At 48.5% G+C, this 66,552-nt stretch overlaps 14 protein-coding genes across 14 annotated transcripts; 8 read left to right on the forward strand and 6 right to left on the reverse strand.

Moving 5' to 3' along the window:
• Positions 1–4,211: 4,211 nt before the first annotated feature.
• On the forward strand, positions 4,212–5,798 carry LOC128713397 (death-associated inhibitor of apoptosis 1-like). Its single transcript, XM_053808254.1, has one exon. It carries the CDS (start codon positions 4,212–4,214, stop codon positions 5,796–5,798), a length of 1,587 nt encoding a protein of 528 aa, XP_053664229.1.
• Positions 5,799–10,517: 4,719 nt separating this feature from the next.
• Positions 10,518–11,531, forward strand: LOC128713398 (death-associated inhibitor of apoptosis 1-like). The gene has a single exon (XM_053808257.1). The coding sequence runs from the start codon at positions 10,518–10,520 to the stop codon at positions 11,529–11,531; it is 1,014 nt and encodes a 337-aa protein (XP_053664232.1).
• Positions 11,532–13,144: 1,613 nt separating this feature from the next.
• Positions 13,145–13,793, reverse strand: LOC128712982 (uncharacterized). The gene is made up of 2 exons (XM_053807847.1): positions 13,329–13,793; positions 13,145–13,255 (listed from the first exon to the last, which is right to left on the reverse strand). Exons 1-2 carry the CDS (start codon positions 13,791–13,793, stop codon positions 13,145–13,147), a joined length of 576 nt encoding a protein of 191 aa, XP_053663822.1.
• A 443-nt stretch (positions 13,794–14,236) lies between these two features.
• Positions 14,237–14,920, forward strand: LOC128711735 (uncharacterized). The gene is made up of 2 exons (XM_053806619.1): positions 14,237–14,467; positions 14,543–14,920. The coding sequence occupies exons 1-2, from the start codon at positions 14,237–14,239 to the stop codon at positions 14,918–14,920; spliced, it is 609 nt and encodes a 202-aa protein (XP_053662594.1).
• Positions 14,921–15,395: 475 nt separating this feature from the next.
• Positions 15,396–16,679, reverse strand: LOC128713568 (protein THEM6). The gene is made up of 3 exons (XM_053808429.1): positions 16,526–16,679; positions 15,809–16,023; positions 15,396–15,731 (listed from the first exon to the last, which is right to left on the reverse strand). Exons 1-3 carry the CDS (start codon positions 16,677–16,679, stop codon positions 15,396–15,398), a joined length of 705 nt encoding a protein of 234 aa, XP_053664404.1.
• Positions 16,680–17,550: 871 nt separating this feature from the next.
• On the reverse strand, positions 17,551–18,278 carry LOC128711453 (uncharacterized). The gene is made up of 3 exons (XM_053806329.1): positions 18,177–18,278; positions 17,995–18,117; positions 17,551–17,910 (listed from the first exon to the last, which is right to left on the reverse strand). The coding sequence occupies exons 1-3, from the start codon at positions 18,276–18,278 to the stop codon at positions 17,551–17,553; spliced, it is 585 nt and encodes a 194-aa protein (XP_053662304.1).
• A 2,026-nt stretch (positions 18,279–20,304) lies between these two features.
• On the forward strand, positions 20,305–21,067 carry LOC128715488 (uncharacterized). Its single transcript, XM_053810394.1, has 3 exons — positions 20,305–20,439; positions 20,510–20,632; positions 20,711–21,067. Exons 1-3 carry the CDS (start codon positions 20,320–20,322, stop codon positions 21,065–21,067), a joined length of 600 nt encoding a protein of 199 aa, XP_053666369.1. The 5' UTR covers positions 20,305–20,319.
• A 1,825-nt stretch (positions 21,068–22,892) lies between these two features.
• On the forward strand, positions 22,893–27,757 carry LOC128715487 (uncharacterized). Its single transcript, XM_053810393.1, has 3 exons — positions 22,893–23,895; positions 27,306–27,469; positions 27,539–27,757. The coding sequence occupies exons 1-3, from the start codon at positions 22,893–22,895 to the stop codon at positions 27,755–27,757; spliced, it is 1,386 nt and encodes a 461-aa protein (XP_053666368.1).
• Positions 25,080–26,644, reverse strand: LOC128715486 (putative alpha-L-fucosidase). The gene is made up of 3 exons (XM_053810392.1): positions 25,587–26,644; positions 25,267–25,516; positions 25,080–25,205 (listed from the first exon to the last, which is right to left on the reverse strand). The coding sequence occupies exons 1-3, from the start codon at positions 26,642–26,644 to the stop codon at positions 25,080–25,082; spliced, it is 1,434 nt and encodes a 477-aa protein (XP_053666367.1).
• Positions 27,758–28,338: 581 nt separating the features above from the next.
• On the forward strand, positions 28,339–29,189 carry LOC128715011 (general odorant-binding protein 66). The gene is made up of 4 exons (XM_053809892.1): positions 28,339–28,578; positions 28,649–28,912; positions 28,980–29,007; positions 29,089–29,189. Exons 1-4 carry the CDS (start codon positions 28,339–28,341, stop codon positions 29,187–29,189), a joined length of 633 nt encoding a protein of 210 aa, XP_053665867.1.
• Positions 29,190–29,613: 424 nt separating this feature from the next.
• Positions 29,614–30,422, forward strand: LOC128714521 (general odorant-binding protein 67-like). Its single transcript, XM_053809396.1, has 4 exons — positions 29,614–29,658; positions 29,723–29,914; positions 29,981–30,232; positions 30,306–30,422. The coding sequence occupies exons 1-4, from the start codon at positions 29,614–29,616 to the stop codon at positions 30,420–30,422; spliced, it is 606 nt and encodes a 201-aa protein (XP_053665371.1).
• A 464-nt stretch (positions 30,423–30,886) lies between these two features.
• On the forward strand, positions 30,887–31,681 carry LOC128713724 (general odorant-binding protein 67-like). The gene is made up of 4 exons (XM_053808590.1): positions 30,887–30,928; positions 30,993–31,169; positions 31,232–31,498; positions 31,571–31,681. The coding sequence occupies exons 1-4, from the start codon at positions 30,887–30,889 to the stop codon at positions 31,679–31,681; spliced, it is 597 nt and encodes a 198-aa protein (XP_053664565.1).
• A 235-nt stretch (positions 31,682–31,916) lies between these two features.
• On the reverse strand, positions 31,917–40,344 carry LOC128711044 (serine protease nudel). The gene is made up of 15 exons (XM_053805911.1): positions 40,314–40,344; positions 39,548–39,697; positions 37,774–39,480; positions 36,552–37,669; positions 36,140–36,473; positions 34,820–36,080; positions 34,579–34,748; positions 34,400–34,513; positions 34,160–34,334; positions 33,486–34,097; positions 33,235–33,404; positions 32,847–33,170; positions 32,637–32,766; positions 32,354–32,569; positions 31,917–32,289 (listed from the first exon to the last, which is right to left on the reverse strand). Exons 1-15 carry the CDS (start codon positions 40,342–40,344, stop codon positions 31,917–31,919), a joined length of 6,885 nt encoding a protein of 2,294 aa, XP_053661886.1.
• A 5,183-nt stretch (positions 40,345–45,527) lies between these two features.
• On the reverse strand, positions 45,528–50,020 carry LOC128711025 (zinc finger MIZ domain-containing protein 1). The gene is made up of 10 exons (XM_053805891.1): positions 49,861–50,020; positions 49,377–49,642; positions 48,204–49,302; positions 47,785–48,131; positions 47,476–47,688; positions 47,259–47,401; positions 46,693–47,184; positions 46,383–46,605; positions 45,755–46,318; positions 45,528–45,665 (listed from the first exon to the last, which is right to left on the reverse strand). Exons 1-10 carry the CDS (start codon positions 50,018–50,020, stop codon positions 45,528–45,530), a joined length of 3,645 nt encoding a protein of 1,214 aa, XP_053661866.1.
• Positions 50,021–66,552: the final 16,532 nt, after the last annotated feature.

A 66,552-nucleotide genomic window follows, 5' to 3' on the forward strand; every position in this document is an offset into this window, starting at 1 on the left:
GCGTAAAAACGAAAAAGCAAAAAAAAAAAACAGCCACAGAAAAGGGCGAGAAAAAGAAAGCCGCCGCGCATAGAGGGACGGAATTGGCCCTCGTCCAAGTGGAACGACACTGTTTTTCAAGTACAGTATTCCCCTCAAAAAACAGTTGAAACTGCGTAGTTAAAGACTGCAGACGGCTCGTTTGTAGCAGTTTTGTCTACGGTTTCGAAGGCCGTCCGAGTTTGGAGTGTGTCTACCACTCTGCCAGAGGCTTGCAGCTGGAGCCTTTTCTAGGCGGCGTTGTGATATTGGATAAGGATGGAAGGGCACGCGATAAGAGTGTGACAATCCGTTAGCTCTTAAGCGGGAAACGCACCGTATTTATACACACAAACCAAAGGATTAACCTATACAGAGGCAAGCTGTTATTTATTAGACGTCTATCCATCATTCGCTGATAAACATTCGCGGGGACTATTCGGAAGGTAAGCATCTGCGGTTTGGTGGTGTGTTATCTTTTGCTGATAATTGATTCAATTGAGAACTTCATCGGCCGGGTTCGTCATTTTGCTAATGTCCAGAGGGCTCTCCACATTATTTTATTGCTCAAATGCTCTACTTGCAATTGCAAACAATAGAATGCACACATACAGAGAGAGAGAGAGAGAGAGAGAGAGAGAGAGAGAGAGAGAGAGAGAGAGAGAGAGAGAGAGAGAGAGAGAGAGAGAGAGAGACCGTATGTGTGTGTGGGTCTTTTACGGTACGCTTAACACACAATCCGAATGCATAATTCCGTCTTTTTATGCAAAGTTGCTACCCGGCAGTGTGCAACGTACCGAAAATATACACCAGAGACGGGGTTTTTTTTTTTTTCGATTAGGGTAACAAAACATTGGCCAGTACTCCCGTGTGTGTGTGTGTGTATTCCAGAAATGCAAATGGCTGCTAGGCGAAGGTTTGCTGTACGCACATCCGCCGGAAGCGGACCACCATGCATTATGTGTGGACCTTTTCATTCTGTTTTTTTTGGGGTGCGTCACAAACAACAAAAAAAAAGGGAGAAGACACGGGATAGAATTGTTCCTTCTTACCACATCAGCCGTTCCGGGGTTGCCGGAAGCCATTGGGACGCATGAGCGAACGATGCGCCGTGTGTGTGTGTGGTGGCAGGACGGGGAGGGTTGTGGTGGTGCTGGGAACACGGCACATCTGATGCGCGAGAACGATTCACTTCCGGGAGGGGGGGTCCTCTAGTAGGATGGGCGAAGCGCATGCACCCAGCTGCTGCCCTTGTAGACACACATACACAAGGGTAGAACGACCTGCATCATAATAAAGACACAAAAAAAAACCTATGCTGGGCGCTTTGTAAAGGGAGGAGGGAAAATAGAAGGGGAGGGTTCCCTATGCTGAGCAAACCTACAATGCGGGAAGAACTGGATAGAGAAAGGCGAAAGCACTTTCTTCCTTCCATTCTAGCCGATAAACATGGTGGTGAGTTCCTCCTTATTTTCTATAATATATTATATTTAAAATGCCAATGGGCAGCCAACCGAGAGAAAGGTTCGTCGCTTATGAGGGTTTGGAGTGAATTTCTGTTGCTAACGCAGGTACTTTTAGCAAATTAACGTCATCCGAGTTGATAAGCAATGTAATAGAATAATGGTAGACAAAGTCCAGAAGGTCGTCCCAAGCCAATGGCCTTGCCTTATCTCGACTGATAAGTTTCAACATTATTTGAAGGCTTTAGTCAACTAATCCAAGAAATGCATGTAACACAGGAAATGATGTCAAAGCTTACACATTAGTTGACTATCACCGTGAGACACCCGTTCTTTGGCTTCATTGCAACACGACTTTTTGCTTCTAGCCGGTGGGGCGGGCTAGGGCTGAGCTGAGATAATCTGCACGGAATGTGCCCACTGCTTGTGCTTCTACCTTAGACGAGCATTAAAAAAAAAGTACGATCATGCTCCCCGACGCGAGCGAGATCATCCATCTCTCCCCGAGTTTGCCCAACGGATGCCCTACGGACACAACCGCGCTGCTCTGATTTTCGCTTTGTTTTATTATCCCACCGTGAGCGTGAATGGTGGCAATAGTGGTTCACCCTCCCGCTTGGGTGGCTGAGGCCCGGAGCGGTGCGCACACCAGCGAGCGATCTGTGGGAATGGAATGCGGACTTCGACCGGTCACGACGCAAGCCTTTTTTTTTCTAGCCGTGCCCTAACCGCGAGAAGGCTTTCCAAGGAAGGGCAAACGTACACCGACAGAGAGAGAGAGAAAGAGAGCGAAAGAACGGCGCTTTTTGATGGCTCCCAAGACACACAGAGGGGGGGTGGTTGGAAAAGGTCGCCCCATTGGTACACCTTGGCTTCGTACCAAGTTCCGGATAGTTGTAAGCGATCAGGAAGGTGTTCGCTTGTTTGGGGCCACTGTGTAATGTCTCAAAAATAAAGGGGTGTTGTCGTGGCCTTACAGAGGTTCTATCCTCGAAAAAAATGTTTTCAGTAGTGCTTGAAGGTTTTACGACTAAATTCGACAAGCGTGTCATGATTATACAGAGCCACCAGGCGCTGGAATATTACAGAACGCATCTGCTCTCGAGGATCTCATTTCTCATTGTGTTTTTGCCGCCTGTTCAACATTCATCCAGCGCACGATCAGCCCAAACCGATCGGAAACGGTTGGTTATGGTTGAATTTCAACAAGCGAATAGCAATCAGCAGCCACCACCGTTTTTATGATCTGGCCGTGTGCCCACAGAAACATCTGCCTCGGTTATTCCAGCACCCGAAAACGTTCCGCGCGGGCAGCTGCTTGTCAAACCAGCAACAGCCATATATGCAGCCACAGACCACTGCATGTGTAAGGGGTTTTCGCTCGCGTGTGCTCTGTCGGTTCGGCTGGGTTTTGTATCTGCAGCTCCGAAAACCAATTCCCCTTCCATGGGTGTGCCGGGGGGGTGGATAATGTGGGCAGAGGATCGAGGGGATGAAGCAACAAAAAAAAAAACGGCAGGTTGTGTGCGTCGCACTGCCACGCACCGGTCCACTGATCCGTGATCCTTTTTTCGGACACTTTCATCCTGCAGCTGCCGCCTGCTTGAAAAATGCTTGAAACTTTGTGTTATTGTACCGACGAGAAACGGAGCAAGCAGGGAAGGGGGGGAGAAGAGAAGAAAAGGGTCGTTAAATAGAATTTCTCTCCTGTTACGCACTGGCACACAGCAGTGCAGCTGAGGGTAAAGTGAGATTCAAGACCACACCGTTAACAACACCCGAAAAGGAACAAATGTCTCGCTTGCCTGACGAGGGCTGTCATTTCATACAAAGAAGGGCACGTGTTCTGCATGATGGCCGTCGGCAGTTCCCAGTAGGACATTTGTGTTTCATTATAGTCCGCTCGTTTCAGGCCTCGTACATTATTCCCCCGCTTATTTCGAAAGCGGATTATCACTGCCATCAGCTGTGCGCGGCTCACTCTCGGGTCCTTTCTGTGCGCGCGTGCACCTTCCGCGAAGGATTAGATTCGATCCGGCCAACGCCATATGGGTCGTGAGGTCGTCTGGTCCTTGTTTTTTTTTTTTTTGGTAGGGCACTTTGCCAGCAGGCTCATCGTGTTATCGAAAAAGCTCCGCCGGATTCACACATCCCGTGCTCGGAGTGACGTACTTTGAAGCGAGTGGGTTTTTGCACGATATGACGAAACGATTCTGCATTACAATGTGACACTGTTGGAGATTGAATATATTTTGCATGAGTCATGCGTGCCAATTATCTGTAGACGCCCTATTTCCGGTCGCGTAAATCTACGTCCACGTGACTGAATGTATAGGATAGTCACTGGCGCCATTCCTATCTTAACTGCACAGTGGGAGACTGTTGACAAACAAAATTCTAAATGTATTTTTTTTTCCTTTCTTCTTCCCACTATCTTATCACCTTTTCAGATTGTTATCCGCTGTTCTCAATAACGCTGCGCAAACACGAATATCCCAAGAGCAGCTTCAATCTACAAACTGTTCTATCCATTGCAATTGCGTACGGTGGCCCATAGTGCTGCACGTATTAGTACACGACGCCAATAACATCGCCACCCTAGTACCACCCGGAGGGCAATTGATCGTTTGCCACGAAAGCAATTGCACATCACACCGAGTGACGATCGTAACAAATTCGGCTCCCACCAAACCCCCAGTGCATCTGTCTGTGTGTGAGTGAACACATTTCATGGACGCGCAATACGATCAAGCTAGCTTCCTGCTTTATCTGGCCATCTTTGTGCACAAGCTCACGTTCGTGCTCCATTGGGCGCAGAATTACCTGAAGGTTGTAGCCTGCGGTCAGCGGTCTGCAGGAGCAGGAGGTGGTGGTGGTGGAGGAGGAGGCGGTGGTGGTGGTGAAGAAAGATCGGCTGTAACCAGCGCGGCATCTGTCGTATCGTCTACCCCGAAAGCGCCCGACAGCGGCGACATGCGTGAGATGGCCCATGCACTATCACTACCGGCGCCAATTGATATACCGGACAACAAGCAGAAGGATGACGATCTGGCATGCATGTCCGCAGAATACTTTCACATCGAGGAGAACCGGTTACGCACGTTTGCCCGCTGGCCGGTATCGTTCATCAGCTCGAGCGTGCTCGCCCGGTACGGGTTTTACTACGTCGGCACGGACGACACGGTAAAGTGTTACTTCTGCCGGGTGGAGATCGGGTTGTGGGAACCGCAGGACGATGTGATACAGGAGCATCTGCGCTGGTCACCGTTCTGTCCGCTGCTGAAGAAACGCCCAACGAACAATGTGCCGCTGAACGTGAACTACCTCGATGCGGTACCGGAACCGAGCTACGATACCTGCGGCATTAGCGTGCGACAGCATTCATACGCCGAGAATGCTAACGAGCGGGCACACATTGATCTGGACCGCTTATCCGGTGACTCGTGGAGTGGAGCGAGCGACATTAGCATCAGCAGCAGCGGCAGCAGTGGCAATGGTCCTGCTGAGATGGAACCGATGTCCGGTGTGGGTGGCAACGGCGGTATGGGAGCTAATGGACTGCAGCAAGATCGGGCGTCGATGACGGCGGCCGAATGGAATAATGGTGTGCTGATGGGTGAACACAGCCTAATGCGTCGTCCGGAGTATCCGAACTACGCGATCGAAGCCGACCGGCTGAAGACGTACGAGGATTGGCCAACGTCACTGAAGCAGAAGCCGCAACAGTTGAGCGATGCCGGCTTTTTCTACACCGGCAAAAGCGACCGGGTGAAGTGCTTCAGCTGTGGCGGTGGCCTGAAGGACTGGGAGCAGGACGATGAGCCGTGGGAGCAGCATGCCATCTGGTACAGCAACTGCCACTATCTGCAGCTAATGAAGGGTCGCGAATTCATTCAACAGTGCAACGAGAAGAAGGATGCGGCCGCCGCTAACAATGGCACCTCGTCGTCGATGTCGTCCGCTTCCTCGCAACCGTCAACGTCCGGCATCAGCTCGGCGTCGTCGTCGGTTATGAGCACCTCGCCCGCTTCGTCCAGCGGTTTCAGCTCGCCCACACCGGCCGCGGACGAGGAGCGCACGCTGCGCTGCAGTGACCACTTTTCGTCCGGCAGTGATGAGGGTGAGGATGACGCAGGCAACAACCGGAAGGTACCGTCGGACGGTAAGATCTGTAAGATCTGTTTCGTCAACGAGTACAACACCGCGTTCATGCCGTGCGGACATGTGGTGGCCTGCGCTAAGTGCGCCTCGTCCGTCAACAAATGTCCGCTCTGTCAGCAACCGTTCATAAATGTGCTACGGCTGTACCTGTCGTAAGGAGCCTTATTGCAACGAAATATCGGCATCGATCAGCCAGGGGTGGTGTGATCTAGATTTTGGGAAAAATCGATTCCTGGCTGTCATCGTTTCATCCCCACCGTTGTTACCTGGGCTGTGCCTATGTATTATGGTTGCGGATCCAATTGTTCCCCGCTAAGTGGACGGTTGACTAACCTCGTGCGTGTAATAGTTTGTCTAACCAGTAAAACCGCTTAACCACCCTTTACGTGCCGGGAAATATAGATCTTCGGGTGGTTTGCATTGGGAGTTAGAAGATCGCCATCCTTTTATGGCTGCGACCTTTTTGCAGTTGGCAACTGGATTGGGCGATAGAGAGCCTAAAAGAACGGGAAATAGGTGCATATCACCTTTATTATCCCGTCGACAACTCTAACAGACATAACCGAAAGATCGAATGAGATACGTCGTGGTACAGGATGAATATGTGTTACAAGGAAAATCAAATTTTCCTATACAGTAAGGATGCAAGGGGACGAGGGTATCAGGGAGCGTGAGGTAAATATTTGTGAAGGAAGGAAAAGCAAATAAACAACATTTCGCTCTGGATGTATATCGGTTGATGCCAGACAGCATTTACACACTCTGTATGCGGTTTGGCAGCCACGCGATCGGTATTGCCAGGATCTGTACAGATAGGAAGTAACTGAATGTTGAAATTTGGATCCCATTGGACGAAGGCTAAACTATAAACAAAACGAACCTCCTGTACGCGTTACTGTACCATAAGTATGTGATCGTGAACGTACTTCGGTTGCCTGATGGTAATTTTAGTATTTTTTACTACATCGTAAGCTTTATGTAGCTTACGTTGCAATTGAATGTCTCTTTTTCTGTAGGGTTCTCTCGGAACTTTTTTTTTACAGTCGAACTGTGAAAAGCGCGGTTCTGAAGGGCGCTCCAAAAGAGCACATTTTCGTGTTGGTACTTTATAATTAAAGGAGGGCAACTTGCGGTGCGTTAACGGTACCGTGTACTGTGGTAGATAACTGAAGATGATAAGAAGCAACATTTAGGTATAGCAAAAAATATTATCCTTGAAAGTGTTAGGCTGCGTGTTTTAATTTAGTGGTTAAGCTTTTCTCCACCCAACTCGTGAGGTAGAACATGCCACGGTAGGCGGGCAACGAACTAATAAGAACTTTTGCTCCAGTTCGTAATTGAAATGTTAGGTTACAGGTAACAGGACACAGTGATAACATATACACACACACATACACACAGACGTATGAGGAAAAAAAAATACAAAAAACTATGCAAACGGAATGATTTCAAGTAAAACCATCTCTCAGTAACAGTCTAGCGGCAAGTCATTAACGGACAAACACACACGCACACTAACACACTAGAGCGAGCAGAACCGAAAACGATCTCTCCAGACGAAACAGGAACACAACTGTGTATGATTGAAGTACCTAAAATATAGCGACTTTCGAATAACCCTGAAGATTCTAGTGTGGATATAGTTTAAGCTAATGTCATATTAACGTAACAATAAATTGCAATGTGAAGAATAATGTTGAAACTATACAAATCGTACCGTGTTCCGTGGTGGCTTTCATTTCCATACCCATCCACATGATGACGCTCCGTTCGTAACGTGGTTGTGAGCCTAAATGGCAAAACAAGAAGTGTATTTTAATCTCCGCCAAAAGGCCAAATTTGCGGCACGCGTGCGCTGGCGTATTGGGGGGTAACCGGCCAGACTCCGGCCGTCTGGGTCTGGGTGCTGTTCCTTTTCGGTCCATAAATATCACCATCATTAGGCCAAACAAGGGAACTGTGCGTTCTGTAATGGTTGTTGCGCATGTTGTGCCATTATTCGTCATTTGTCGGCGAGACCGGTGTCTGAATTCGCAGACGAATTCTACCGAACTGGCTGTCTGGAATAGGGATGCAAACTATTTTAGACGCGTTGCTATATTTAGTGTACCCGGCCCGGGGTTGACGGTTGACGGGCAATGCCGAAGTTTCCGCAGTGTTGCGATGACGCCGGGAAGATCAAACACCCGGCGAGAGTTCACGTGTCTGCAACTGATTGTTTGGTGGGGAAATCAAATGTGAATGTCATCGCACATCGTACCCGAGTACTCGAGTGTGCCGTTGGGCAACGATCACACAAGGATGAATTCATTTCCGGTTCCAATCTACAGTTCATTGATTATAAGAATCGTGCCTGAGTCATAACAGCCATTCGGTAGCAAACTGTCGTCAGATGTATTATTTGTTTGGGGTTGCGGCTCTTTTGTTAATCGAGATTGTTTTCGTTCGAGTACACATGTATGATTGCAATATCAACTAACCAACGTTTGTACAGCGACACGCTGGCGCTTTGCAGAGTGGATTAACCTAAAAATCGCATCGAGAGTACGCTCTTTGTGCTGCGATAAGGCCGTACAGCTTATCACGTGTTTGTCCTTCCTTGGTTTAATAGCTTTAAGGCAGCTCAACGGCAATCTCCCTGTAAGCGTAGCCAGAACGTTGTTGCAGCGACGCAGAACGTGTTTATGAACGAACCCTTCCTGTGCTTCACCCGGGGCCCGCTTTTGGGCAACCGCCTAGACGAGTCCGGTCTTGTTCTCGGTGAGTCAGAACATTGCAGCCATCAACACAAATCAAGGCACTGGGAAGGCTGGAGCAGTTGGTCAATTGTCGCGGGATTTAGCTATCATTACCTCCCTTTTTTTGTTGCCAGTGAAGTGTTATCGGGTAATTGCAGAGAAAAAAACATCAAATGATAGACATTTTATGGAATGTAATCAATTTATTTCGTTTCGAGGAGGTGATATTTTGGAACGTGATAACGAACCTGAATTTCCACTTTTGTTCTTTTGTTGTTCTTGTGTTCTTGTCCACACTCGCATAAAACTCATTCCCCGCCCAGTTGCATTGCAGGTAGCGATTGTTTTCGCCATGTGCACGGAATTCTCATCCGTCCAGCAAAATAAAAAAAAAACGTGAGAAGAAAAACGACGTAAACACACACACACACACACACTAGCAGTGGACAGGCATTTGCAACAACCGATAATTAGTCGTTGTTCGAGATGGTGGAATTAGCATGCCCAGGGTAGTAGTAGTCGAACAATCGCGATCCGACTTTGAGGGTGGGTGATGTTTCGGATGTCGCTGTTTTGACAAGCAACCGGACGGCAGCTGATGCGCAGTATAAGCCAACGTGGTGTGGGTGGAAGTTGGAAGTACCCGCAATACGGTCAAGCTACCATAGTTGGCTGACCTGATACTGCGAAGTTAGCGCGTATGCAAATAGCTAATCGGCGAGTTGGCAATGTGGGCCTACGTCATCGGGGACGGGAATCACTGTGCTGACTCAGTCGAACGGGCGGGACCCTGAAGGCGGCGGTAATTTTGGTGACTCCCATGTAAGCAGTATAATAATTGATATGATCACTTAGGAATGATCTTATACTTCGGCTACAGATTGTAAGTAGTCTAAGCTCGGTGTTTTGGAAACATCTGATTGTACGGGTTTACACTTTTAATTCCCGAAGGACGGCATATGGTATATTTTCATTGTAAACTAGATCCGTGTCAAACTTTCCAAGGGTGAACCACACTTATCGCTGATGTGTTTGATAAGATACGCGTTATCTAAAACATGAAATAAAATCGTTCTTGTATCGCAGAGGTTGGTGGCCATAAGTGGAAAGTACGTGCGATTCGGTCCAGTGATGATTGTGTGTCAAGTCACAGCAGACCTCACTCACGACTAGCTGCTGCATCTCCAGCACCGTTTGGCCGATCGAGTTTCTATCGACTGATCAACCATAAATTCATCTACAAACGAACACCTACGTTGGAAAAGGTTAGCTTTGTGTGTGTGTTTTTTAAAGATTTATAGTCAAGAAAAACAACTCCTCAATGTCGGGCCGAACGTTTGAGGTTTAAAGTGCCGATTGAAACACATGAACGCCCATGTGACCGTAGAAGAAAATTATTCGTTTAACCGATGATCGTTCGATAAAAGATTGGAACTAACTTCCAACAAAGCAGTGCAGTGCCATGGAAAACAAAAGTGATTAATTGAAGTGATCTTTTTGAGGTTAAAAAAATGTGGTGAATTTGCTTTCCTTAAAGTTCTTGAAAGAAACTTATTTTGGATATAAGTTTGGATTATTTTAGGTGATAGTGTGAAGGATATTGGTGAAACTATACGACTTTAAAGTGCCTAAAATCCTAATGGTCGATACCGCAAACTAACTTTGCGTCGAACAACTCACGAGCTCGTTTTGTTTGTATTATACGTGTTGTGTATTGCGCTATCTTAAGAAAAGAAACGACTAATTGCATTTCTATCGGTGTGTTTAAATTTCCCACAATTATCCCGACAGCAACTCACGAAGATGCACGACACGAGGAGTTAGAAGATTACCATTCGAGAATCGTTTGGTTGAAATGGTAAATAATTAAAGGAATTTGTTCTTTTTTATTTTAGATATCGCAACGGATGCTAGAAGGCGGTGCATGGACGGCAACCATTACTAAAGATTCACGAATTAAGTTAGCTGTAAATGACGGAACGGAATAACGTCGACCAAAAACGATTGTACCATAAACAGATCGTAACGTAAAGTGAACCTCCAAAAGAAAAGCTCCAAACAGGCCTCAACTTACATTAGCGGTGTGCAGTGAGTTCTTGTTCTTTGTTGCCCACTGAATTGCGTACTAAGTGGATAAATGGAAACTGCGGTATTGGAATGCAAACATCCTCACTCGCGTGAAAGATCCACTTCTCGGTCCGAACCAGCAAGGAGCCTTAATAAGGAGATTGATCGGTTAGAAACATTCCATTTCTGTCCACCGTCAATCTCATCTTTCATCTACAACAATAAGGAGGAACTAGCACGGTGGGGGTTCTTCTACGTCGGACAGCCAGATATGGTGAAGTGCTACTTTTGCAAGCTAGAGCTTGCAAACTGGGAACCGAACGATGAGGTGACCCACGAGCACCGCAAATGGTCGCTTTACTGTCCGCTGATGACGAAGCGTCCCACGAACAATGTGCCGATCGTCGCGAATTTTCTCGACTTTCTGGAGGACATTGTTCCGGACGTAACCGGCACTACGGATGAGAGAGCAACCACCAGCTCAGCGGCAACGTTTGCAATACCCCGAAGTGTCGAGCCGGAACCCGAACCAATCACCGTGCTGGAAGATTCTGTACCGATCTACAACCCGAAGTACCCGGAGTATAAGATGGAGGTGGAACGATTGTCAAGCTTCAAGGAATGGCCGAAATCGATGAGGCAAACTCCCGCGCAGATGGTCGACGCTGGTTTCTTCTACACCGGCAAGGGTGATATCGTGAAGTGCTTCTGCTGTGGTGGTGCCTTAAGGGACTGGCTGAAGGACGATGATCCATGGGTGGAGCATGCAACCTACTACAGTGGGTGCTTTTACGTCAATCTGATAAAATCGGCCGAATTTATACGCGAATGCCAGACGAACAAATCGAAAGATAACAGTGAGGTGAAAGGTGAAAATGATATCCCCAAAGAGGCGGAACCCGTTGCTGCGGAACCGGAGGATGACGATGAAAAATGTTGCAAGCTTTGCTACGTTAGGCCGTACGATACAATATTCATGCCCTGTCGGCACGTCGTGGCATGTGGGAAGTGTGCATCCGCCACCGTAAGATGTCCGTTGTGCAATGAACCGTATGTGAACATTTTGCGCATCTACCTTCCGTAGGGATAGTTAGGTAGTCGCTTTTGTTGTCGCGTGCAAGTAGTATTCTTCATGTACGCATTCAGATCAGTTGATGAACCATTTCAATTAGTTTAGAAAATGCTTCCAATTGATGATGGATCACCGTGAGTCAGCTGCGCAGTAATGAAATTTACAAAGTTATTCACATAAATCAGGGTAATTCACTGAGTGGAAGAATTCGTGTTCTGAATTCCTCCGAAAAATTCTTTGAGTTCAACCTTGACTCAGTGCTGAAGCAAATGCTTAGCGTTTGCAGAGTTCCTCAGTTGATTGGTACACTTGAAATTTGAAATAAACGGAACGTTCAGGAGTGAACACGTACAGTGTCTGTTTCAAGTTTATTCTCAAAACTCCTTACCGTAGACGCCTTCTCCTGCAGCGCACCGTTAGAGGCACCCAGTCGAAAGCGCTCGAATTAGCGCCCTCTGCTGGGTGCTAGCGCAACTTACATCCTAATCACTACGTTCGTAGCACGATCGCGCCGTTACAGCGTGGCGTGTACACTTCACAACTGTTGGAACAGAAATATAAGTTTACTAATTACTAGTATAAGATTTACGAATTTCCAAGGAACTTAAACGACTGACAAAGGAGACAGCAGCAGCTACAAGATGCTTCCAACGGAATAGAGTGTGCAAGACATAAAACTGTATGTTAAGGGATGGAAATTTTTAAATAAAGTATTGAAAAATGCCATCATGCCATACAAAGATATACTAGTTATTTATAAAATTAGTTTACAGATAAACGGTATTACTAGAAATATGTAATGTTTTTTAAAATAATCTTCTTCCAATCAATAACATGCTGATGATATTTTTTTGTTGAAAATATATCTGAAATGGGCAACGGATGGGCCCTTCCTTTTTTTCTAGCTCCAAGGTTCTGGGATCGAAATGCTTCTCTTCTAAGATAGGTCGTTATTTTAAAACAGAGAAAATAAGTCGGAGCGGGTCGGTGGTGTATTTGGTAGCGGTGTCGTTCTTTACAGGGCAGGACCGGGACAAAATCCCATCCGGGATTTCACGAAAGAAGGACTGTCTATCTTTCCTTTCTTCCGTCGGCACAACAACCTCAGATTAGGTGGGTAAATTAAGTCAAAGGAAGTCAGAAATTGCAGGCCTTAGCCCTTTTGAGGTTGTGTTGTGCCGGTAAGCAGGAGGAACTAGGTGAAAGATAAAGAAGAGAAAATAATGCTGTACATATTCTTTTATCTTATCTTTATACAGCTGACATATTTGCGGATTGTGCAAGATACCGTCGATAAATATTGTGCGCTAGAGAAGACTGTGACCCTACAAAACAAGTTATATATAACCAACCAATGTCTAAGAGCCTTCAGCCTTTCCAAAACTTTGTGTGTAAACTTTATTAAAGGTTCAAAACATTAGTTTGACATTCTTGAATAACAAAGGGTGGTCAAGCGCTGACGCTTACCACATTCTTCATATCTGACTGTAATGCTTTAAACATTTAAAAACATGTGAAAGCAACCAATTTATTGACCTTTTTGTGCAAAACACTCTCATTTTAGGTTTGATTGTATTCTGTGGTTCGTGCAGTGTGTACCGCTAGCAATCCGTGCAACGCTTAAACTACATCGTGCCGGCATTTGTGAAGAACGATCTCACGCTGCATTCCGAGGACTTGACCGCCGTCTGCAAATCAACGCACCTAGCATTGGCGACATCGTACCCTATGCAGTCCTGAAAAGTAAGCACGAGACAAAGGTATAGACAGTGTGCGGCAACGTCGAAGCGCGGTAAATGCCCATGTTACCAGCAACCACGCCTTCACCATGCACTCGAAGAACTGTTCCAGCCGCTCATCGCACACGGTACGCTGGAAGTCACCGTCAAACGCGTTGCCGATGACGAACTCAAACAGTTTGCTTTGGCATTGCTCGTAGTGTGTGCTCAGCTTCGGCGCGACGGCTATCAAGCTGGACACCGTCATCGACATGCTGCCCAAAATCTTTTGCGTCCGGAAGTTTTGCAACAGACAGTGCGCGATGCAGGGCTTTGACAAGCAGTCGATAATCGTGTTATGCAGACCGAGAAAGCTTTGGCAACAGCTTTGTGGCCTAACGTCCCGAAGCGGGACTGCTTCCGGGCACGTAGAATTCTCTGGCTGTGCTTTATAGGGAGATATGGAACCGTAGTATTCACTGGCCGGCGTAGGATCAACCAGCACATAAACGGTACACAACAGCAGCCCAAACTGGACGGTCGAAAACGGTGCCATGTTATTGGATTACACTTACACTGTGCCTTGGTAAGCCGATCGTTGTGCGTTTTATAAAGTTGCAATAGTCGAATTAGCGGCAATCAGCAATTTCCCCGAAGGTACGTAATGATCCGTGAACGCGCAGGTGTTGCTACGACACGTCATAACGTTGGCACGTTGATCATGCGGTTGATCATGCGGTGGTGTCGAAAATAATGTAATTAATGCACAATTTTTGGTGCTTATTTCCAGAATCGGATAGAATGTGTCGAAAAATGGGTTGTTCACAACAAGCGTTATTATAATTCCATTACCAACGACGAGCGTTGGAATCATCCGGATGTTGCATCGAGTATAAATAACTCCCAGCCATGAGCGTTGGATCATTCAAGCAGCGGATCAGCATCAGTTCCCGATAAACGAACAAACGAAGAAAAAAACTCGTCGATTCCATCAACAAGATGAATTCCGTCTACGGTAAAGTTTTGCTGATGGTGGTGTGCAGCACGCTGCTGGTTAGCGTAACCGGGGCTCCCAACGCTTGCGGCAAGCTGGATCTGAAGACGGATCCATTCACCTGCTGCACCATCCCGAAGCTGCTGGACGTGTCCATCGTGAGCACCTGCTTCGAGAAGTTCCCGATCGATAAGGACGCTGCGGATAAGGGTGCCGGTGGTATACCCAAGACGGAGGTAAAGAGGTTCTCTGGGGTTTTTTTTTTTTCGTCTCGCTACTAGCATACTAATGACGGCATTTTCCATCCCCAGTGCATGTCGGAGTGTATTTTGAACAGTACCGGCATCTACAACCGTCGTGGCGATGTCGACGAGAAGAAACTGAACAGCGTGTTTATCGACAGCCTGCCGGAGAACAGCCCATGGTTGAGCGTGGTCCGCAAGGCAATCAAGGAGTGCACGGCGAAGGCAAACAAGCAGGACAAGGAGTTCGAGAAGGCCGTGGCGGATCAGAAGAAAAGTGCCGGCAAGGGAACGCAGGTATGCAATCCGGAGGCCAGCTTCCTGGTCGATTGCATCCACACGACGGTGTTCAGCGATTGTCCGACCAACTTGCGCTCGACCTCAACGGAATGCGATGCCATCTGGAAGTTCCTGAAGCAGTGCCCATTCAGTGCCCTCCGCCAGTAGGCTGCGGGGTCTAGAACGCTGCTGCAGCACGTCAGATGACGCAACATGGGTGATGGGTTCTATACACAGTGCGCTGCTTGATGTCACTCAGCACCGGCAGAAAACGAACATGGTCAAATAAAAAGAAACACTTGAAAACGTAACGGACGAACATTGCAGGATTGAAGTAGGAGTTGTAGATGGCCGCATGCAGACCAGACGTTAGAAAATTTTATTTTCCATTTGTTAACTACCAGAAGAAGGACCAACAACGATAGAGATAGAAAGTTAGTTAGCGAGTACGGGAAGGGTTCTAGTGCGCAGCTAGTGGGACAATCAACCTTCGTTCACGCGCTTTGCACTGGGCAGGAGGATAAAATAAGGACTTTGCGGTGCACAACACGAAAGCGGACCCAGTAACAGACGACACTCGTCTGAAGTGCGCCGCGGCATGCTTTTGGACACACCAGAACGATCGCGGGAGCGGGCATTATGCTCAACATTCACTACGCAGGCTTGCGCTCGAGATATCGTTCCACTCGAGCCATTTGGCCACCTCGGGCGGCAGATCGGGCTTGGAGAGGCTGGCCGTATCCACGCCCGCACCGGTTTCCACCTTCTCCAGGCACTCGGTCGAGCTGGTGTTGGTGGCCGGTAGCTTCTTCGGTGTGCACTGCACAACAAGGCCACTCTTCAGCAGCGTTGCCATCACGTCCTCGACCGAGCATTGCATGACGCGCTGACGGCACAGTGCGATACAGTGGATGAACCCATCCGCTCCACCGAGAAACCGATGCTCCATGAAGATGGATTGATTGTCCCAGTACACGATCTGTGAGATGATGCGAACGATCGATTAATTCCACGATCACCAAACGGAACAAGGCTAGGAATGATGCGCTTACTTACCCTCGAGCTGATCGTGAAGCGTGTAAAGGGACGAATAAACCGTCGGTAGCGTATCGTGGTGGCACCCTGGACAACGGACCCGCCTTTACTACGGATGGTCCGGTAGAGAGATGTCCGTTCGTAGAAATCCACCCGCGCAAAGTCTATCTCACGCAGATAGCGCGCATTGTTCATGTGGTACAACAGTGTGTCGATGTCATTCGTTAGACATAGTCCTTAAAAAATGGGATAAAGGGAACTGGTATGAAGATCTTCTAGCATTCTCATGGCCATAAATGGAAAAATTTTTCTGACACTATTCAAATCTTCCAAATAGACGAGACCCGCTCTATATATGAAGATTTTTACATATTGATCGTATATAATTGTGATTATTTCCACGTATCAGTTGAGAGGTTTTAGTTCTACCCTTATCGCAAACGGTGTGGCATTACAGCAAATCAATTCCCCACCTCATGTGTTATGCATGATGGAAAAAGCAACGAACAATGTCTAATGACTTGTGTTTGCCCCGTTTGCCAATGCCAACCGGTGGCGATCGAAACCACACAACTACTGGTGCTAAATTTAGCCTAGCACTTCGCGTAATAAGCCATTTCTTCGGGAGGGGCGGGGACTTTCTTTATGGAATATTGAACTATTGCTCTGCGTTGGGACGGAACAAAACAACGTTTACCCATTCGGGGCGAAAATGGTCACCTGCTGAAATGTACTCACCTACAACGGTGCCCGTGTCCAGAATGTGCATTCGCTTCTTAAGAAAGCGCGCCGACACAACGCAAAGGCACATCCGCAGAAAGTAGTGCAGCTCAAACAAGGCATACAGGGCGACCAACACACCGAGCACAATTCCCAATGCGGTGCACAACATTCTGTTTCCTTCGCGGCAGCCGTGTACGCTAAGACAGAGGGGGAGCACGATGTCCTGGTCGGGGCACCACACGGTTAAACGCACGCTGTGTTACCCAAGTGGCTAACGATGGTCGCCTGTTCTCTTCGTTTCCGTGATCCGTGGCAGGTCTCACATTGCTCGGGCTGAATCTCGCAACAAAAGGGCAACCGAATGTCCGGTGGTAACACAAGCCAGGCCAACAAAAACCGACCGCACAGTTCACATCATTTCTTGCACTCGCTGAATCGATGACGGATGCCTGGATGGAGCCTTTTTGACCGCAGTGACGGTATCCAGATGACAGCTAGGTGTATCGGGACGCGTGTGCGAGCGTATGTGTGTTTCGCAGGCGGAAGCGTAGTGTAGCGCAGCAAGGACGAACGGGGTGGGCTAGCTATGGTGGTTTGTTTTGGTTTTGGTAGCGCATGCGCTACTGCGATCTGCGATGTCGAACGATTTTGGCGTGCACTTTCGGAACGCACCAATACACGTACAGCAACCGTTGGGGAAGGGGGTGGGTGGGAACAGCGGGTAAACAGTTGCAGTGAGAATGTGTGCTGAGATGATGAGAAAGGATTTCTCACACTCAGTTTTCATAACGGTCGATTCAAATATGAAGAAATCATTTTGAGGGTAATATTGAAAAGGAAGTTGCTAACGACTAGTAACTAGTTATTGTTGTATCTCTGGTTTATATCCTTGTTGTATTTAATAACTCTTCTTTCTGGTAATAATACAACGTGACTAATAAGGAGCTGCCGTAGTGCATTGGTGCGTTGTTTATTGATATGCCTGTAAAGTTAACTGCTTTAAAACTCATTCGTCTGCCGACATGCAAATAGGAAGTCGCTTACAAGAATGGACACTTGCTATGGTATGTCTTCAGCTTGTTGCAGTCATCGTTCACGGTGAACAGTTTAGCAGGACACTCCGCAAACAGCGTCATCCCCATGCAGGCCAATATCGTACCGGAGATCGGATGGCAGATCTGTTCACCTTCGAAGGCGGGCGTCAGCTTCGCACCCGCCTCAATTTCCTCCTTGATCGTGTCCGCCATCTTGAAACAGCCATCGATCGCGTCCAGCGTGATTTGCTTCCATTCGAGCGCCATCGTTTTGGTCGAACCGAGGTACAGCTTGGTCAGTGCGTCACGATCCAGCTGCCCGTCGGCGTAAAGGTTCGTGGAGTTCATTACGCACTCCGCTACGCACTGTTCATTGCGGAGAGAGAGAGAGACAGATTGTACACATACATGGTCGTGGTATTGCGAATCTGTCTCGTGAGGTGTACTTACACAACCACGTGGTATGCCTTCCAGCGCCATCTGGCGTTTAGTTTGTGCGATCCATTTCGAATGGCAAGCCATGAACGCGCTGGGTTCAACGAGAGACGGCGTAGCACAACATTCGGCTGCATTCTGAGAGTGAAATGCGTAGAGGTTAGCTTGTTTTTTAACCTATAAATATGAGGCCTTACCTTCGGTACAGGAGGTCCTTTTAGGCAGGGATTATCAGCAAACACTGTGTGGAAACCGATAACGCTCAATGTCACGATCGTGACGATACTTTTGGTCACCATCTTGTGATTTTGTGCCGCACAGTACAACTTCTTGAGCAGTGAGGATCGTCTTGCTCTTTTATACGATCTCAACACGATGCTACTGACCAACTCGTGAAGCAGTTGTCAATCAAAAAGAGAAAAACACAGCTTGTCATCCACACAAGACGCAATGTTGACGCCATCTTTTGGTTAAGAAGTGAACATAAACCAACTGTTATTAGTGTCGTATTTAAGTGTTCGCTTCTGTCGGTAACATATTCGACCTGCATCAGCTTGATCAAACTGTCAGATCGGCGGAGGAAATGTCAGTCACATTAAAAGGTAGGCGTGTATGTTTACTTAGGTGCTTGGAGTGCTTTAAGTAGCTTCCTACCTTCGCCAGTTGCAGTGCATAAGAGAACTGTATCTTGATTAGATACAAAGATATGGTGAGTTTATAACAGCTTGTACTTATTATGTGTGTTCCAGTACTTAGATACACCTCTGAGACATCGATTATGTCCAAAGCTGTCGAAACGCTCTTAGCCGAGTTCGAGAGAAAGATGACTCCAATGTGTGAAAGGACAATAGAGGAGTCGCTACAATGACGAGGTATACGACGAACTCACTATGGTACAGCGGATTAGACTCGGCGTGCTCCTGTGGGTTGGTCACGTCATGCGAATGACACCGGACGACCCAGCCCGTATAGTCCTTCTAGGTCTTCCACATGGACAGAATTGGGATGGCGTAGTAGTGTTGATGAGGTCGCCAGAAAGGCAGGGAAATGGATTGGCTGACGACGGCCCTCGACCGTGAGTGGTGTACAGGACTTGGTGACTGCAGCAGGCCACGAAACCGGATAAGTAAGTTAAAAGGTGCTTATCATCATTATTATTGTACGGTAAAGTGGGCAAATTTAGCAAACGAAGTGCCATTTTGGCGATAGTGGTTGAGTCACTAATAAAACAAACAAATGCTTAGCCCCCTAACCCACTTTACCTGCCTTCTCAATGAAGATTGTTACAATTAATCGAACAAAAAATCTAACAAATAACCCAAATGGCAATCATCGTTGCGAACAATACGCCAAGTATCAATGGTGTGGTGGTGCTACTCAGATAGCGCTTCTAAGTTGAACGTTATGCAGCGAAATCATAGTCATCCATAATTCACCGATTATAAGGCGACATCTGACAAAACGGCACAAGATAGGGATTTACAATTAGTAAGATAAACAGACTGCACTCAATTACAGTGATAGCATTTATGGAGTGTCATTAGCCAAACGAAGAAGGGTTTTCAGATGAACCAAAACAAACGTTCAGTGCAAAACTCCGCACTATAAACGCAGCCTCGTTTTAGTGTTTTCTAGGTTGGCAAATGGCGTCCGCATGTCTGCACGCAACTGAAGTAGTTGAAAACTGCAGTTTCAATAAGTCGTTCAGTGTTATTGTGTGTGAGTTGCAATCCCCTGCACTTTTACAAAATTACAATGAACACAAAACAAACAAACTGACATGACCCTCTGGCATTTTTTGCAGCTACCGCGTGGATTGCAATAAGTGAACACAACAAAAACACCGGAACAAACGATGCTACCGCTGCTACGGTGAGATTATACACAAATTATATCCAGACAACCTGCACCAGAGTACACGGCTACGGTATCATTCCGATGCCTACCTATCTATTAAATGCCGCACTTTTCTATACCAACAGAAAGCGCCAGATTTTTGCATTCAAAGCCATGAAATACGTCGATTCCCTCCCGCACAATGAGTGGACACTTTTGCCGTTGAGTTCGATTCGATTGCTGACAGATGCTAACGAGCCCTTCGCCGTCGTTTAACTCCATCATGTGGATGCTTTGTCGTGCATGTGGCAAATACGCATAATGATTGCACACTCATCAGTGCCCCGGCGATCATTAGCCATGCAAAACCCGCCCCCTGCGCTCGGTTCACGTGCATATGATAGTGCCGGTTGACATCTGCGGACGAGTAGATCGGATATTGGGATAAAAACGAAACCGACCCATCGGACGGCGATCTCAGTTTGCAGTCGAACGTGCGTGGCGATGGGACAGCAACGGCGTTTCATGTTGAAGTTGGCAATGTGCTTGCTGACTGCCGGTGCGCTGGTACAGGTGGCCATTGCTGCCAATAACCCCTGTGCGGCCGGTCCACCGGTTGATACGGTGAGTGAAATTAGCGGAGAGTATTGTTTCTTGCCCGTTGCGTGACGTCTTCCCTAAACGTACCTTATAGAACCCGGCCGAATGTTGTCCGACACCGATGCTCATGGATGGTACCATCATGATGGACTGCTACCAGAAGTATGGCGAGCAGACGAAGAAACAGCTACAGATGGATGGCATTCCACGTGGATGTGTAAGTGTGGGGAGGGCAGAAACGGATGACGTGATAGCGGTTTAATTCCCACTCGTCCCTTTCTCACAATCCCTTTAGTGCATTGCCGAGTGTGCCATGAACGCGACCAACATGTACGCGGACGGTATGCTGAAGCGGGACGATCTGTCGAAGATGTTCATGGATGCGGTGAAGAGCACGCCGGAATGGATGTCGCTGGTGCGGGATGCCACCAACGCTTGCTTCGAGCTGGCGGAAAAGAAGAAGGACGAAATTGAGGCCGGCGCCCTGCTGGAGCCGAGCTTCGAGGGTGAAAAGATCTGTCATCCCATCTCCGGTACCGTGCTGCGGTGCATGGGCATGATGATGTTTGCCCAGTGTCCGGCGTCCATTTTCAACGTGAACGATAACTGCAACAAGCTGCGAGAGTACGGCAGCATGTGTCCGATGCTTTAGTGGAACGTGCGAAACGTGTGTGCTTGTGTGAGAAAGTCATGGTGGCAAACAATCGGTAGCTGGTAGGTAATAGTGAGAATAAATTATGTATTGTGCAAATTATGTTTGTAATTTCATTCTTTTACTTTTGCTTGGAAGTGCATGTACAAAGTAACCTCAAAAATTTCAGGAAGTTTTGAAAAGTTTGGAATTTCCTGTAAACGAGCGGTTGGTTCCGAAAATTCGAACATTAAAACGACGTTAGTCCCGCAATGTATGCAACCAGCGCTACAGATGTTTTCTGTGCAAACGTACATTCATCCTGCTAGGTATGCAATCCGCACTACATGAACAAAATTTTGAAACTGAACGGAGGTTCAAATTGAAAACGGTGAGTAATTTTGTTTATAAATTAATTTTTATCATAATTGGTAGTGAAATTAATGCTGTTTCAAGTATTTACATAAATAACCTTAAATCTGTTTAACTTAACATATTCCGCTTCGACAAATCTGTAAAACGTCACTTCTTTACTTGGATAAAAAAAAACCATCACGGCTAAGCAAATAAACAACAGCCACGTGAGGGGAGATTTAATGGGCATGTTGACAAACTCACAAACCACAACCATTTGCAAATAAAGTCGCCAATTAGTTAGAATAAGTACAAGCTGCCGACACCAGAAATAGATGTCGTAATGGGCAAAAAAAGTTTGTGGTGCTAAATATGCATATAAGCATGTCCGAAAAAAATGGATATTTCCATTCATAAAAGGTTACAAAGTGTCTCAAGTACGGAATATTATTCTATTCCAATGAAAAGGGCGGTTTTTTTTTACTCATGGGCACTAAACATCAGAAGGCGCTTTGTTCTGATTACTCGGAAAGATTAATTATTTTCTCAACAATACTAATAATAACTTACAACGATGCGTAATTACACATGGTTTGGGTAATTGGAATTGGGTAATTCAATTCCATTCCATAAATTGTGTCTTCCGTTCTCACGCGTGAGTTCTGCGACAGCTGTACAAATAACACGATAAATTGGACAGTAATTATTCAATCAAAATCGTTATCTCGGGTCCAACAGCAAACAGACATTCTTCGCAAACAGCTTTAATTTCGACTGTAAATACAAACAGACGCGCGTAATCCACACCGGACATTGGCTGATCTTTTAATCGGCCACCGTCGATTGATAACAGCCCAGGCAGTGAGCCTTTGCTTGAACACCTGTTGCACCTGTTTCTGAGGTGTGAATCACTCAACAACAGAAGCGAGCGCCACATCTGCCAGGTGTGCGCGATAGAGTGATTTATTTTCGAATGTCTCCTTTATGGTGTACCCTTGGGGTCGTTAAGATAACGATTCGGACGATTGTCATCCACCTAGATTCCTCAGGAAAAGTTTCTACTCGAACACCAAACCCAATTGAATATTCGGTTAAATGTCAACCGTCCAAAATGGCGCCAACTCTCGTTCGACACCGGTCGGCTGTGGCGCTACTGACAGTTGGATATGGGATTCCTTTCTTCTCCGGCCAGCCAAACACGAGCTTCGCGTGCATATGCCACCACCACAAAGCTCATCTCTAAGGCAGTTTGTTTTTCTATCGAACTGCAGCTCACAGCGTCGCCAAGATGTTTGCGGCTATTACGTCGAAAAGAAACAATCGCAAAGATGGGCGAAGGAGACAAAAACACAGCTGACGCTCGCTAAGATGTCTACGCGAAAGGAAGTTTGCGGCGCTACCGAGCGGACAGTCTTGGTGAGAATCGCACGGCAAACGGACGCGTCTGTGTGCCACTATTAGCGACAACACAACCGATTCGGTGAACTTCCCAATGTGCAGTGGTTGGAGAACGATCTTAGTAGCCGTGTGCGTTGCTGCGGCTACACTCACCGGCAGCACAGCCCACGCAGATAGCTGCCCAATATATCTCACCATTTTCGCCCTCGGACGCTCGGTCGAGGATTCGCCGCTGGTGATCAATTGGGGTCCGGGATGTGAACATCCGCCGGAATGGATCGGACTGTACGCGGAGAACCCGGCCCTGTCGAACGCTTCGCCGGTCGCGACAGTCTTCCCGAACGGTGCGCCCGGCGGACAGGTGGTGAGTGAGATAAAGTTTGGCCGTCGGAAGCTACCGGGCGGTTGGAGCTACGAGCAGGTCCTGCAGCACATACCGAAGCGACGGAGCAAACCGATCTGTTTCGATCTGTACCTCACGAGCTACGACGATGCCGGCCAGCTGCAGTACTTCGACTGTCTCAAGATCCGACCCACGTGGATGTTTAGCGAACCGGGGCTTGGCAATGTGTCGCTCCGGGAGCTGTTCCTGCCCGGGACGCACTGTTCCGGTTGCTACCAGACGCGCACCAACGTTGGCAACGCGTTCCTGAAGAAGATCGGCTTCCGGCAGAGCATGGACGTGTGGGGTCAGCTCGTGTTCGGGGTGCGCTATCTCGATTTCTCGATCGGGTACTACCCATCGCACAACGGCACACGCAACTTTTGGATCATGAACGAACACTTGCGCGTCGCATCACTCGCCCCGATCCTGCAGGACATCCGCCGGTTTGTGATCCTGTCCGAGGAGACCGTATTTCTCGACTTCCGACGATTCCCGCTCGGTTTCCACAACAATCCCGAGCAGCATGCGGCACTGCTGTCGCTGGTCGAGCAGGAGCTGGGCGATTTGGTGTACCGCCGGCCGACGGTCGCATCCGGCGAGACGGGGACGATGGACGATGCGGACGGCGAGTCGTACAATCTCACGCTCGGGGATATGCGCCGAGAGGGAAAGTACCTACTTATCGCCTACAATCACGAGGCCAGCTTAAATGGTAAGTCAAGCGAGAACAGACGGGGCACGGTCAATCAGCGAGTGTCTCGATAAGCGATTATTCAATTGTGGACCAACGGTTGTCGTCGGTTGGTGCAGTTCTGTTTCATCTCTCGTCTAGTGCGCCGGAATGACTACGTTGGCTGTTCAGCGTTGCATTGTGTCGTTCGTTTCGTTCTCGAGCAGCTCACCATACGAGACGATAACAAAGAGCTCCACACACAAGAGCGGCGAAAAAAAAAATCGTAGAAGTACGACCGCATGCCATCTGCTCGATTGCCCCGCAAACTTCCTATTTTAGCTAATGAGCATTAAACTAATCATTTCGCTTAGTTCCGACACCGGTGCGTCCTTCGCCCGTTCCGCGACAATGGATGGCTGGACGCATAAAACAAACGTGATCGTGCGGGCACCCGCGCGTGTAGGATCGCGGCAAAGTGTCGAGCTCCATTCAAGGGCCGACAGCGCTCTTCATCGTCGAAAGCAAAAACGTGACGTTGGTAAGATGTGCCACACTAGTGGCAGCCCGTGTGCCCCTTCCGGTTTACCTAGAATGATGCTTTCTTGACGCAGCAGCGGCCTTGACATTCGTCGGCTCGTCCGTCTTGGGACTGTCGTTCCAAGCCCGTTACGACACCGCTTGATCACACCGACACCGATATCGATCGTAGGCCGTTTTTCGTCCTCCCCGTGTTTTGCGAACCAAACCCCAAATACGCCGACACTGACCCACATTCGACCACACAAAACGGTTAGCGCACGACCCAGCCGTGTCGTAATGGATTAAAATTTGTCATGACAAATCGCCAAATCTGAGGACAAACGGTAAAGGAAACAGAAACCAAAAAACAAAAAAACACTCTGTTCCCACCCGTCTGACGCTTTTGCGGCGATGATACTCTTTTCGATATCTGTGTCTGTTTTTGGGGGAATTCGGTACGAGCATACCCCTAACGAACATGCAAACTAGCCCGCGATGGAACGCCGGTGAGAAAGTCGGCGCTCAGTGTTGTGGCTTTTTATAGCCTCCGACTGGTAGTAGACTCCCGTGCCCACATCTGCCGAAATGCCGTTTGCTGTTGCATAAGGCCGGTTTATTACTACCAATTAAACTGCTCCACAATTAGGCGACAGCGGCGGATCCACAGTCTACAGCAACTCACGCGTCGTTGCAAGCTCCGTAGGTCATCCGTTTAGGGGCCACCGGGAGGACAGCGTAATCTTAAGCGTCCATGCGTGGTGGAGCATTAGCCGGTCGATTTCATTCTTGGCAGGGAACTCCACCAAAATGCCATCATCCGTCGGTTTCCACTAAAACGGGAAGCATTTGGTGTGAGAAGGGTGCAAAAGGTCACTGGCTAGATTGACCTACCTTTAGGGCGGTGTTGAATCCAAGCATCGTGATCTGTACGATCTTTGTCACCCGGTTGCTGAAGGCTCCCAACCGCACGCTGTTCGCTTTGTACGGGTAGTCCAACACGATCGCGTAGATCGTGCGGAAGTTGGTGTCCCGCCGGGTGGAACCCTTTGCTGCCGTGTACCAAACACTGCCGGTGAGTGTATCGTTCTGGTAGTCCCAGGGTTGCGATTTGTAGATCGCTTCGCCGTTTACTTTTAGCCAGCTGGAAGACGCTCAAAACGTTGCTCAGTGACGGGGAGGAGATCTGATTAAAGGGTCTATTGCTACCTTACCGTCCCATATCGACGAGCCGCTCGGCAAAGATTGGATCGATGGTGCCTGCTTTGGTTGGGCCAACGTTGATCAGGATGTTACCGCCACAGCTGACCGTGGTGGCGATCTCCCCGATCAGCTCGTCCGTGGTGACGAAATCCTCCAGCCGCGCATTTCCCCGATGGCCCCAGCTCTTTCGATCGATCGTCATTGCATTTTCCCACTTGTGCTTCTGCAGTACGCCGGGGTTGTAGCGATCGGAGCAGGTGTGAAAGTCACCGTGCAGACACAGCGTCCCCATGCCCCAGCGATCGTTCGTAACGATCGTGTCCCGCACCGGGCTGTCGTTGTACAGCCAGGTGAAGAACTCTCTCGCCTTCCAGTACCCGTCGGGTGCCTCCCAATCGCCATCACTCCACAGCACCTCCGGCCGGTAGGTGTTGATAAGTTCCTGCAGCTCGGGCCACACCTTCCCATCGACGTACTCCCGATGGAGGAAGGCAAGGTCCCTGTCGCGGATGTACAGCCGGTTAAACCACTCGAACAGTGAGTAGTACACACCGAACGTCAGCTGCCCGGTGGCGCGAACTGCTCCGGCCAACTCGCCCACAATGTCTCGATGCGGTCCGACGTCCATCGAGTTCCAGCCGAACGTATGCCGCGACGGCCACAGGGTGTAGCCTTCGTGGTGTTTGCTAGTCAGCACCACGTACCGTGCACCGGACCTAACGAACAGATCGGCCCACTCGGTCGCGTTGAACAGTTCCGCCGTAAAGTCGCTCGCAAAGTCTTGGTACGTGAAGCCGGGCTTGTAGTTGCTGTTCATGAACTGCACGTACTCGGTTGTGTTGCTGCCCTTCCAGTTGATCCAGAACCATTCGGACCCGTAGCTAGGTACCGCGTACACGCCCCAATGTATGAAGATGCCCACCTTCGCATCGTCATACCATTTGGGTAGGGGTCGCGCATCTAAACTTTCCCAGGTCGGTTCGTACTTGCCGTCGAGCGCAGTGGTCCGGGCCGGCCAACAAATCAAGCCCCACACGAACAAACACACGGACGTCCTCACTAAACCCATCCTCACTGGACAATAACTCACTTTCGCAGTGCCTCCGTCCAAAGGGACGCCCCAGCCTCTTAAACTGTGCTCACTATCTCTCGCTCGTGGCCTTTCTCTCCTGCACTGAAGCGGCCTATCTAGTAGCACAAATACGCCTATTGACAATGCGCCATGGACAATTTGTTACGAAGATTGATTACGCTTGTTGGCTCATTGGCTTTAACCGATAACGTGTGTGGTGAAGATCAGCAGCTAGAAAGGGACCCCCGTTGTACACACTCTCCCTACTTTGCAGTGCGCTACACTTGCTCCATGGTTTCATTGTGTATTTAAATCTTCTGTCTTGGCACAGTGGTACTGGCCCTTTTTTGGTCATTAAACACCATTTTCTTTTTCTAAAGAGGTCAAACTTATTAGGATCTTTTCAATTTTTAGTAAATTCTCTTCATTAACAAACAGAAAAGTTATAAAAGTATGTTGAAATTTAAATATGAAATAATTCATTATGACCATTATCTTTCCTACTGTGATTTTCTCGTTATATCGTTAAACATCGAAAAACATCGCCGCTCTCAGACGAGCGCGCGAAAACGGAAAGAGACAAAAGCGCTGTGGATCAATTTGGGATTTATCATTAATTTAATCAATTTATGTGATATTTTTCCTTCATTATGTTTAGAGTCGGAAATTGTATGGAAACCGTGGAAAAAGCACTCGAGCGCATTCCTCAAGCACACGGAGCTGGGTGAGTTTATGCAGAATTTATTCGCCCAAAAGCATCCGGACGCACCGCGAAACATCGGCTGGAGTCTACACGGTGTCCAGGGTTTCCAGGGCAGTTACGTAAGTAAACGAGACCGGTAACAAGTTTGGTGCTGGTGGATTGATAACATTCGCTGCCGGTGGTTACAGAACGAGGAAGATGCCACCTATCTGATGCCCGCGGAACGGGCCAGCATCGTGAATCCCAAGCTGATGCAGCTGCTGAGCGGTCCGTGGAGTCAGCGCGCGAATGCGGTGCTGGTGGATTACTTCACCAACACGAATCTGGTGGAGCTGGCGGTCAGCACGAACCGCTACAAAACGCTGCGCAATCCGCTGAGCGAGGCGGTGGTGTTGGACATCCAGTGATGCTTCCACAGTCCAAAGTGTTGAGTCTCTGCGGTAGGGAACGGTTCCGCGTTCCAGCATTCATCGGAGCGCAGGGTGGAAGCAGTGGAGCATTCGCTTAGTTCATACGATTATTAGTATGGTTTCATTGTTCGTTTACGGTACTGAATAAATGTAATATTAAGATGTAGCGCTTAAAATACACACACCCATTTCATGGAAGAATAAAGGAGGAATAACTTATAAACATGCGTTAATTACGGTGGATGCCATCAATCACTGATGCACCGTCAGCATCAGCCTCTGGGTGACGCCTATGGCTAAGGTCATTCCGAATGTTCCGAATGACCCCTCTGCTAACAATGGAGTTTCATACAAAAAGGTGAGCATTGAGCAGAACCGATTACGATAATCAATGTTTACTTTTGACGTGCCTCCAAACCAGAGCATAATGTACCACAAAAAAAACGAGGTTTTGAAGGTGATAAAAAAAGGAATATCTGGCTAGTTTTTGTGCCACTTTTGCTACGTATATAACAGCGGTAGATACCTCCAAAGTGCGTCAGTTCGTAGGGGAAATTCGAATCTGAACCTTAGTAAAGATGGCTACCACGATCAACTGCATCCGTGCGTGTCCTTGGGCTAAGGTTTTAGTACTGATGTGGCTCGTACAGCTCGCCACCGGTGAAGTGAGTTCCGTATGCAAGAAGATACCTGCGATAGCAGCAGAAGACAGCGAAGAAAAGTGCTGCAACATCCCCGAAATGTTCCCGAACGAGACGCTTCACGCATGCATGGGAGAATTCGAACAGTCCAGTGTGTCGCAACTGCAGAAAAGCTGCGTAAGCATTACGGGACGCGAACGCGCTCCGGTTTGAGTGAATTGCCTTTGTCTCGTTTCGAAATATCCAGAAATTTGCCACCTGTGTGCTGAAGAAGCAGAACCTCGTAAAGGCCGACAACCGTTTGGACGCGGAACAGATCAAGGCGTACATCAAGGACAAGGTAAAGGCATCGGACGAATGGAAGAGTCTGATCGAGAAGGCGGTACTGCAGGAGTGTTTGCCGATGGTGGAGAAGGACAATGCGATGGCGAAGCAGATGAAGGAAGCGCTCAGCGACTGTGACCCAATAGCGGGCCTGACAATGGCGTGTGCTGCTGCCAAGCTGTACTCAGTAAGTCAAACCATCCGCAGGATAGACTGAGAAGTTGCAAACTACTAATGGCACTTGGCTATTGCAGAACTGTCCCACCAAGGATTGGACCGGAAGTTAGTATCGCCACGGGTTTAAGTTGTCATGAAAATCGCATTGCGGAAGTCCCCCACTAACACTCTCTCTCCACGACACAGGTCCCTTGTGTGACGAGTGGAAGACATTCTTGTCGAAGTGTTCCACCACGATGGAAGATTTGAACGAAATGTACATGCTGGTAGAATCGCAAAAGATGTAACAGGCTGGTTGAGACACAAACACAGCAAACGTCACTCGGATAGATGTTGGACCATCGGCATCGGCATTGGATTTAGACACCTTTTGGCTTAGGAGGAGGATAACGAATTGCCCCCCTTCACCCCCCAAAAAGTGTGTGACATTTTGAACCAAATAAAATCTTTATCGTTTTTATCTACGTTTTACGCATTGCAAAAGAAAAAAAAAACAAACAAGTTGTTTCTATTACTACCTTTAGCATTAGACTTTGTAACACACTTAGATTGGTGTGATTTAATTATTTCCCCCTGCGATTACCAATCGCGTTTCCAAGCAACGATAATAAAATGATGGGTTTTTAATGCATTTTTAACAAGACACGCATTAGCGTTTCGGGTATAAATTGGCCACTGAGACAGTACAGCGCTTGAAAACAATCGTCTAACATGGACCGGTACGTGGCGCTGCTTGGTGTGATGGTGCTAGTAGTGGTAAGTGTCATCCAGGTGTGCTAAGCGTTGAGAAACCCTGACATTTGTTTATTCGTACGTGCAGACGGTGGAGCAGGCGATGGGCCTTCTTCGGCATGATCCGCTCGGCTGTCACAATGGTACGAAGATTACGGTAGACGAGTGCTGCGCAATACCGGCACTGGCCGATAAGACCATCGTTGAGAAGTGCAAATCCGAACATTCCTTCAAGCCACCGAAGAAAGACGCTAAAGAGCGTGGTCCTCATCCAGGAGCGGTAAGTGCGCTTGACCACCGTGATCATGGCACGTCATTTTTATTTACACTCTTTGCTCGCTTTTAGTGCATCGCTGAGTGTATTCTGAAGGGGATGGGTGCCTTCAAGGATAAGCAGATTGATGGTGCCGGGTTTAGGAAAGCCATCCAACCCGTCGTCAAAGCCAATGCCAACTTTGCTAAATCGATTGAGGATGCAGTTAAAGCGTGCGAACAGCGCACCAACATGGATACGGACTTTTCGGTCAGTACGGACAGTGCCACCTGCAGCCCGGTGGGCAAGCTATTCGTTAACTGCGTTTACGGGACCTTGTTCGAGGTGAGTCTGAGCTGCGCCGGGGTGAGGTTCGGTCGAGAACACCGTGCTCAACATCATTACCACTATGTTTCAGCAATGCCCAACGAGTGTCTGGCAGAAGAAGGACGAATGTACGCTGCTGAAGGACAAGATCAAGAAGGGTTGCCCGTACTTTGCCATGCGCAAACACCGCCGTATGCGTCCAACCTAAATGGCAAAGGTTCGACAAAACCCGTTCGCAACTTAAAATAATAAACAAGCGCAGCAATAAATAACGCAGCAGGCAGTGTGTGGGCAGTTCGGCTCACGGCTTAGCACAACACAATGGACACTGATTATCGCGAGCAGGGTGATCGTAATTGTTCGAAATTAATAAATCCGACAAATGTCCCCAACAATGGTACGGTAACAACAATTGGTTCGGCAGTCTGCATCGCCTGAAAACTGTCAAGGTCGTAGGACGTAGAAAAAGCATTAGCAATCGCCCAATTGGGCTGGGTTTAAATTCAGTCCAAATTGCAGGTAATGTGAGATAGAAAAAGATTCTAGATTTGTGTATAAAATGTGATGGGACTACACAAAATCCAGGCCAGAAGCTACCAAACAGCCACCAAACGAGGAAGTATCTTCCCTGCCTTTGCTGTCTTCGAACATCTCATACGTCCATCGGAAACCATGTTCTCATTTGTGTTGGTAGCATTGGCCATCATTGGCATGGTGAGAGTTGCATTGCAAACCAGTTGGAACAATTCCTGAAGGCTCTCTCCCGTTTCTATACCAGGTCGCCACCCAACCACCGCCACCGGATGCGTCCTGCTTTCAGCCGACCACGGTAACAGCCGATGACTGTTGCAAACTGCCGAAACCGATCGATTCGGCGGTGATGGACAAGTGCAAGGCGAATAATCCACAACCCGGCCAAATGCCAGCACCAGGCGTACCACGTACGGAGGGTTGTGTAAGTAATGGGACGGGTCGTGTCGATGTTCCCACACGCTAATTTAAACTCCCGCCCAACAGTGCATAATGCAGTGCGCCATGACCGAAACGGGTGGGTTCGCGAACAATGCGCTCAACACGGACGCGATCAAGAAATCGATGGCCAGTACGTTGGGTGCGGACCCAAACTTTGGTTCGCTCGTTAACGGAGCGGTTGACACCTGCGCCCGACAGATCCAGAACGATCCCGCCTACAGTGTGGCACCGATATCGGCCTCACCGGACCGGGCTGGGTGTAGCTTTATTCCTCAAGGATTTGTCAACTGTCTGTACACGACGCTGTTCAAGGTAAGGCAGAGCGGGCTCTTGTTGGAATTGGCCTGTCAGCAGTACTTACGACCGGTCATTTTTGCTTTTCAGAGTTGCCCGGCTAGCGCTTGGACTGAGAGTGGCGACTGTCAGGCCTTGAAGACGAAGCTGAACAGTGGATGTCCGTTTTTCCTGCTGATGGGTCGTGGACCGAGACAGTAACCTGCTGATGGGTTGTGGACCTAGACGGCAGGACTGGCCTCTCCATCGTAAAAGTGTTTCTATCCACTAGCATTTGTGTGTTTTTGTGTGTTTGGGCATTACCATACCGTACCAATAAACAGATTGCAATCCAGTGGTACGTTTCGGAGGTGAGTCAGTGCGCTCGGTAGCCTACCGGTTGTTTGCTTCTTGACATTAGGGTGCTACTTTATTACTAAACACTGCCGGTCCATTCTCACGGTGCACACAACAACTCCAGCCGGTGACAGTTCTGCTCATCCTCGTAGTTCCAGTTGATCACCTTAAACATTGGCCGGCTCGGTTTCATGTAGAACGTGTGGTTCCTGTTGATGATCACCTTGGAAAATTTGTTCTGCACGATCGTTTTCGTCGCCGACCGGCGCAGCTTATCGACGGCACTTTCGGTTTCGTTGGCCGTACGCAACCGGGCACCCTCCACGATCGCCCGTCCGTAGATCTTGCGTACCTGGCTGTAGCCGAGCTGTTCGCAGATCCGCCGCATGTACTCATCGTCAAACTGGGTCGCCTTCGGGAAGCACTTCGAGTGCCAGATGCCAAAGCTTTGCTCCATCAGCTCCCCGTACCCGCTGGAAGGAGAGGTTAGGTTTTAATGTAGCGCTCCGAATGATTGTTACGCGTGTTAGGCCTTACGCTTCGTAAGAGTTCTGCTGCAGTGCGTAACAGTACTGTTCGTCCTCCCCGTCCGGGCAATCGCGCTCCTTGTCGCAGACAAAATCGTACGGCACACAAATGTCCGACTCACCGCACCGGAAGCTGGTGGCGTGACACCGACAGACGCGCGGGTTTTCATCCGATTTGTCCCAACAATTGCGCACTCCGTCGCAAATTTTTCCCGGGTCAGTGATTCTACCGCGGGGGAAAAAAACAAGATGATTGAGCGTTCGAAAATGCTTCAGGACATCACCCGACTTACTTCAAGTATGTGTAGCACGAGCAGTCGTGCGGTTCATCCGTTGAGTCCCCACAATCATTCTTCCGGTCGCAGAAGTTAGCCTTATCGATACACCGTTCGTTTGCACAGCGCAGCTGATGCGGTAGACAACCTTGCACAGAGCGAATACGTTGCGAGGTTATTACATGCAACAAGAGCGAGCGAGCGAGCCTTATTCCAATCGTTACTTACTGCTGGTATGATTGCGTGTGGCACACAACGCGGGACTTTCATCCGATCCATCGCCACAGTCCGGTTTACGATCGCACAGCAGCCGCTCGCCAACGCACTTCCCATACCGGCAGCGTTTTCCCGCACAGTGCGGTTCGTCGTACAGCTGTTCGCCACACTTCTCGTTGTGCAGCACGTGCTGGATCTTGTGGTACGATTCCACCAAGCTGGTCACCCGAACAACTTCGTTGAAACCGCAGAGCCCCCGTTTGTGCTGGTAGAACCCTACCGGATACCAGCCGGAACGGTTCGTCTTGCACACGATCACACCGGAGCGTGTCGCTTCTGTCGGAGGAATAAATAAATATTAGCAGCGAGCTAAGCACTGTTAGGCTATAATAGACCATACCCGGGGTGTAACACGACTCGTGATGATAGTAAGGCTGCTTAAGATCCTTATGATAGCACCGAACACGCTCTCCTTGACAGTTTGTCCCATTGAGATGCACTCGTAACGTTTTCGTTCTACCGTACTTGTCCTGTCCCACCGCCAGACATTCACTATCGGTGACGTTTTCACTGCAAGATACCAGAAAAAAAACTGTTCTATAAGGACGTCCTCTGAACACCTCCCTACAACCACAAGCGAATTCCACCTACTTCTCCGGCACAAACGTAGGCAGCACATGGCGACTGAAGGACAGCTTGGTCGCCAGATGCAGCATGACCGTTTCGGCTTCCGGTATGTAGTGGTAGCAGTCGACACGCACCACCTGTTCGTAAGGTCCCTCGATGTTTAGGTACGATTTGGCACCACCGGCCACGACCGCCAGATACTGATGCCGTAGATTGACCAACCGCGTACAGCTGCCCGCCACTATGATCCAGCTCGCATCGATGATCAGCCCACTGCAGATCAGTACCCCGTCGAGGTAGATGTTCGTATTCCACGGCCAGTCGTAATCATCGCCAAAGTTCTCCACTAGCTCGATGTGTGCGTTCTCCTGGAACACGATCTGCGGCATATGGTGTGGCCGATGGATCGGATTCAGCGGGCGAATGTTCACCTGCACCGGTTCCTGCGTGTGGTTGTGCTCGAAGTGCGCGATATCGTGCTCGGTGGCGTTGATGTGTTGGACGCACGAAACACGCAACGCTTGACAGGTGGCATCGACCGTAATGTTGACGTAGTGGTGATCGCCCCTGTTTACAAGCAACCCGGTCGGAAGCTCGGACGGTGAGATCGATAGCAGTGAATAGTTCCGGAAGCCACTGAAAGATCCAAGAATTAATCGCTGTTCAGCGCGTGGTTGTTATCTGAGGTGAACGCTTACGCAAATCCTAGAAATGAGCAAATCTTGCCGACCGCATGCTCGGTTTTCGCTGTCAGTACCGCTCCACACAGCACCTCCCAGGTGCCGTTCGTGTTTTTGGTGACGATACCGGTGTTGCGGAACAGGGTCAGATTGTTCGCATCGAAGTACACGCGATGTCCATCGGTGAGGGCCACTGGGGTGAGAGAATGTAAGCGTAAGTCCGCACCCGAAGCCGGAGCAGATCGCGCATATACTTACAGCAATCCAGTTCATCCTCATGCAGCGGACAGTCCGGATGTCCGTTGCACACCTGCACGCGGGGAATGCAAACCTGACTGACGCGACACGCGTACTGTCCAACCTGGCAGTTCACTGGCGAAAGAGAAACGGTTGTACAATGGGCGTCCCGAAAACCACGGCGTACGAACATCACTTACTGCATCCCAGCTCATCCGTATGGTCGAGACAGTCCGTCTTGCCGTCGCAAATCAGAAAGTCAAATTTGTCCTGCAGGAAGTCTCGGCACGTACAGTTCAGCTCATCACTTCCATCCTCACAGTCGACGATCCGATCGCAACGATGCGCCATATTGATACGTTGGGTGATGCTAGTGAAGTAATGACGATCATTCAACATGTAGTTTACATTCGCCCGCAAACTTCTCAATTGCTTACTTACTTTTTGCAGGAAAACTGCCGATACTGTGCGGTGTCGTTCGGTGGTGCCGTTGGCACATTCGTCTTCGTGTGCATATTGTGTACCGTCAACCGGAACTCGGCTACTCGTTTGTGTTTCTGCTGGTGCATCACGTCCAGATCGTCGAAGAATGGATGCTCGGGAAGCTCCTCCAGTGGGGTTTCCGTAGTGGACGATGGCAGCGGATGTTCCGTGGCAGTGAAGTTCACCACTGAGGAACCATTTTCTGCCCTGGCCTGGCCACGTACCTCTTTAACCGTTTTCTCCAACGCCTTCCAGATCACCTCCGTGGTGGAGGACGTAATCGGTGCGACAAATGCAAACTCTTTCGCCTCTTGGTCGGTATCGTGTACGGGGAAAATGATTGCCGAATCGGTTGTCGTTGCCTTGGTGGGTGTTGTAGGCGCTTCGGTGGAGGACGGCAATTCAGAGCTGGAACTCTGTGGGAAGGATGTCGTGACTTCCAGCGAGATGGCTGCTGTCGGCGTGCTCTGAGCTGTACTTGTTGCGGTGGTAGTGATCTCCGCAGTGCTCGATTCAGATGACACTTCTTCACGAGCTGTCGTTGTCGTGATGGGATCCGTCTGAGCCGTCTTGGTCACGATCATACTCTCCTGCGCTTCTACACTCGCTTCAAAAACGGTGAACGTCGTTGATTCACCCGATTCAAACAAACCGGGCGTGGTGGGTTCTGTGCTTGCATCGGCCGTATCCACCTGCCGACCTTCGTGCACTTCGGAGGCTCGCTGGGTGACAGTTTCATGCTGCGCTTCGTCACTATCTTCATCACCACGGTGTGCCATCGATCGGAGCATCTGATCCATCGCACAGCCCGATTCGTCTTCACCGCCCAGGCAGTTCACGAATCCGTTACACTTCTTCCCCCGCGGGAGACAGACACCACCACCCCAGATGCACCGCATTCCGGGACAGTCGGCACGGGCGGTTCGTGTCGGCAATGGGGCATTCACCTTCTCCGTGATCCATTCGAGGAACAGTGCCACACGCGTATATACGCCCGGTTCGTGCGCTCTGGCACAGCCTTCTCCATGGCTCACCACACCGGCCAGATACCATTCGGCCGGGTTCGACTTACTCTGACACACGAACGGACCCCCAGAGTCGCCCTGGCACGCGTCATGCCCTCCGTCCTCTTCGGCGGCACAGATCTGCAGACTGTCACGGTCGGATTTGTGTTTGCAGTAGCTTAAGATCGGTACCGACACCTGCATCAGATGATCAGCTGTGGAAGACACACAGATGGAATGGCCACCTTCTTTCCGGACGATTCGGCATACTTACGCGCACCACCTCGCTCCCGGAGGGCACCCCAACCGATAGCGGTACAGACCGTACCCGGCTTGGGGCCCCACATCCAATCCCGATCGTCCGTAGTGCGATGCCTCTCGGGCAGACAGATCGGGCGCACCCAGCGGTTGTAGTGGAACGGGTGCTCCACACGCATCAACGCAATGTCGTTGGCCATCAGCGCCGAGCTGTACGCGTGGTGGATGATCATGTGTGTGACGCGCGTGATCTGGACCTGTGGCGCGAAGCTACGCTTGCGCAACATACCCGAACGCACCTCGAAGAAGTGCTGATCGAAGTTGTCGCAGCAATGGGCGGCTGAAATGATCTGCAAGCGGAGACTTACCGTTAGTGACCTGCGAAGTCTTGCAACTCCGGGAGGGTTTTGTAGTGAGAGGAAACCTACCCAATGCTCGTTGTAGATGCTACCACCACAGTGGTACTTGCCGTCCCGGAAGATGCCCACAATGAATGGGTACGCTTCCGGTTCGGCATGGCTACCGCCGACGATGCGCACACTCTCGACCATCTCGCTCTCGTTGGTCTGCCGTCGCGATCGGACACTGATGCGGGCGAAGTGCTGTTCCTGCAGCTTGCTGGTGCCGCATCGCACCGGTGGACACTTGACCTGCACGTACACCCCGTTACACCCATCGCTAAACTCCGGCTGGGACACCTCGCTGTGCGCGCGCTGACTGATGTACGGGCCCGGCAGACTGCCGTGCCCGTGGCTCAGCAATGGTTCACGGTCCTGCGGTCCGACCTCCGCGTCGCACGCCTCCCGTGCCCACTGCGACGGATTGTTACACACCGGGTACCATTTGCCACGGTAGTTGCGATGCAGCACGCCGGACGCGTGGGGCACCGAGTACGCGAGATAGTGACCCAAATCCTTCACCAGCATCGTGCAGTCCTGTTCGTCCTTCCGGTTGAGACAATTGTCGAACCCATCGCACCGTTCGAGCAGGGTGTAGCACATCGAACCGGACCGGTGTGCCGCCCGATACTCGTCCGGCGTGTGGAAGCACGAGAAGGAGAACTTCTCACACCCGAAGCATCCCATCTCGTCCATCCCGAGCGGACAGTCGGCGTATCCGTCGCAGAGCTTGCGCTTCGGCAGGCGGGACACGCACGAGCATGCGCTCTCGTCGCTGCCATCCATGCAGTCCGTCTTCGAGTCACACCAGCTGCTACGCTTTACGCACTGATGCGAACTGAAGCACGGCACCCAGCCCCGCCGGCAGTGATGACGACCCTTGGCCCGAGCCGCCAAAGACCGGCCCGCCGCAAACACCGACGCCAAGTCCTCGGGATCGTCCGGCTCGGGGTGGGATTCGTTTGCCGAATGATGTCGCGCCGGCGGAGTTGGTACCGTGGTACCGTGGACTTCAGGTTGACCGGCCGCGCCATTACCGTGCATCATGGAGCACAGCAGAAAGGGACTATGCGGGTCCGCTGAAGCTTCCGGAGCTCGCGCACCAGGATGATGGAGATTTTGAATGCTCACCGGCATGTTGATCATAGCTGGGAAGAGAGAGAGAGAGAGAAAAAAACAGAACGAGCCTCGATGTACTCTCTGTCGGAGGTGGCATGGAAGAGTTGGCCCTAACGCAACACAGAACACGCACCTTCGGCAATGCGTGGTTGAATGAGGGCATCGATCGCAGGATCATTCAACGGTTGCTTACCTCCGGCGCCCGGATGATGCGGATGGTGTTGCGGCGGTGGCTGCTGATACGGTGGATATCCACCGCCATTCGGGTAGACGTACGGACCAGTGGCAGCAGCAGGCCGGAACCCGTACGCTGCCGGCGATCCTACCGCGTGGGGTGCGTTCTGATAGAAGCAAACCGTGTTCGGCACGTACCCCGCACCGAATGCCGAGTTGACAATGATCTGCGAGGACGCTTTGGTCGCCTCGCCCGTTATCGGTATGCCGGCCGAATGGTGAACTCCCGGCTGGAAGCCACCGTTGGTGACCGGTCTCATGTGCCCGCCATTACCCGACGCCGACCGCAGCTGATCGCAGAGGCTTAGAAAGGGGGCACTCGGTCCCACCACCAGCGACTGTTGCGGTTGTTGCTGATGAACCGATCGCAGCGGATCGATGGACGTGTCCACAACCACCGTTTTGTGCTGCGGATCGTGGTGCATATGGTCGCGGTTGCGTGACCGTGCCATCACAAACTCGTTAATGTTATCTGGCGGATGTTGCAGCAGATCCTCGTGGAACGGGTGGGGTTGTAGCATCTGGGCAAGCTGCAGTTGATCGACGACATCGTGCAGATTCCGAGCAGCTTGCAGTGGACTCTTGGTGGTAGTCCAACGGTTAGACGTGGATGGGGAGGAAGTTTTCAACGTCGCCGGACTGGAACTGGCGTGGAACAGCTCCATCTCAAAGAGATCGTCACGTTCGGTGGTCCGTTCGGTGGGATGCGACGTGATCGTCTCACCGAGCCTCATATGGTCAAACAGATCGTCCAAGCTGCGGATGGAACTGTTCACCACCGGTTTGTGGAGGTTCGGATCAAACACCAACGGAGCGGCCGGTGTAGTGCTCATCGGCTCCGTAGTGGTACTCCACTTGGCTTTAGACGCGCGGTGAGTAAAATCCGTTTCATTCACCAACTGCTCAACGGTCGCGGTCGGTGAATCATGTTCGGGGGTAGTGCTGCGTTCGGAAGTAGCAACACTCGACGAGGCAGGCTCACTGAGGCCAAAAAATACCTGCGGATACGTGACGGTCTCCTCAGTCGTTAGACCAACCTCGTGGAAACCTTGCAGCAGATTCGCCATCTCCATAAAGCGTGCGTTCATCTCCTCCGACAGACGTTGCAGCTTTTCGTAGATCTGATCGCACAGCTTCCCGTTCGGTGCCTCCTTCCGACACCGGTTGTACTCATTCTCCAGCCGCCGGTAGTCGTGCTGGGCCCGGCGCTTGGCACGCTGCAGCTCATCGAGCGAAATGGCATGACGACGGTTGCGGGAACTTCTCGGCAGTACGGGTTCTGCCAGCGCACCTCCGTACACGATCGGCACCATCCCGTAGTCGTATTCGCGCTGAACACGCCGCCGAACACCGTACGTGATCTCCTCGGAACGATCATCACCCCGTGAGATACGATTGGGTACGAACTCGCCAACATCTCTGCGGCGGCGTTGGCGCTCGAGAATTGGCTCGAACTCCTTCATCAGCTCCAGCAGCTGAAGCGAACTCATCAGTACGTCCTGTGCTTCCGCCTTGAAGTACATTTGACGCACCTCTTCCAGCACGTCGTGTTCCTGTGCCGCAGCCGGTTCTACCTCAACCCGGCCCGCCGTTTGCTGTGGGAGTGCTGGCCGTAGAAGACATATTGAGTAGAAGAATAACCTCACATAATCACATCCAGCAGCAAGACATACCTGCAGAGGATACGGTCATGTAGAACCCAAAGGCAATGGCGGACATAATGAGCACTCCACCGACAGCGGTCAGCATCAGGCACAGCATGTTCGTTCGTGCAGCACTCATCGTCAGCTTTTGCATTCTGGCAGCAGAGGACGATAGTTGCTCTGGGAGTAGAGGAGTAGCAAAAAAAAAAACGGGATGAAAGCAGGGAAGTTTGCAAAAACAACCACAACGTTCGAGTTCACGATCACCAATCCCGAGTGTGCGCAACAATGTCCACCCTATCTAGGTTATGCCACGCACCTTATATGCACATTCCACCCTCCCTCTGTCGGGTTATGTTGTTGTGCACCCATTTCGTCGGACAAACATACATCTGGCGCACGGTTCCGCTTACGTACGAGAAATTGGAACCATTGTTTACAAACTTTACCGAGCGCACCAACGCCGTCTCTCATTCATGCCACCTGTTGCCACCTACCGATGTGTTTACTTGTTTACACCAAAGCAATTCGGGGGTATGTTGAAATTTTTCTACTGAAAACGCGCCCGGGAAGTGCTTTGCAGCCCTTAAAAGAGAAAATCGTCCTCGCGGCGATTTTTGGGTCCCAAGAAAGGTGGCAAAAAAGCGGCTCAGTTTGTTCCAATTTTTCATCAATTACCGCTGGTTGTTTGAATGTTTGCGGGTCAGTTTTCGAAAGGTTGTGTTCCCAAAACAGGGAAGCAGACGTGGGGCTGATCAAATGTAGGGCGGTCGACACCGCATGTTGCCTTACTTACCATCTAGTACGATTTGATCGTGTTCCGCCATAATGGCGTTGATTGAAGATTCTTCCTGTTCCTGTTAGAATGCGAATAGCGAAGAGTAGGCTGTGGACACTCAAACGCATAAAACTACACCTCACACCACAAATCACGCTGTATATGCTTTACTGGTTGATTGGCCGTTGATCGTTGATCGAAGCATTCGCACAATGTTCACACTGTTCACACTACAGTTCGGCTGATGTTTTCTGCACAGCTTGCTGTTCGGTTTTGCTTACACTGCGAGACACATACGGGTGAACTCGATTTTGGCACCTGCCTTGGTCGCCTTGGAAACACGATTTGGCACTGCTGAACCACTGTTTCAGCCACGGTGGCTGCCGAACTACTGCCGTCCGTTGATCGATCGTAATGGCTTTTTCGTTGCGTTCGGTCACCAATGGTCGGTCTGTGTCAGCAATTCTTGCACGGCAGGCCCATAGAGTGAATTGTTTTTTTTTTACTGAAGGAACAGTTGCTTGGATAACTAGAAGTAAAATAAGTTGAGCCTGTTACCATAATAGAGGGGGGGGGGGGGGGGGGGGGGGGGGAGGGGTCAAACATAGCAATGTAATTTTTGCGGTGTTCCACCACGTTAAGCTGAGTTTAAATGTGACCAGAACACAGAATTTGAACGAAATATGAGATAAGTTTACGAGCCCTGATTTACGAAGAGCTATCTTACAGGTAGGTTAAGGACTGTTATGGTGAAAGGATTAATCGCCTATGTTGAACATTGTTCAATGTGTTGAAATAACAGTACAACTTTTATTTTTTAATCATACTTACACTTTTACACATGATTAATATCATTTCTTTGCATTTTTTACAAACAATTTTTATATTATCCAAAATCAGTCTGTTTTATGATAACGAATAGCAGAAGATCATTGTCCGAAGGAGATATCAATGATCGTGATAGAAGATCCTGTTATCACATAAGAGTGATGTTGGAGGGTCCGTTTATGCGAAAGTTATACTAAAGTCTAAAATCAGAATTTGGTATTGGGCAGTTTTTATTCTCAACCGATGGGAAATATTCTTCCTTGGTATCAAAAATCCACAAATGAGCCATTTCGAATGTTGCCTTAACCGAAACAGGTTTAAACGAACGCAAGAAACGCAACAACTTACTGTAGAAAAGAAGAAAAAACTAGAAAATTAAATAAACATAAAACAGAAGAAAGTATAAATAAGTATAGAAATAAAGTTACCATAAAATAATATATAAAAATAAGATAGAAATGTTGGTAAAATGTGAAAAAAAAACCACAGACACAAACAGTAGCAATAAAGGAAGAAAAGAAAGAAACACAATTAAAATTTGAATCATTTACACGTGTGTGAACGTTTGTATATTTTTTTTTGCTTTGTTTTCAATATGTGTATTTTTTCTCTCTTGTTTCTTTATTATGTTCAATTCATTTATTAGTGTTATCCATTGTTACGGCGGCCAGTATCACTTCCTATCACCCGGCCCTACTGGTCTCTGTCAACTGCTGTTAGCAACTTGTCCATTTCTTCTTTTCCATCTTTTTTTTTATCAAGAGTGTTTCACATGTGTGTGTTTGTTTGTTTGTGTGTTTTTTTTTACTCTTCTGTGTACGTGTATGTATTTGCGTGTATTGTAAGTTGTTTTTTGTTCTCTTTCACTATTCTTTTTACCTCAATTAGCCCTTTTTCTTCTTGGAAGTGGTAATCAATCAAAGTACAATGACACAATGCAAGAGAGTGAGAAAGAGAGTTGGCTTGCGGGGTGGGTGGGGCGGAAGGGATCAAGGTGGGAAGGGACACCATCCCTTCCTTTTATCGTATCTCCCTCCCCCTCCCAAACCCCCCTCACTATCGTTCATGATGATAATTTCCTCCGATGTGTTTATGTGTGTATGTGTTTCCCATTTGCTTCATGATTTTATTTTTTCTTTACGTCACGATAGAGTTGTGTTGTGTTTCTAGGGTTTTCTTTAATGTGTTAGTGGGATGTTCATAATTTACTAAGCTGTTTATCGTTATAAGATTCTAGATGGAGGGGCTGGGAAAGATGGGAAATGGTAAAAGGGTTTGCAGATCTGGAGGTGTTTTATTTTCATGGGTTGTCATTTTTTATTACTTTTTTTTGCTTTGTTCTCCTCTCTTCTCTTCTCTCTGTTTTCGCTAATAGTTAGTTTGTTTCTTTTAATGCATTTATTGGTGAGTTTCCTTTTTTGTTTGTTTGTTTTTCTTTACTAATGAGAGTGTGATTGTGTGTGTGTATGAGTGTTTGAACTAGAATGAATGTTAGTCTGCGTGTGGGAGTGTGTGTTTTGTATGTGTGTGTTCACTTACGCTTGAATCGTTTCGTTAGTAATAGTAGGGTTACTTTCATGTTTTGTACACTTTTGATTAATTTTCTTGGGTTTGTTTTTTTTTGTTTGTTTCTTCTTCCACAATCTTCTTGTATTTAAAATTTAGTATCATTAAATGTAACATGTTTCATTTCGTGTGTTGTGTGTACGCATGTGTGTTTGCTTTTTTGTTTGCCTTATCCTTGCTTTAAATTGTTTTAGTTTTACTTTGCCCTTTCTTACTTCTGTTACACCACGTTTTCCTCTTTCATATGCGTTTTTGTGTGTGTTTTTTTTTCCAATCACTTTCCCGTTTTTTTTACCGCTACCGCGTGACGGCACTACGTTCTAAAGCTTAGCAATAAACAAACGTCTTTCCCATTCGCCTTTCCTTTCCCTAAATAAACTTTTCGCTTGTTTTTTTCTTCTTGGTTTTGTTTCTGTCTAGGATGCCCCATTCTTACCTTCTTCAATCAACACCCGCACCTATCGTTCCCAATCATTCCGTTCAAGAAGAATAAACCTCTCATCTTCTTTCTTGCTTAAAAAAAAAGAACCAGAGCACGCACGTCCCCGTGCCGCTGGTAGCATACATACACACATGTAGTAAACATTCTTGGTCAAGCACATTGTCCAACATAAACATCAAACGTAAAATATGTACGAATCTGGAAAAAAATAAAACGAACAACGTGTCTTATGCCTTAAGGATGCGGAAACTCCTTGTGGTTACATCTCAGAAGTGGGATACCGTGGAAAAAATGACGACCAAGGCTAAGAAACAGCCATTATTGCGCAAAGCGCCTTGCGAAAAAGTGAGGTTAAGAGTGTGAACGCAAGCAAAAGAAGATGCTGCTACGAGCACGCTTCAACAAGAGCTTGGAGCTGTTGAAGAAGAGGCAACGAATAATTGGAGCTCAAGCAATGAATCTCCATCCTCCTGTTCGAGGAGTTTGTTCAACAAATTCAGTGGCAATAATGGCGATCACATTGTACTCTGGTGCACGGAATTAGAGTGAATTTCCGATTCGCAAAAGCAACGGCTCCAAGGTATGCTAGATCATTCGACATTGAAAACTGATCGAAACCTTCAGTAAACATCACTCATAGGCAACACATGGAGATTCTTAGTGATCATTCTTGGTGATCATCTTGGAAAAGTCCAATCAATGGACTCGAATTGTCGACATGATATCCTAATGCCGAATTCGAATCTAAACATCGAAGTTCACAAGTTTCCGCACCTTAAGAGAGGGTTATCGAAGAGGAGGGGGCCACCCCACTTCCTGCCACGAGCAACATTGTCCAACATAAGCCGAGCCAACGTAAAGTATGTACGAACCTGAACGAAAGAAAGCGAAACGTCACTTGCCGTTTGGTAAAGCGAAAAGGGAACAAACGTGTCTTATGCCTTATGGATCCGGACAAAACCCCTAGTGATTACAATATATGTATGTATATATATATATATATATATATTTATATAGTTACGTACTAATGGAGTTTTTTTTTGCACTAGTTACAGTACAAAATAGAAAACAGAATATAATACACGAGAAGCGCAGGAGATAATTTACGGTTATTAATAAAAATAATAATAAATAAACGCGCCTAAAACAGGAGCCAAGAGAGGGAGGTCAAAAAAAAAAAAACAGAGGGCGCAACGCAAACGGGGCACGGTTGGTCTTTTGGTGTTAAATAAATAATTCCTTCTTACATAAAGCAAAACGTTAAATTGCCTCCGACACACAGGACATGCTTTTTTTTTTCACCGCAGCCCTGACTGCGGGTTGGAGCTGTGGCCCCTTTGGCCCACCAACCCACAGACCCACACACTCACACGGTCACGCGTAAGCAATGCAATTTTATTAATTTAACTGTACAATTGAACTTCTGAACCGTGCTGGCACCGTTTCCCAGTGCCAGCGGGGCCAAGGTTCGTGCATTGCGTATTGCGTGTGTGGTGGTCGTGCGCGTGTGGTTGTGGTGGTTCGCACTAGAGCAGTTTGGCGTGTTTCGCTAAAAGAGGATGACTGTTTGTTCTATTGTTTTCTTTTGTTGCTTTGCCGGGATGTTAATAAAATAAAGTAACGAACAACGTGCTCGACGAAACCCTTGCTAGGATAATATTTGTTTTGCTTGCTTTTCGCTCTCTCTCTCTCTCTCTCGTGCGCGCGCGCTCTTTCTATCTTCCTCTTTGCTGCATGGTTAGTATGCCCTCACTCCTGTTTTCACTACACTAAGAAGGACACTAAGCGTACACACACACTCACCAAGCACTCAAGGCTGCGGTAAAGGTGGTAGCGTCGTGACAATGCGAGTACCTGATACGATAGATGCTGTGTCTTCGTGTGAGACCCGTGTGTGTGTGTTTTTTTTTTTTTTGTTGCAATCCATTGCTATTTTTTTTCCTGAAAAGCTGTACACTTAAACTAAAAACCCTGGCCACTTAACAAAAAAAAGGGGGGAGGGGGGAGGGGGGTTGGGGAAAGGATTCGGCGCATGGTACACCCATCGAGCTACCCAGTTGAAAAAAAAAAAACAAACCCGATGGGAAAACTAATAAAATAACAACGAACCACGCACATCCCCCTTGGGAGAGCGACGACGGGAATTGGGGGTGGGAAGTGGGTGGTTGTGGGGGTAGTGAGAGAAATAGGAAACGGGAAATGCCCACCCGCACACTACCACTGTATCGTACTACATTAATTCTATGCTTCCTATCCCTTGCTCCTTACGCGCCCTCTTCCCCCCGCCAAATACCGCTCTCCACCGCTCCTTCTTTCCCATTTCGATCCATTCGGTCCGTGCGCGAGATGATGCGCTGGGTTTTGCCTTTTCCCTTTGTGGGGCGGAGAAGCGGTACTTAATCGAACAGTGCTGCCAGAATGTCGTCGCTGTTGGCATTGTTGCTGGAACCGCTCGACGGTGGCGTGTTCAGGTCCGGCGGGTCCAGATAGGCGAGCAATTCCATCGGATCGCCGATACCGTTGTCCGGTAGTAGCTGTTGGCGAGAGAGAGAGAAAAACGAATGCAACCGATTAGCCTTTTCGGGGACTTTCGATTCCTAAGGTGGTTCATTGTAACACTTACGTTAAGATCATTGCCACCCTCACCCTCAATAACGGCGGCCGGATCGAAGTTGAGATCTGCCGGCAGATCGACATCGGTGAGACCGGCCAGCGCGTTCTGGTGGCTTTGCTGTTGCTGCTGTCCCATCATGGTGCCCAGCGAGAGCAGATTCTGCTGCTGCTGCTGCTGCATCATGCTCTGGGGCGAGTTCATCATGTTCTGGGGCGAGTTCATGAGGCTCTGCGGCGAGTTCATGATGTTCGCCGCCGGGTTGTTCGGCCCGAGGCCCAGATTTGCGTGCTGCTGCTGTTGAGGTGAATGAAGCTGCATGCTGTTGTGGCCGGCATGGCCGGGACTGTGGTTCATGTTGCCGCCCGTATTGCTACCGCCACCGTTCACGCTGTTGGTGTTCGGTTGGCCGGTACCGGTCGCGTTGCCGCCATTGCTGCCGGTGGACTGTTGTTGCGGGTTGGAGGAGTTGATGTCGTTCGCTGGTGGTACGCTCGGCGGTCCACCCGGCGTCATCGGATGTCCGGATGAGTTACCACCGCCCGGTGTGTGGGGTGTGTGCGGTGTGTGGGGCATCTGGTGGGTAGGAACGGATACGTTAGACTCACGCATCCAGTTAAAATTCACACACAATACTTACCTGATCGTTTAAAGATTTCTCCATCGCGTTTAGCGGATCGAGCGAGTTAACCGAATCGCTCAGATGGGCCAACGGGTTACCACCGTGGAACTCACCCCCACCGGGTGTTCCCGGACCATTATTACCCACACTGCCTGGACCGCCGGCCGCAACGGGGTTCGTTCCCGGTTCCTGCTTGATGATGGGATTTCCGTACGAATCGTACTGCGGTGTTCGATTGTAACTACAAAAAAGCGAACCAAATGCAACATTTCAATCAAAAAACATCGCCAACTAGATCGGGGGTTTGTTTTCCGGCTCGGTAACTTACTTCGATCCCATCATGCTACCACTAGCGATCGAGCTCATGTCCGGGCTCATGTAGGGGCTCATTGCGTTCATGTTGTCCCAGGTTGGGAGCGAGGTGGAACCGGGCGACATCACCTTGTTGAAGTGTTTCGCATCACCACCATCCGGGTCCGGTTTGATAACCGGGAGCCCGGGTGTACCAGCGCCCCGCCCATTGCCACCACTGGGTTCTGATGGTACCGGGGGTTGCTGTTGATGCTGCATCGGTGGTTGTTGATGCTGTGGATGTTGCTGCTGCTGTTGCTGCTGCTGTGATGATTGTTGCGGGTTAAGACTACCTCCGATGTTAGGATTGTTGAGACTGCCCGGTGGTTTGATTGCTCGCCAGTTTGCCTGCGCATCGATGATCACCTCCTCCGTATCCATGCCGTTCGGGGTGTTGGAGGAGTTGAGCGTGTTCAGTATCGCCCACATGTACTGATCAATCTCGAGCCCTTCCGTTAGTGCCGGTTTACTGTGAAGCGTACGAGCGAAAAGGTAAGCACCGCTCGGTAAGCAATGGTGCAGCGGACGGACGGTAATACTTACTTGCACACTGGACACCGCCAGTTGCCACGCTCGCAGTTCAGCGCGAGATACGCTTCCAGGTCGAAACACTGGATGTGCTTACAGTCGTGACCCCGCGCTGGCAACGTTATCCGCTTGGAGGTTACTGTACACTTTAATGATACCTGTGGCGAATAGGAAATAAGTCGTTTAGTGTCTGCTCTTTCAGGATGGAGCCATCAGCCGCCGGCACCACTACCTTTGCGGACGTTGCAGACGCCTCTGCCGCGAGCGGATCTTTGTCTGGGCCACCGCCGAGCGGTTGATTCGGGTTCGTTGTGTGACTCACGGCAAAGTTGCGCTTGATTTTGGCCACCGCCTGTTCGGCGGACAGTAGGTTACGCTTCAACAGCGTGTGCAGCACATGGTTTACCGACGGTCGATGTACCAGCTGCAGTACGAACAGATGGGACTGAAGCAAAGGCGAAAAAGATGTCGTTAGATTGAGGAAATCGTTTCGAATGGAAAACAAAAAATTGGTTGTCGCCCTGCAGTGAGGGACACTTACGCAGCAACAGGTGCTGACGGTGATTTGGATCGTGTTGCGGCCGGGTTGACAGACCTGCTTCAGGTAGAGCGGCCGATGGGTGTTTTTGTTGTCGCCCCGATCGATCTCGAGCGGTGTCGAGTTTGCAGACACCTGCACGCTCGCCGGCCAGTTCGTGTTCATCTGTCGGTCCTCGTGGTGGAAACACTTCAGCTGCAGCTCGAGATCCGGCCGGCACATGAGCGTGTTGTACACGGTCGACTTCAGCTGGAACACATGGTTGCTGACCGCGAGGTTATGCTCCAGCCGGAACGGTGGCAGCAGGATGCCGTCTCGCACCGGGAATGTCAACCGCAGTTCTTCATCTTCTGGAAGGTAAACGCATCAGTTAGAAAACTCCATCTTTTGTTCCAGGGACTGGCTCACGGGTCAACACTTACTCTGCGGCAGGTTGTTTGGCTTCACGTCCGGGTTGGGGCTGATGTAGGGCGTCATGGAAGAGGCGGGCGTCAGTGGTGGTGTAGGATTGCCCGGTACCGGACTGTGCTGGAAGTTCATGCGAATGTCCGGCTGGTAGCCCTGCATGTTCTGGTAGCCCGTGTTGTAATACTGCTGCTGCTGCTGCTGCTGCGCCTGCTGCTGCTGGTGCTGCTGGTGCTGTGGGTGATGTTGCTGCTGCTGCTGCTGCTGATGGCCCATCAGTGGCCCGGGTCCACCGGGCGCCCCAACCGGTCCACCCACACCCACCCCCGGTCCACCGTAGGGTGGCGTATTCTGGCGCTGCTGCATCATCGGAGGACCGCCGCGGTAGCTCATCGGACCCATCGGCCCATGATGCCTGCCATAGCCGGCGTTCGCTTGCATCGGTAGGGGAACACCAGCGGCAGCTGCTGCGGCTGCTGCTGCCGCCGCCTGGTGCGGTGGGAACGGTCCACCCGCACCCGGCATTCCCTGTCCCTGGCCCATGCCGTACATTGACCGCTTCTGCGCCATCTGCATTTGGGGGTTCGGGTAGGGGGCCATCCGCCGTGGGTGCTGCGGGTATCCGTTCGCCATACCCTGCATCTTGGACATCGGTGACATCTGGTTCATCTGGCTGAGCGGATTCATGCCGCCCATCTGGGCCGCCGCCATACCGTTCATGCCGCCGGCACCACCCGGTCCCATCTGGCCACCACCGGCACCGCCCATACCCATGCCCATGTTCATCATCTGTGCCATCGGGTTCATCTGCTGATGGTGCCGTCCGTATCCACCACCACCCGCACCACCATTACCACCGCCCGTACCGGCAACACCACCGCCCCCACCACCACCGCCACCCATCTGATTCATGCCCGGCATGCCACCGGTTGCGCCGCCACCCATCCCAACGCCCGCACCGGACCCCATTTGACTCATTGGTCCCATACCACCGGCACCACCATTTCCACCACCCATCTGGTTCATGCCATTCATCTGGCCACCCATACCGCCCATTTGGTTCATGCCGTTCATCTGATTCCACGACGACTGCGAATGCATCGCCATGTTGTTCATCTAAGAAAGGACACGAATGGAAACGCTTTTAGTTTGGAAGGTTCTCGTCCGACGTTTTGATTAAATGCTGCTACCTGTGGATTGTAACCGACGTCCATGTTGCCCTGCTGTCCGCCGGCCGCTGCCACCATACTTTGACTGTTGAAACCTTGCTGTTGATGCGCACCGGCAGCTGCTCTTCCAGTCGTTCCAGCTGCCGATCGCTGTTGCTGTTGCTGGGTTGTGGCGGCCTGCAGTTGGCGTTCCTGTTTTGCGTATCCCTTCTGGGTCTGCTGTTGCTGCTTCACGTCGAGGTATCCGGAGGCAGCTTCCGGATGCAGTGTCCCTCGATGGTAGTCTGCTGATGGTCGAATGGAAACGAGATTAATGCGTGTTAAGGGAACGCTTTCAACCGCTTCAATGCTCTGCACAGTGAAAAGTGTCGAACGTATTGCATAACTCTAGGCGCTACAATTTCTCCCGACGGTATGCAATCGGCGCTACAAAAACATCTTTATTTGTAGCTTGTTTGGCGCTTTTCGCGCGTTTACTTTCAACGGACACTCGTACCATACATACCGTGATGGGGATTCTGCAACTGCTGGTAGTGATGTTGCTGCTGTTGCTGATGTTGTTGCTGCTGATGCTGCTGCTGTTGAATGTCGGGATAGCCGCCAATGTAAGGAGATCGACGATCACCCAATGTTGGAGCCCCTAGGGAGCCCCCCTGGGCACTCATATCTCAGCCATTGCTGTAAAGGGCAAGCACAAAACCGAACAAAAAAGATGAAGTTAGGAAGAAGCGTGATGACAATGCTACCCTGACGTCACGCGATGTACAGCCCGGTACGGTTCGAGATTTTGCGTTGGATTTCATTTCCTCCAACACCATGACGTCATGTGTATTGCGCTTTCCCGTCACACCGTGCAGGATGTCTGGCCATGTCGCTTTGGGAAGTTTATTTTAGTCGTGGGAGTGTTGCGCTGTGCAAAGACAGTAGTCCGGATGGAGTAGGATGAGAAGGGAGAGTGTGCGTGGGACGTGTAGGGAAGTTATCCGCGGGATGGATCAATGACGGCGGGAAGTATGGCGCTCGCTAAGGCTAGGAAAATACGTTCGAAAGTGTGGGCGCTTGTAGTACGTAAATGTCAAAGGGCTTGTAGAAGGTTTATTTGAGTTAGCGAAAGGGATAAGCCTGTCAAGGCATTGCGTTGCATCATGTCTGCGTCATTTTTGGAAGTGATTTTATCCCCGTTAATAACGGTTGCTTCAGGAAATGGTTGGAAACTTCACTGGAAACTCACCTGGAACGAAAAGCAAAAACAAAAAAGGCTATTAGAACGCACGGTTTTTCGAAGAATAATTATGAAACTAGTAGCAATAAGAGGTATTTCCAAGGCGTACAAAATTGAAACATCATCCTGTTTGAATTCTCCGAACGCTACTTATTACAATTACTACCAGCCAACGCGGAGAACAGCCAGCATAAACAACTTCCATCTATTAATACTTCGCATGCAGTGCATGCCCATTCGCGTACTTGACTCTTAACCCTTCCCAAAACACCACACCACCCCCCCCCCCCCCCCAATCAGGTGGCAAAAATCAACACCAAAAATACTTCCACCGGTACATAATGTGTGTATTTGCCTTTTTTGGAGCAGAGAACCGAAACCGTGCGGCAAAGCGAGGTGGTAGAGTTAGGTGGCAGCAGTTTGTAAACGATTTAACACAACCGATTATCCAAAACGCATACACACGCACCCACAAATCCGGGGTGAAGGGTAGGAAAATTCAAACCTACAATCGGGGGAGGGGGGTAATGGGGGATTGGGGGTGGTGGGGGAAATTATCCCGAGAGACGCTTGATCCGCGTTGCGAGTTTTTTTTTTGCTCTCCTGTTTTATGTTTGTGTTGTTTTCCTTGCTTGTCTTTCTTGTTTTTTTTTTCCTGCTGTTGCCTTATTTTCCATGTCCACCAACACTGGGTTGGGATGATGCTATATACGAATTTCAAATGGATAAAATAAAAACTCTCACGCGCAGTAGAAAGAAATGCGGATTCCGCACCGATAAAAAATAAAACACTTCTCGCATGCGAGTACCGGAAAATCCGTCCACGAGGGAGAGTGTGTGTATTGGGATCGGATAAATAATTTGGCAGCGGGCGCATGGTTAGCTGCTGTTTGCTGCTTTTGCTTGCCTACTCGCAAACCATCCCCCACATCTCTCCCCCCCGCCCCTCCCCGGCAGTTGGTCCACAACCAGCCCCAGCAGATATGCGGTGAGGGAATATTATTTATAAATTAAATCGAGATCGAGCGCTACTATTTTCCGCGTCCATTCGTATGCGAACCATGCGCACCATTGGGAAAGGAAACCGTGGCGGGGGGCGAAAGGTAATGAGGGTTTTCCTTTTTCCGCGTTTGCGTTCGCTTTATGGGGCGGTTCGTTCATGAAATTAATTCAGGTTAAAACGTGCCGCCCGGTCCCGGCGACCGCAGCCAAAAATCCCCACACAGCAGCCGGTCGGGCGTGTGAGCGGACGCAAGCAACGCTGTTGATGGCGTTGATGATGGCGCTGATGACGCCGATGAATGAGGTCAGTGAAAAGGGGAGGGGGGAGGGAGGGGGGGGGGGGGTTGAGGAAACGGGGTGCCAGTTCCCACCACTGTCATGACTTCCGGTTGTCGGTTGTCTCCCTTATCGCAATGAGCGCACATTTCGATAGTTTCCAGTCGAATGGACACAAACAGATACGCGGGAGTGGATTGAAACGTGCCAGTAATGAGGCGTGTGAAAACGCGGTGGAAGCTTTAAATTTTGGCACTTGGTTGGAAGTTGAAGTTAAATTATTTTCCATAATACAATTTAAACCACCGTTCAATACATTAGTTTAATGGTGACCCAATCGGGGGGGTTGTTGAAGGGTTGAAGAAACCAAACTGAGCCCAGCCATCCAAGCAATGCCATTTTGGTCGCCACCGCTTGTTACGCAGATAATCGTTATCAACGGTTTAGATTTTACGCATTGAGTGCTTTGATTCGCGTTGGGAAGCAGAGATTGAAGATAGGTTTGGTGGAAACACAATTTGTAATGGAAACCAGTTTGTGGTGTGGGCGAGATTGTGATGTTTTGTTCATTTGCTTCCTAATCTCTTCATTACATACATTTGTTTGTTGCAGTGTATCGCTCTTAACTTTAACTTTACTTTTACTTAACTTTTCTTTCCTTTGTTTCTACCAGTCTTTTTTCTGCTCGTACTTTCATTATTTTTTTACTAATATTATATTTAATCTATTTTGTTGTATTTTCTTTTAATATTTTTTGTCTTTTTTATGATTATTTATACTTTTTATTCAAATTAAAGGAGTAATTCTAATTTTTCGCAATATGTTGGATTATTTTGAATTAATAGATATAACTAATGTAAAGTTGTATTAAGGAAAATAGTATCATTTGTAGGAACAAACAACTCTATTCAACTTCAAACTCAGCACAACGATAACAAAATTAATAGCACAATTAAAATGCGACCAATCCGATCGTCATCACCTGATCGAGTTTAAAAAAAAAAAGATACAAAACGAACAGGACAATATGCGTTGCACAACAAACACAAAAATGGCTACCGATAAACACATACGCACACACACACACACACACCCCTTCGCCCCAACAGAACAGGGGCCAGGGTGGGCAAAGAAGTTAAAAAAAGGAATGAAGAACAAACCAAACAAAACATTTCCGAACAAATAAACAAAATTAAAAAAATCACACGCACACACAGAAAAATGACAATGTTAAACACACCGACAGAATTGGGGGGGAAGGTGGGGTGTAGTATATTTATTTAATAGTATTCGATGACTGTTGCATCGTTTTCCATTTCTCTCTTTGTCTTTCTCTCTCTCTCCTTCTCTTAAACACACTCACACCCGGCCTTTTATTGCTTACTTTGCCCTGTGGCCGTTCCGGTCCGTTTGCATGGTAAAGCGCCCGCTAATGGGTGGTGGGCCGGGTGACACAGGTGGCATCCGTGGGTGGGTGGCCGCCCGGGCGGTAACTACAACATTAAAATTGGGTTGCGATGCAATGAACAGTAAATCGCATATGACAATTATCCGCTTTACCGAAGTCATTCACTTCTGCCGGGTGGAACTGATTACCGGTCCCCGGAACGGCCGGGCAAACACCAACCAATCGAGGGTTTGTTTGATGAATCATTACGGCGGTGGCGGTAAACGGCGGGTGGGATTTGGTGAGAATTTTCCAGCATTATGAATGCTGGAGGTTTCCGCTGCTTTGCAATGTTTTAATCAATGTATCAATAATGCAGATAGCCCCGTTTGTGTGTGTGTGTGCTTCTATTTGTGTGCAATGGGACGTACCCGTGTGTTTGCCACGAGCGCAAATCGATAGACAATGTAAGGACAATAAAACAATCGAAGCAGCATAAAATCATATCAAATATTAACAAACAAAACATAGAAAAGGACGCATTTTAATAATATAAACCCTTAAGGTACGTTTGACACATGTGTGAAATGATGAATTGTCATAGAGTTTTAATTAAAATACGCACCCCTAATGTAGTGTAAATAAAACTCAACGCCCATCCCCACCCCTGGTCAGAATAGAAACAAAGAGTATGGCGGGGTTGTAGTGTTTGCTGCGTTTAGAGAAGCCGCAAAATTAAAATTAGATTATGATTTACGGCACCACAACATATTTCGTAACCCAAAACCCCCGGCAACGCAAGTGTGTGTATATGTGTGGTCTACCCGAAGGCCGCCCGAGTGGAAACAATGTGTCTGTGCTGTGCTTTGTTTTTTTTTTTTTTGTTTTTTGTTACGATTGTATTACACCATTAGAATCGAATCGGGAGGAGAACAACGACAACGGTATGATTTAATATAACCCTCTAACCATCACCATAAGGTGGTGGAGTTCTTCGCTGACGTGCCATCACCCATCCCGCACTGCCCTAACCACGAGGCGCGATGCGATGTTTTTTAAGGGAAATAACGAAAAAAAAAAAGGCTCTGAAATCACATAAATCCAAACGCGCGCACAATACGTGAGTTAATTTATCATTATGCTGCACTGACCCAGCCCGATAAAGCGTTAAATAGTTACCGCTGTAAACACACACACACGCACGGGGGGGGGGGGGACACCGCGGGTGGAAAACAGACGGATGGAAACACTTCCCACGGGAGACACACGCACACGCCACACCGCATGGAAACATATTGAACGTGTTGGGTGGGAAAAACGGATGGTTAAAAATCACAATCATCCCCGAGGGGTGGGCACGGGCAGTCACAAAGGGGTTTTCAATCTATCTCCCCTTTTCCCAACTCCACCAGGAATTTAATTCCCCTCCCCCACAAAGCCGATACACCGGTGCGCCAAAAGGACACAAGTGTGTGTGTGTGTGTTTGTATTCGTTCACGAATCGATAGGCGCGCAAACACAGGAGATCAGGTGACACGATTGTAATGTAATTTAATGTTGGAAAATGTTAATTATAAATTATACATTATTCGCCTCATTCGGTCCACACCCCGTTTTAGTGGATGGACCGGGCGGCCGGGTATCGTTTGGTTTTGACATTAATATGATACGAACGGCATACTTCCGGAAGGCGCTGATGGTGGTGGTGGTGGTGGATCAGCAAATGGTGGAAAGTCAAATGCACATCATGCCGCGGTGTGTCACACACCACCAATCCGCGTGCCGACGCTTTACTGACCAGCCATGGATGGACAACTGGACAAACGCCGATATAAGTAAGCAGGCGCTCATTTGCGATGCTCGTTCGGGGAGGATTTTTTTTTTTTTGCATAAAAGCGCAGACGTGTGGAAAATTTCGCACCCAACGCTTTTCCCAATGCTTTTCCACCTGCGTTTCCCTCTCTTGCTGTTGTTGATTTTGGTACTGCATACCTGCAACAGCGCACCTATTTTGATTAATTTGAAAATTCATCAGCACAGTTCGGACACAACCCGCGACACTCACGGTGCGGTTTTGTGTTATTATGTGTCTGTAATTTTCGCATTAAAACAAACATTAATTGGGGCTGTTTGGGCCGATTTTTTTCCTTGGGGGGGCAAAGCGTTGGTGGTTCGTTTAAACTGTTTATCAACGCTAGATTGTTTCATAATTCCCGCGTGTTTGGTGTGGAATGTAGTTTTAGGGCGATCATCGGCGGGTAGTCGTCTACTTGCGTACGTAGGTTTGGCCATTGTAGTTGGAATTGCAATTGAAAACAAAATTATTACATTAGCACTAAAGCCAAGCATATAAATTAGAAGGCGTATGATGAATTTTGTTAATAAAGTGTTCGTCTGATAACTTTATTTATCAGCGATTTGTTTGACTATGCAACCTTAAGATACGAGTTTAACGCGTTTCGTAACATTGTCCGTTATTGATCCTGAAGAGGATATTTTTTTCTACGTTTCAAGGATATTGGGGAAACGGAATAGATAAGTTTCGTTGAACCACTCCGATGCATGTAGTACCTTTTTTGGGGTGATTTTAATCCACAAACCCTGCAATCTGCTCTCACATTCCCAAGATCTACTTTATATCTCTGGTAGAGATAATGTTCCTCATCTCTGGTCCCTTTTGGAACTACTCGGTTGTCTGATCCTGAGACTGTTTCTCGATTAGTTAGTTTATATAATTTTCTTATCCACCTCCAGACCCAAGGATTTTACCGATGAAACAATCTCCTTAATCACTACCGAATTGAAGTATTGGGTTCCAGTCTTTCGAAGGTCTACCTTCAGTTACAACCTCAGTCAATAGCTTCTTTCATTCGAGGTTAGTGATAACGATGTTAATGAGGTTCTTCCAGAGGCTTTGCTAGCAAGCACCCCAAAACACTCAAATGTTAGAACACGCGTCTGAATGTATTTTGATATTTTTTACATAGTATTCAATTATCGTTTTACTCTGACACAACATTTAATCAAATTAATAACATGTCAATTTAAATAGAAAATATAGCAAAAACTTCACTGATTTGTGTCTTTGGGTATAATTAAATTTGTTTCGAACGGATTCGCAGACCAAAAACTGGGGCTGCTACTTAAGAAAATTAATCTCAACATTAATTGGAATGGATAATTAAAAATACAAACACCACATACGTGCACGTGCAACAAGTAACAGCCAAATTCAAAAGCCACCCCCCACCCCCCCTCCCTCCCCCTTTTAACTTGTTGTTTCTCATCAAAACCGATGCCGAAATGTGTTGATTTCCCTACGGGAGCATGTGCTACCGGTAATTGCAAACACAACGTGTCGCACCGAAAAAGGGTTCCCTGTTTTCCAATTTGCCGCTTACTGGATGTCCTGGAGGGAAAACAAAATGGGGAAAAGGATACTTAACACAAGCAACACCCAGCGCAGCCACCAGGACACCCATTCCCACTAATCCATCTCCGCAACAACCATTTTGACCGATCAGCTAAATCAACCATCTTTCCTCGCACGCTCGCTCGGAATGAAATGGCGTTACGTACGGAGCGCCGTGGGTGGGTGTCATTTTTATTATTTCAATTTTTTCCACCCGCTCCCAACACCGAACCGTGCGTCATCTTCACGAACGCATCCGCTTTTCGCCTTTTGCGTCGCAGCAGCGCGGTGGGTTTTTGTAGGACCGAAAGGCCGATAAAATATCTCCAATATCCTTCGTGCCACACCAGTCCCATCCATCCATCAATTCTGTTTTTCATTCCCTATCTCTCGCTCTCTCTCTCTCTCTCTCTCTTGCTCTGGCAAACACAGAAGCGAAGAATACAATCAACATCATCGCCACCATCGGTCCTTCGCATCATCGGAAATGGTATAATAGTGAGGAAAACAAAACAAGAACCAACACACAAAAATGGCAGAAAACGGTTTCCTTCATCAGACCCACCCACCCACTCGAACCCATGTCGCCGTGCACGTGCGTGCGATATTGCGTAGTGCAGCAATACGGGTGTACGCACACAACTTTCCATTCCTTGGGCGACGAAGGCCACTTCGGGTCCGATTTTTTTTTTCACCCTCCGGGGACAACCAAACACAGCGGCCGGTATGGTTTCACATTATCTTTGATTATATCCTTGATCCCATTTTTCCGCACTCGAATGTATTTTTCCCCCACCGTTTTTGTTGCCTTCTCGGAAAGTCGTCCCGCTCCGTTCTGCTTCGCACCGTCTGCACCACCACGCAAACGGCAAAAGGACATTCAGGTCTAAAGCTACTTCGTCCCTTTTCTTTATCCCTTCCTCCAACCGCAACCTCCTCCCTCCCCATCCTCCCCCCACGAAATCGGTCGTTCGGTAATCTTTCCTTCAATTCGTGGAAATACACGGCAAACACTCCTCGGGCATCCAGTGATTTCAGGACTACTCTCGTTCCGATGGAAAAAGCTCGCCCTAACGAGGTTTATAAAGGCAGCAGTGTATTAGTACGGTGAGGTGAGCATTTGAGCAGCTCACGCTGGTGAGCGATGGCGTCCCTGAGCTCACCGTTTCCACTTCCCGATCTTGTCGGTTAATAACGACATAAATATGGTCCAAAACAATGTACCTAAGCGATTTGCTTGCGTACCAATACAAACAACCGTGTCCACAAACACACACACACACACAATGGACCATAAAACATAAACACACTTACGTAGTCGAGCGTCATCTTCTCGCTCTGGCCTGCTGGTCGCAAAACAGCCCGAGAAAGGCCCGAGAAATCGAGACACAAAAGCCGAACAAACATATTTAATGCCGCGTGTTTTCCACGCTCTCCCTTTTCCCCATTTTCTTTCATCCCCTGTTTATGACCTCGCAAGCACACACACACACACACAGGGGATGCAACATTGAAAGGGACGATCTAAAAGGACGATGTTTCCTGCTCACCTTCGCTAGCTCTCTTTCTCACATTCGCGTACAAACCGTGAGTTACCACAACTTTTCTCCTTCCGTGGGGAAATGGGGTAATATTTCGCACCCCTATTCAATGATGGAAAAAAGGGGAAAATACTCTAGCAACCCTTGTGTGAGAAGAGAGCGCATAGTATCCTTTCGGAACTCACAAGAGTCGTGTGTTGGTGTTGGGTTTATCTGTGCGTTTTGAAGTTTGCATACTCGACCCAGTACTTCCGTCCCCGTTACGCGCTGCTCTGCTCACACACAACAACCACAACTGCCTATGTATTCGGATGCGTTCCACCGCGTTTTTGGCTGTGTTTATTTTCGCCCCCTTCGTTTCCAATCATCCCCCTCCTCCCGATCGACCCGCTTTTCGGTGGTAAGGTTGCGTTGCAAATCACCGAAGATTATCCGGTAGTAATGTCGGAAATTGAGAAGCATATTGGAGAGTAGGGTGCCGAATTGTTCAAGTGAGCATTGGTACATGATGTAACCACTCTCGGGTCTCATTTAATCGGATGAACTCGATTATTTATTGTTGCGCTTGGAAATATTTGCTTGCGTATCGGTTGATGAGGCCTGCCACGGCCGATAGAACGAGGGCGTTACGTTTTTTTTTGTGCGAGTGCTGAGTGCCCACTTCAGGCCCGTTTAGTGAGCCGAATCTGGACACCTTTTGATGCGATTAAGACTATCGAATGATGCGGAATCTATCGCGACCGAAATGGAAGGTGAGTAGATGTTACACGGGGCTAGGATAATTATAATGCTATCGTAGCGTCGTATCGATTTCGATTAGAATAAATAATTTACATCACACTTCCACCGTCGACCAGCACACTCGTTAACCAATAATACCCTTCGGTTCAACAATTTCCAACCAACCTTTTCCTCCCTGAGTGTTCCCTGCTTGTACACCATTACTGCACCGGCAATACACAGCCGTGGGGTTTCAAACATCAAAACGATTCCTTGCGGCAAACGGATCCCTTCCATTAGGCAACAAAACAAACCCGCCGGGGTAGGAGGACAAGAAAGGCAGGGGACACAAATCAATTTTTATTCAACCAACACTCGTCCCGTTCTGTGTCGCGGTCGGGGTGGCTAAATCTGTTGACAACTGTCACCGCTACTGGCAGAAGATATGAAAGTCTATATTCGTCATCATGCACCGATGAAAAGGGAACGACAACGAAAGCCGTTACCCATTGTCGATGTGCGTCCGATAAGATGACGCGCTTTTTTGTCCTCATACTTGTCGCTCGTGATTATAGTAATGATGGATGGATGGTTTCTGCTCCTAACTAACACAACCCGGTGGAAAAGGAAAAATCCTCACAAATCATTGCTTGTTGCTGTTTGCAACCGCTGTATGGTTGACCATTATCGACCGATGGTGCGGCGATGAAGACAATTGCTAAGATGACATCAATCTATTTCCGTACAACTGTGGTTTAAGAAGATTTAGAGTATTTTATTTGAAATATTAAAAATAAATCAGCCTCATATGGAAAAAGGATAATTTTACGACCCGAATTGCACACTTTCAGGCGGTTTACTAATAAATTCGCCTAAAGGTATGCATTTAGCATAACAACCATGATCAATCGTGGTGGGACAAGTATTGGGTTGTTCATTTAGCGCTTTACGCAGAATTGCTTTACTAAACCGCCGAAAAAACTCACATTCTTACCAATGGGGATAAGATTGATTTTTTGTATGTGTTTAATGCACAAACTTTGCACTTCACCTAATACATTTCCCTACCTTTCCGCATGCTAAAGCAGAGAGCATAACCCGGTGTGACATGACGACTCACTTCTCGATTAGCTTTCCGCCACCCTACCTGCGCTAGCGTACCGTCCCGTACATGTTTGCGTGTGTGTGTCTGTATATTCTTGCATTTCCCTTCGGAATAATTTCATCGGTTATGTCGAACATGTGTGTATTGATTTACGCGCTGGTTGGTGGTTGTCTTTGACGCGCGGCAGGGCGAGTACCACACACGGGAGCAACACATTCTGCGCAACCATTTGCCCAATTTTCCGGAGGGCCACTTCCCGTCGTACGTTGCTGCTGTGTGCTGACGACCGGCATTTCGGGTCGTACCCGGTCGTCACACGCATACCATTAATGCTCTGCTGACGGTTCGACCGTTTCGCAACGATCTCTAAGGCAGGGTGAGCCTTTAATAGGAAGGCAATAATGAGACACGGATGTGAGCAAGAGCGAGAGAAAGATAGAGCGAGAAAGAATGAAAGGGAACGGTTACGATAAAGCCTCCTCTTAAGGGGTGGACATGTTTTATTCTTTATTATCTCACCCTTCTCATTCTCACCCTTCCTTAAGCACCCGCTTTTCTCACACCATAAATGCTCCCGCGCTCGGTTGGGAAATGATTCGCAAGTTTAGTCGGGGCTGGTTGGGCGGTTGGGTGTGCTTCAGCTTTTCCTTTCAACTTTTCCCAACACCCAGCACCAGTCCCTGTTGCTAGCGGCACGGTTTCCCAACGCTAGTGTTTGTAGTCCGGGTAGTGCTCTTAGCAGCCTATCCGAACTAACCATTGTTCGACGATGATTTAAATGTCCTTGCCCCCGGAGTGGTAGTAAATGCGACGCGTCACACCGTAAGCGTCGGGGACGGATACACACACACACACACACACACAAACACACCAACCGCAACCTTCCGCGCCGTGTCTTCTATCGGCCATATTTGACCGCTTTTTTCCACGAAGGACGAACACCCCGGTTGTGTCCTTGTGTCGATTTTTCTTCGATTCTCCGCTAGCGGGGCCCAATTTTTCCCCCTGCTCCCATGGGGTTCGATCGATGAAAATTTTCTAATTTTCCAAACCGATTTCCACCGATTAGTTGGTCGCTAGAATCCCGCAAAGAACGTCGGTCGGTCGGTGTCGAGTGCGCGAGCGATGAGACACCGGCGGTATGGGATGATTAATTGAATCGTGCCGGTTCGTGTTCCCGCCATGGTTCGGGGTCACCGCTTGGCAAGCAAGGGGGAAGGATGGAAAACCGATGAAAGATAATGTTGAACTTTTCTCGGGTATCTTGTTTCAACGTTTGATGCCCTTTTCGGTGGTTTGTTGTTTCATTGTTTTTATTGGTTTGGTTAATTTATCTCGTAAGGTCACACGGCCGTGGAATGGGTTGAATAAAATGGTTTTGCCGAGCTAATTTTGCACACCGTTAGTGCCATTATAAGGGAGGAGAGTTTTTGTTTTTTTTTTTTTGCTGGAAGGTTGTTAGCTTCTAGTTGTATAATTATTTATATGTTATTCAATGTTTACCTAATTTTTTATAATTTCATTACTATTTTTTATTTGTATCATTATGTTTTAATGTTTATTTAACAAGAACAGCATCAAATAAAATACAAGCAGTTCCTTTAGATGCCACAAAAGTGAATGATTTAATTTATTTTACGAATCATTGCTGAGCCTCCACGGGTCTTGTGTTATAAAATAGGTGAAAAGGAAAGCTTTTGCTCCTTTTTTTTATCCTCCTGTACCCACATTCCGGGTTGTCTGATACAAATTGCATGCTTTTAACAAGTACCAAGTCCCTTTCTTCGGAAGGCAAAGAAGAAGGTTACATCATAATGGGATGAAATTACTCTTCCACGGTGACCGTAAAGTTAGCCGGCATGGGTCCGAGTTTTCATCATTAATTACCGAAGAAGGTCCTGCCGGTTAGTTTTTGTTTATTCGTCTGTTATGGGGATGGATTTTTTGCTGTCGTTCTACTGTCTGCCCGGGGGGAAAATAAATGTGCAGCATGTTTGTGTTTTTTGCTCGCTCCATTTTTCTCCCTTTTAGATATCCTGGTTTGTGTGACATAATGTAATCATCAGTTAGAAATTCTTGCTGCCAAATGTTCTGTTCCAAATAGGGATCCAGTGTTCAAATAAGAAGGACGTTTTTTTGTGAAAATCCCTTACATTTTAACCATTTTTTTTACTCAAGTTACTTCTCATTCTTAGAAGACAAATTGTTTATACAAAAAAACAACATAACGAGTTCAAAATAAGATTAAAGAAAATCTATAAACATTTTATGTCTTCACTGCTTCACGCGAGAAAACAAAGATGGGCGAGCAGGACACAAAGTATAAACGCTTAAACCCTTTTCGGTAAATCAAATGAAAATGGTTTTTTTTTATGTGCAAAACTCGTATTTTACTTCACCCATTCGTTTTCCTTTTCCCTCGTTGGTGGTAACGGCGACCCTTGCTGGCTTCCAGGAGAATTGAGAAGAACATATTTGACCCCTTTTGTTTGTTACACACTGCTCCGCTGTCACACGTCCTGTAGGAATTCCCATTTTGCAGTGTGGGTTTGCGCACGGGTTGGGCTGAAATAGGAGCCAGCAGTGCGACCGAGAGTGCGAAAGGCGGTAAATCAAAGGACACCAACACCACGCCGCTACACTTGCTGCGCCGGTTGTGTTAATAACAATTACGACCCAACAGTACGGTGCGCAGTACAACGGCGTCTGAAAGCCACAAAGTAACAATAAATATTGCAGACACTCGAGGCATTGGTGCTGCGTACTGCTTCTCTGGCGGAAGATGTTCGATGGCTGCTGATCGAAATCCGTAGCCGTATGAGTCACGCTTGCTTCCCGGTGGCTAATCTTCTGAAATCCACCCTTACCGCTTACATCACATCGAATCGAGTTGATCCACTATTATCAGTGCTCGAGGCATAACTTATCGCCCGGACTCTGATTCATTGTTCGCTCTATTTGTCTTTGTTTCAGGGCTGGCCCTTGACTGGTATTGTGAAGGGAGAGCATCCAGAATCTGCCAGTGAAGCTACAAATATGGCTACACAGACCACTGCATTGAAATTGTACCTAAACAAGCGGTTAACAAGATAATTTTGTGTTACGAATTGCATAACTTCGGGGGGCTTAGAATGCAATTCAACGCAGCACGACGCTCAAAACTATGCAATTTGCATCACAAATGCATGAACTCATTACTCTTTTACACATAGTTTGTTCGCTCTCGCTTCTCTAATAAGACATTTCACCCGGGGTGGCTGATATAAGCGAACCGCGGGGTTTCAAACACCCGTCCCGCCATAAACGCAGCTCCTTTTCCACAAACCACACTGTGCAACAATGGCGACTTGTGGCCAATATTGACGAAGACGAAGACGACATTTATCATGCTTTCTCCGCACACCACCCACACCGAAACCCGACTCGGTACACGTTGCGCCCTTTCTTGACTGAGAAAGCGAGTTACGAAGGAAACCATAAGGACGCACAGGACAGGATGGCGACGCACCAAAAAGGGTCACACACTCACAAGACACCGACCATCGACCATGACGACGAAGCGGATCCCTGCGTCCGCGCACGCCCTTGCAAACCCTTACGTCCAGCCGATGGCAAACTCAAACCCCCATGGCGCCTGCCCTTTTTAGCTATTCCATATCATCCACTTCCCCCATTTCTGGTTTCTATTTCCAAACCACGGCGGTAAACACAGCGCCACACACACAGACACAAATGCAGACCACACCGCTAACGCCGAACAGGGACGTGCGTGTTGGTACATTTGGGGTTTTCGATTAAGTAAATTTGAGGTTTCAAGCCGACTCCGACCGAATACCCATTTGCCTGCAGGAAGATATCAAAGCAAACGTTTGTCATCAAGCGCAAACGGTATAAAATTCGCGGTGGTGCGAAATTTTCCGGCTACATAAGTCCGGTGTAAATCGGTAAGGGAAAACAGTTCAAACACAACATGGCATCGACAACTGACAACTCCCGTGGAAGATGGATCACTTGGGAAGCATCCACTAATCAACTCTGCCCGCCGGGTGTATCGAATGTGATGGGAAGATGATGGAGAAGCTGGGCCGATGGCGAGCAGCGGGGGATGGGTGCGGTGGCCGCATGAGGCAGACAAAAGACGCTAGCTATTTTTGTGCCCTGCCCATGAACATCGATGAACCGAAGGCCGGGGGAGAAATAATGATCAATCAATTCGGCTGCGATGAAATGGAAAGCGAAGCTAGAGCGCTCTGCCCTGCAGAACGCATGCAAAATAAGCCAAATCTCCGCTCCGGAACATTTACACAAATCAAAGCCGAATTTACCTAACCAAACAAAGCGATTGGTTCGTAGTGAAGATTGACGGTAAGCTGTTTGGCAGTTCACTTCATATTCGCCTGCGAGCAAACAAATGCGAACGGTTTTTGCAAAAAGTTTCCTGCACACAAGTGACACTAAACACTCCGCAAGCGGTGGTGCCACGCTTCACGTACCGTCAAACACACCGTGAAGTAGTGCTAAATAGACAGCAAAACCACCGCCATCTCCAGCCGTGCAACACGAAACGGTCCGAAGTCGCTCCCTGAGCAAGTTCTTTAAAACTCGAAACTTTCATACAACTGAAGATGCCACATCGAATAGAAACAAATGGTGCAAAGTTTCCACTTGCGGTTTCTTCAAACTTTTCACCAATTTTGCTGCCACCGTAGGGCAACAATGGGCGCTGGGGTGCGAGGACGGGGACAATAGAAAGCAGGCGGGGAAAGCAACCCCCGTTCCACCGTCCCGTTTTGAGTTGAAATGGTTTCGGTAATTCAATGAAGCAGTGTCACACAGAAACACACACAAAGCTGAGGCAGAGGAGCGGTCATCGGGAGATACATCGCAAGTCACTGTAGATAAAGCAAAATCGGCTCCGTCTAAGACGATCTGGTTCGGTGTGTCCCGACTAGGGGATAAAATGTTTTTGGTGGGTTTTTGGGAAGACAATCTGAGTGTGTGTGTGTGAAGAGGTAAGGTTAGGGTGGATGGATATTCGTGTCCGTGGTTGTTTAAGCGCAAGCGAACCCGAGTGACATGTGGAGATAGAGAATAATAAGTCTAAGATTTCCATGGAGGTTGAAAAGTTGTCTGTTTGAAATAAAAATTCTTAGACGTGAAACAATAGCTTGCTACAGTTTGAGTCTTTTTTTTTTGTTTTTTAGACTTCAGCATTCAAGGAGACTCTTTATTTCTTAAAATTCCGAATGCTAAGAATCCTTAAGTTCCAAGATGCTCTAAGGGAGTGGGCCAAACCTGCTTGGAAACTGAGTTTATTACATTTTCCATGAATTCCTCAGTAACGTTTTATAATTTTCATTCGAAAAGCAAATCTTTTAGCAACAATAGAAAACAAATTCTTTGAAAATCTATTATAAAGTCCGTCTATAAAGTTACGAATTTACCAAATATTACCTTCATTCCGTGGAATGGTGTAAAGCACGTTGTACCACACTTGCTCATGCTGCAAAAAAGGGCACTTCACTCTCCTAGATGAACCAAAACGAATTACAAAAAAGGAACAACAGGTTCTAACATACATCTCCACCCAAAGCAAGCATTCCGCACGGTGTGGACCCGCAGGATGGGAAGATGTTTTCGGGAAATGTCATAGCACCATATTTCCAATCGACCACCACATTCGACGAATGTCCCGTGTTTCGCATATTTGATTTGTGCACCCATCATTCCCCCGGGGTCGGTCGTTTCGTCGACCAGGCGGGAACAATTCCATCAATGCGCGATAAAACACACGATAAGGGTGTGCGTGAAGAAGCGAGAAAGAGAGAGAGAGCGCGAGCGAAATGGAACAAGGGACAAAATGGAATATCATCATCATTGTACCGGGAGCGTACGGTGGCGTAACGGAAAATAATATTCAAATCCCCCTTTTCCACCGAACGCATTCCGAAAGAGGCGGTTGGTGTTGCTGTTGGGTGGGTGTTTTTTTGTTCTTCCTTGTTGCTTTTGCGAAACACCGGATGGATCCGGACAACACGGGGAAAAACATACACACACACACGTTTCCCAATCCTGTTGACGGTCGCAGGCACACCCATACACATTGTCGGATGGGAAATATTGGATCCATCATCCCGAATCGAGTGCGCAACAAAGAACAATCTGATGGGTGATGGAAGATTTTACCGGTGGTCCCAGAGGAGGAGAGAAGAACGAGAGGTAGTTGGGGAGGGAGTGGGATCACATTTTTCAGATATTTTTTCCACCCACACATACACACACACGCATTCACCCATAAATATGGTCCACCGTTGGGATGCCCTATCGAATGGAACCGTGGAGCACTATTTATCCGACTTGTTCTTGCTTCGTTTGCTGACCAGAACGGATGGGCGAACGGACACACGGAATGGTTTCCATGCACTTTCCCAAAACCCTGCCCTGACAGTTCAAGCGGCAAGAAAGACGAGCAAACACAAAGGCGAAGCAGAAGCGCCACCTACCACCGACCCCAAACCCCACCGGCAGAGTC

The sequence above is a fragment of the Anopheles marshallii genome, chromosome 3 (genome assembly GCF_943734725.1).
Source record: "Anopheles marshallii chromosome 3, idAnoMarsDA_429_01, whole genome shotgun sequence".
NCBI classification, from domain to species: Eukaryota; Metazoa; Arthropoda; class Insecta; order Diptera; family Culicidae; genus Anopheles; species Anopheles marshallii.

Coding starts and splice junctions, on each gene's coding strand:
- LOC128713397 (XM_053808254.1), top strand. CDS start 4,212: ATGGACGCGCAATACGATCAAGCTAGCTTCCTGCTTTATCTGGCCATC.
- LOC128713398 (XM_053808257.1), top strand. CDS start 10,518: ATGGAAACTGCGGTATTGGAATGCAAACATCCTCACTCGCGTGAAAGA.
- LOC128712982 (XM_053807847.1), bottom strand. CDS start 13,793: ATGGCACCGTTTTCGACCGTCCAGTTTGGGCTGCTGTTGTGTACCGTT. Junction 13,256..13,328: donor TGGTGAAGGCGTGGTTGCTG/GTAACATGGGCA, acceptor CTTACTTTTCAG/GACTGCATAGGGTACGATGT.
- LOC128711735 (XM_053806619.1), top strand. CDS start 14,237: ATGAATTCCGTCTACGGTAAAGTTTTGCTGATGGTGGTGTGCAGCACG. Junction 14,468..14,542: donor GTGGTATACCCAAGACGGAG/GTAAAGAGGTTC, acceptor TTCCATCCCCAG/TGCATGTCGGAGTGTATTTT.
- LOC128713568 (XM_053808429.1), bottom strand. CDS start 16,679: ATGTTGTGCACCGCATTGGGAATTGTGCTCGGTGTGTTGGTCGCCCTG. Junction 16,024..16,525: donor GGACACGGGCACCGTTGTAG/GTGAGTACATTT, acceptor CCATTTTTTAAG/GACTATGTCTAACGAATGAC. Junction 15,732..15,808: donor GCTTCACGATCAGCTCGAGG/GTAAGTAAGCGC, acceptor ATCATCTCACAG/ATCGTGTACTGGGACAATCA.
- LOC128711453 (XM_053806329.1), bottom strand. CDS start 18,278: ATGGTGACCAAAAGTATCGTCACGATCGTGACATTGAGCGTTATCGGT. Junction 18,118..18,176: donor AAGGACCTCCTGTACCGAAG/GTAAGGCCTCAT, acceptor TTTCACTCTCAG/AATGCAGCCGAATGTTGTGC. Junction 17,911..17,994: donor AAGGCATACCACGTGGTTGT/GTAAGTACACCT, acceptor CGCAATGAACAG/TGCGTAGCGGAGTGCGTAAT.
- LOC128715488 (XM_053810394.1), top strand. CDS start 20,320: ATGGGACAGCAACGGCGTTTCATGTTGAAGTTGGCAATGTGCTTGCTG. Junction 20,440..20,509: donor CCGGTCCACCGGTTGATACG/GTGAGTGAAATT, acceptor CGTACCTTATAG/AACCCGGCCGAATGTTGTCC. Junction 20,633..20,710: donor ATGGCATTCCACGTGGATGT/GTAAGTGTGGGG, acceptor CAATCCCTTTAG/TGCATTGCCGAGTGTGCCAT.
- LOC128715487 (XM_053810393.1), top strand. CDS start 22,893: ATGTGCAGTGGTTGGAGAACGATCTTAGTAGCCGTGTGCGTTGCTGCG. Junction 23,896..27,305: donor TCACGAGGCCAGCTTAAATG/GTAAGTCAAGCG, acceptor CATTATGTTTAG/AGTCGGAAATTGTATGGAAA. Junction 27,470..27,538: donor AGGGTTTCCAGGGCAGTTAC/GTAAGTAAACGA, acceptor CGGTGGTTACAG/AACGAGGAAGATGCCACCTA.
- LOC128715486 (XM_053810392.1), bottom strand. CDS start 26,644: ATGGGTTTAGTGAGGACGTCCGTGTGTTTGTTCGTGTGGGGCTTGATT. Junction 25,517..25,586: donor CGGCTCGTCGATATGGGACG/GTAAGGTAGCAA, acceptor AGCGTCTTCCAG/CTGGCTAAAAGTAAACGGCG. Junction 25,206..25,266: donor GATTCAACACCGCCCTAAAG/GTAGGTCAATCT, acceptor TTCCCGTTTTAG/TGGAAACCGACGGATGATGG.
- LOC128715011 (XM_053809892.1), top strand. CDS start 28,339: ATGGCTACCACGATCAACTGCATCCGTGCGTGTCCTTGGGCTAAGGTT. Junction 28,579..28,648: donor CGCAACTGCAGAAAAGCTGC/GTAAGCATTACG, acceptor CGAAATATCCAG/AAATTTGCCACCTGTGTGCT. Junction 28,913..28,979: donor CTGCTGCCAAGCTGTACTCA/GTAAGTCAAACC, acceptor TGGCTATTGCAG/AACTGTCCCACCAAGGATTG.
- LOC128714521 (XM_053809396.1), top strand. CDS start 29,614: ATGGACCGGTACGTGGCGCTGCTTGGTGTGATGGTGCTAGTAGTG. Junction 29,659..29,722: donor GTGTGATGGTGCTAGTAGTG/GTAAGTGTCATC, acceptor TCGTACGTGCAG/ACGGTGGAGCAGGCGATGGG. Junction 29,915..29,980: donor GTGGTCCTCATCCAGGAGCG/GTAAGTGCGCTT, acceptor GCTCGCTTTTAG/TGCATCGCTGAGTGTATTCT.
- LOC128713724 (XM_053808590.1), top strand. CDS start 30,887: ATGTTCTCATTTGTGTTGGTAGCATTGGCCATCATTGGCATG. Junction 30,929..30,992: donor CATTGGCCATCATTGGCATG/GTGAGAGTTGCA, acceptor TTTCTATACCAG/GTCGCCACCCAACCACCGCC. Junction 31,170..31,231: donor TACCACGTACGGAGGGTTGT/GTAAGTAATGGG, acceptor CCCGCCCAACAG/TGCATAATGCAGTGCGCCAT.
- LOC128711044 (XM_053805911.1), bottom strand. CDS start 40,344: ATGGCGGAACACGATCAAATCGTACTAGATG. Junction 39,698..40,313: donor CGATCAAATCGTACTAGATG/GTAAGTAAGGCA, acceptor CTCTACTCCCAG/AGCAACTATCGTCCTCTGCT. Junction 32,290..32,353: donor CAGCAGAACTCTTACGAAGC/GTAAGGCCTAAC, acceptor CTCTCCTTCCAG/CGGGTACGGGGAGCTGATGG.
- LOC128711025 (XM_053805891.1), bottom strand. CDS start 50,020: ATGAGTGCCCAGGGGGGCTCCCTAGGGGCTCCAACATTGGGTGATCGT. Junction 47,689..47,784: donor CCGTCAGCACCTGTTGCTGC/GTAAGTGTCCCT, acceptor CCTTTGCTTCAG/TCCCATCTGTTCGTACTGCA. Junction 46,319..46,382: donor AGAAATCTTTAAACGATCAG/GTAAGTATTGTG, acceptor CCTACCCACCAG/ATGCCCCACACACCGCACAC.